The sequence below is a fragment of the Saccopteryx bilineata genome, chromosome 4, assembly GCF_036850765.1.
Source record: "Saccopteryx bilineata isolate mSacBil1 chromosome 4, mSacBil1_pri_phased_curated, whole genome shotgun sequence".
Taxonomy (NCBI): domain Eukaryota; kingdom Metazoa; phylum Chordata; class Mammalia; order Chiroptera; family Emballonuridae; genus Saccopteryx; species Saccopteryx bilineata.
The window spans coordinates 87,625,562-87,697,650 of record NC_089493.1 but is presented as its reverse complement, the minus strand read 5'-3'; the positions used below and the strand labels follow the sequence as shown (position 1 = coordinate 87,697,650).

The 72,089-nt window shown below is 45.1% G+C and overlaps 1 protein-coding gene across 1 annotated transcript; it reads right to left on the bottom strand.

Annotated features, from left to right (window-relative positions):
* Positions 1–13,224: 13,224 nt before the first annotated feature.
* On the bottom strand, positions 13,225–69,915 carry SCG5 (secretogranin V). The gene is made up of 5 exons (XM_066277217.1): positions 69,702–69,915; positions 29,268–29,417; positions 25,425–25,534; positions 17,872–17,925; positions 13,225–13,794 (listed from the first exon to the last, which is right to left on the bottom strand). Exons 1-5 carry the CDS (start codon positions 69,913–69,915, stop codon positions 13,699–13,701), a joined length of 624 nt encoding a protein of 207 aa, XP_066133314.1. The 3' UTR covers positions 13,225–13,698.
* Positions 69,916–72,089: the final 2,174 nt, after the last annotated feature.

Genomic DNA, 72,089 nt, shown 5'->3' with positions numbered 1-72,089 from the left:
CCAAACTTGGTTGCTAGTGATGGCAGTTTCGAGTACTGAACTTGAGTTGATCCTGTGTCTTCACTGCCACCACTGCAACCTGGGTCAAGGTCATCTTTCATCTGGAGGGCTGCAGTTTCCTCTTTAATGTTCTCCTCACTCCCATGAAGACACACAGCTGCTGGAGTAAACTTTGGAAATCGCTTGCCAGATCCTGTCATCCGTTGCCGAAAACCCTCTCTTCCTAGCTCTTCCTGACCCGTAAGTTATTCAGTTTGTTCATTTGCTTTTTTTTGTTGTCTCCTCCACACGTCTGTCTGTTCTGGGAGGCAACGACCATCAGAGTCTGGTTTACTGTTTCCCCATTTCTAGTGTGATGCTTAGAATATAGGAAGTGCTCACAAAGGTTTGTTGAATGAATAGATAAAAACTGCAGAGTCATTAGTATTCTCCTTCACATTGTAAGCCTCGCTCCATTTCCCATTTTCCTTGCCCCAGCTCTGGTTTCTGCTCTTTAATTGGGAAACTCACTGAAGAAATGAGCACACCGTGGCTCAGATCAAAGCCTTCCAGCGGAACCTCAGTTTTTAGCATGGCTGTGGAATCAGAGAGCATATCCTTACCCATTGAGGGGTAGCCAGTAATGGTGGTGCAGCCTTATTCTGGGAACTTCCATGCATCCCTAGTAACTTTCCTTGTAAAACCGATCATGAGACAACATTCCAAACACCTCAGAGAAGTAAGCTTTATGGTCTGCCAGATAGGATAGCAACCACTCAGCTAAAAAAAAAAAAAAGGTAAAGTTTCATGGGAAATTGCTATTCACTCTTCCCCTTATGTTCCTGGGAGACCTTAAAGATTTGTTGTTGGCAGATATATTTTTGTTTTCTTAGCCTGGTGAAATAAGGTGCAAAAGAAGAAAGCCATGCTGAATAAGAAAAGGAATGTTTATGTATGTGGCCAGGAATGATGCACGTTTTGTCACTGATTTCATTTTTTTACTCTTTTTTGGAACAAGGTCAAGTAACTAGCCAAGTCCATTTTCAGGGCACCCAAAGTTCCAAATGCCTCCTCCTTCACTGTATATGGGTGGAGGTCAAGTCGTTCGTCCTCATTCTGCCTGAGGAAACAGGGTGTATCAACAGCATTTTATCACGGTTATTGTGGCTTCTGAAAGCACAATTCCAAACCACAAGAGGATCTCGTACTTCTGGGAGGAAGCGGGCTGGTGGAAAAGGTCTAGAGTCTTAGAAATAAATGCAGGTGGAGCCAAAACATGTTTTTCAGATCTGGTGGAAGTTTGAGAGAATCCTTGTGTTGTTTTTCCTGCTGCTCACACAGTGATGGTGCGCCTTTGCTCCCGCTCCTTCTCTCCGGGTCCTCCAGCTGCTCACCCAGTGGTGGTGCGCCTCTGCTCCCGCTCCTTCTCTCCGGGGCCTCCAGCTGCTCACACAGTGGTGGTGCGCCTCTGCTCCCGCTCCTTCTCTCCGGGGCCTCCAGCTGCTCACACAGGGGTGGTGCGCCTCTGCTCCCGCTCCTTCTCTCCGGGGCCTCCAGCTGCTCACCCAGTGGTGGTGCGCCTCTGCTCCCGCTCCTTCTCTCCGGGTCCTCCAGCTGCTCACACAGGGGTGGTGCGCCTCTGCTCCCGCTCCTTCTCTCCGGGTCCTCCAGCTGCTCACACAGGGGTGGTGCGCCTCTGCTCCCGCTCCTTCTCTCCGGGGCCTCCAGCTGCTCACACAGGGGTGGTGCGCCTCTGCTCCCGCTCCTTCTCTCCGGGTCCTCCAGCTGCTCACACAGGGGTGGTGCGCCTCTGCTCCCGCTCCTTCTCTCCGGGTCCTCCAGCTGCTCACACAGGGGTGGTGCGCCTCTGCTCCCGCTCCTTCTCTCCGGGGCCTCCAGCTGCTCACACAGGGGTGGTGCGCCTCTGCTCCCGCTCCTTCTCTCCGGGGCCTCCAGCTGCTCACACAGGGGTGGTGCGCCTCTGCTCCCGCTCCTTCTCTCCGGGGCCTCCAGCTGCTCACCCAGTGGTGGTGCGCCTCTGCTCCCGCTCCTTCTCTCCGGGGCCTCCAGCTGCTCACACAGTGGTGGTGCGCCTCTGCTCCCGCTCCTTCTCTCCGGGTCCTCCAGCTGCTCACACAGGGGTGGTGCGCCTCTGCTCCCGCTCCTTCTCTCCGGGTCCTCCAGCTGCTCACACAGGGGTGGTGCGCCTCTGCTCCCGCTCCTTCTCTCCGGGTCCTCCAGCTGCTCACACAGGGGTGGTGCGCCTCTGCTCCCGCTCCTTCTCTCCGGGGCCTCCAGCTGCTCACACAGGGGTGGTGCGCCTCTGCTCCCGCTCCTTCTCTCCGGGGCCTCCAGCTGCTCACACAGGGGTGGTGCGCCTCTGCTCCCGCTCCTGCTCTCCCGGTCCTCCAGCTGCTCACAGAGTGGTGGTGCGCCTCTGCTCCCGCTCCTTCTCTCCGGGTCCTCCAGCTGCTCACACAGGGGTGGTGCGCCTCTGCTCCCGCTCCTGCTCTCCGGGTCCTCCAGCTTCACTCATTCACATGCTCCCTCTGGTTCCTGCTGTGCACAGCATTTACTTCCCCAAACTCACCATGTATCAGAATCACGGGAAGACATTTAAAATTTTTTTGATTTTCAGAGCTTGCTCCATAATATGAAATCAGAAATTCCGAAGCCAGGACCCAGAATCTGTATTCTTACAAAGCTCGCCAGATGATTCTGGCTGGCAGTGGGTGGGGGAATCACTGATGTAGTGGAGAGAATTCTATTTGCACCAAAGCTCAACCACCTAAGCAACTTAGACAAGTCACCTCTTTGACTATTGGGAGGACAGAGGAAATTAGAGGCAATTTTGCATGTGGTTCATCCCTATGTGTATTTAATAGACAGAATTAGTTAATATTCTGCTGATGACCAAGAAGCTTCCCAGAGTCTTTTCTCTGAAATAGTGTTTAGCTTCCTCTTCTGTGTATAATTCCTCGTGAAACTTTATTTCTCCCTTTGTCAGTCACCAAGGATAAAGCCATATGTAGATGAATCATAAGACCATCATGCCATGTGTTCTAAGAGCCTTCCAAGTTCATTGCTGCAAGAAACGCTCAACATTTAATGCATATTGTTTCTCGATATCTCTTTCCAAATTGCCAGTGCAGTTTCCATTTCTGGGAAATTACATAGACATGTCTGGATCCAACTCTTTTATCTTTACATTTCCAACTGCTCTGTTTTCCTTCTTTCTTCCCATCAAATTCTCATATTTTGACAGTTTTAAGACCAGCTCTTCCTTGATCTTTTCGTTCCTATAATATATTGAATTGAAATGAGCCCATTCTCTCTGGTGTGTCTCCTCTCCACACACAAAACACTCTGAAGTTCAGAGTCTCTTTCTGTGAGTGGGTGCATGTCACAAAAACTTTGTGGTTTTATCCATCATAAACAATAGTGTTTGAAACAAAATCTGTTTCTTTTCTCCCAAGCATCACAGAAAGGTTGGAACAATGTGAAGTAAATTTTTATCAAGAAAAAATGCTTATTAAAAATAGTAGTGATAAAAATATGTAAATTGGCTCAGTAGGAACAATTTGTAGAATGCTTTAACTTGAAAGGAAACACTTGTAGGCGTCCCCAGTGAATCAGGAGGAAAACACTCCCGCCTCTTGAAAAAGCTGTTTGCACTTTTCAGTGTTGACAAAACATATACAAAAAAGCTCCTTCTCTTCTGATGTGCGGCAGGAGGCGAGCTGTCCGTGAGAGTGTCTGCTCACCCTTCACTGAGGAATGTTACGGTTTTGTTTGCTGTGTACCTCGCTGATCTGAGCATATTAACAAATATAGTATTAGTTGCTGGCAGTGTTCTGTATTGAACATCCATTTGTAAAAATCGAAGCAATACTGCATTCACGTTTTCAATCCTCTTTATTAAAAAAAAATACTGCAATGTGGTTTGAGTTGTGAGTCTATTGAGGACATCTTTGATGAATCAACAGTCAAGACATATGTAAAAAGTGATTTGGAAAATCTCTCATGGGTTATTGGAGCAATGGGGTGAAGAATAAGGCATTTCTTCAATCTCTGTCTGGCTCTTCCATTGACCACTTCAGCTTTCTAAGTTCATCTGCTGTTGCAACAAAAATAACTGCCTCTCACTCAGAGTTTTCTGGGTTTTAGAAAACTAATTGCAAATAATCTGATATATTTTTTAAATAACCGCAGCCATCTGAATACGAGGCACTGTTCCCAGTCAGACACTCTGACTAGCAGCGTGCCGTCTGCGAGCCCCAAAGCTGTGCAGGATAAATAAGGGGGAGCCCAACCCAAAAACCAGCAACAACAACGAGCCGAAGGACAGTGAAAAGGGCAAAAGGAAAATGTTTTTATCTTTACCTTTTTCAGTCATGCTATTGTACTTCTCGGGGCTGAAGTGGTCCCCGTGCCAAGACCAGTGATAAAGCTTGAATTTGATGTGCATCTTTATTGCAATTACTGTACTCATTTTCTTGAGAACACATTTTCTTATTTTATCAAATAGGAATTTTGTTAAATATATATATATTTGTCTTTAAAATTCCACAGTCTATCATTTGGCTATACTTGCTCTTGTGGAACTATTATAAAATAGTGAGTTGATGGCTAAACTGCGATCAGAAGAACTGGGTTTTACCAGAGCATTCAGCTTACCAGTGCTTTGGCTACTTCTATATGGAAAATAACACTTCCTGATTATATGCTCTCGACAAAATGGAGAAGGAAAGTATGATGTGGACTACCTTTACTTCTAAGAATAATAGCTTATGAGTGCAGATTTAAATAGCGTATCTATTAATAATGATAGTTGACCATAGATGCTCCGGGTTGCAGAGGTCAGACACAAGGAGGTTCGTGTGACACTGTGGACCCTCCCAGCCACAGACTTCGAGCTAGAATCAACTAGAAGATGAACTCTTCCGAAGAAAACACATACTATGAAGAAAAGAACCCCAGATCTTTTTATTACATGGATGGCGTAGCCCAGCAACCTTACCCAAGTTTCTGGTACCAGAAATCTGCCTGTAATCTGGGCTTTGTTCCTGGAGCAGGATTCTGAAATGGAAGCGTGTCTTTTCCATGCTCTGTGGTGCCCAATGAGTGTCCGGGCTTCCTCATACCCCAACCCCCTATACCCATGACACCTAACTGAAGACCTCAATTCCCTGTGGTATAGTCCAGAGCAATGCTAGCACAACAGCGGCAATGAAGGGAAGTGAGAACGAAGGGACTCAAACTGAACTTCAGGTGCAGCACAATGGGATTTCAGAGTTCCAGTGAATGTAGCTTGTGCTCAGTAACCCTTCTGAGGGTGAAGACTCGTCCTTGGATAAAATGTAGGAAGAATAAGTGGGAGAGAAAAACAGGTACCTCACAGAACCATTCCCTTTGCTACCTGGTTGGCCTCAGTCTAACAAAGTTGATGAAGCCATCATTGTGATATGAGCTTGTGGCGGGATGCAGAGCTGGCGAGGTCCCCCAAGCCAATGCCCCTTGGTAAATGAAGAGTCACCACCAGACTGCACAACAATGGGATCAAGCAAAAAGTCCAGGAATAGGAAAATAAACCACACCGGGAGTGAATTCTTAAATTGAAAGATAGTGCATTCATTTGAACAAAAATGCTGCCTTGAACATTGTGCTTCCTGACAATTCAGACAACTGTGAGTTGGAAGATGAAGTGCGTGAGGTAGAATGGTTCTGTGAAGAAGTGAATAGTCCCAGCGCTAAAGAAAGCTTTCATCATGAGGCATGTAGGGCAGCTAGTTGTCAGCGAGCTCTCTCCATCCCCAACTTGTCTGGCTCAGAGGCAAGACGATTGATAACAATAATAAGATTCTGAATATGAATACATCCCTGCGATTAGCATGTTGAAGAGAAAGCAGGACTTTGAAATCATTTACAGCAAACTTCAAACAGAACATATGACCACCCAGGAGGGATCAGAGTCCGTGACAGCGTCTGGGGGAAGATTGGAATAGAACGGAATAAATTATTGAGTTCCAGTTACAAAGAAGAGCTAATGTTGCATCATCATGATGGCTAGAACTTGTGATGTCTTGATTGAAACTAATAAAGCTGTTATACTAACAAAGAAATTAAGCCTTTGGAATGAATTACAAGTTGTAAAAGTAAATAAGTTGAATTACAGAAACATAATGAAAGTTAACATTTAAGATCTCATCATATGTTAACACTGTGATAAATACTTTAGATAGCAGGTATGGTCAACTGGCACACATCTACTCCCATCACCTTCTGTGTGCCTTCTGGTATCGCAGGGGCTAGAAAGCTAAAATTTACATTCATTGACTCCCTAACAACTAGGATTCTGGAAGCAAAACAGAACACCAAATAAATGCACTCTCACAAGATTTTGAAGGTGGAAGAGAAAAGAGAAAAACATTTTCTGCTGCTGTTTTTTCTATGAGAGACAGTAGCTGCAGCCACTCAGCATTTCTGTGTCAAGACGATGACTTTGGAAGTGTCATGCATCAGTCGTAGCAGTATGGTCATGGCAGGGACATCTAGTTCCTGACCCTTGTGTCCCAGCTATGTTGGTGACCTTGATCTGGTTAAGTCCACCCATGAGTCTCCACCTTCTACTCCTCCACATCTTCAAATAATTCAGGAAACATTCAATTCCTTGTATTATATTGCTTTCATCTAAAAATATCCAGAGAAAAGAATTTGTTTTTTGCACTTTAATCTGGCTGATTCTGAATTTGGCATTCAAATCAAGGTTTCATACAATAAAAGACCTAAAATTCAATGGGATGAAATAACTTGCTCAAGGTCACACAACTTCTAAATAGTAGAACTCAAGGTCAGATGCAAATTTAATCACAAAGATTTTTGCCTAACTGGTTTCTGTTAAACTGTGATGGTATGGGATCAAATACATAATAATCACGCACAAATTGCTGAAGATTTATTTATTTTGCTCTAAGCTACACAAGGGAAATCTGTATCTTGTGCATTTTCTTTAAAGACTCCTGTAGCAGGGCTCAGAATTTCACATCTAAAATAGTTCCATGATAAGTTACTGCTGAGAGAATAAATGACTAGTATTGTGATGAGTTCTATCAAAGAAAGTGACATCAAAAAAATGAATATTCATATGATGACCTACTTGGGGATAAGTCACTATAGTTGCAAAAATGTTTTTTATTTATATGTTTCTCACTCTTGATGCTTTTAACTGCCTCTGCAATAACAACTTTTTTTGAGAGAAGAAAAGAGAGAAAGAAACATCAACTCATTGTTTTATTTATTTGTGCCATTGATTGCTTCGCATATGTACCCTGACCAGGGCTCAAATGGAGATCCCGGACTTGAGTGGGTGACCCCAGGGATCAAACCAGTGACCTGGGTGCTCTGGGGTGGCGCTCTATCCACTGCGCCAATGGCCAGAGCAATAACAAGTATATTTTACAAATATTATTTACAGAGCAGTTACAAATATTTTTCTGTTTCCTGTGTATACATTTTTGGTTTCTGTTGGGAAAATAGCTATATGACAAGTTCTACTGCCACATTAAATACATCAAGTGATGGAATATTCAGTCTATGAGGTTGTCCATTTAGGTCTACCTCATCCCATCCTGTAGCCGCTCTTTTCTGAAAGAATCTTTCTTTACAAATTATAAGTTAATGTTTCCAAGCCCAAAATCAAGGACACGTTTCTCCTAGAACCTTTGCAAATGCCTTGCCTCTGTTGACAGCCTTCAGCTGCCCAGGTGTAACGTCCACAGTCCTTCTTCCTAGTTTTCTGAATGGTTTCCTCTGTGCCTGTTAGCAATCGAGTTTTCTTCCACTGAATCGTTACGGTAATTTTTGGTAGCCCCTGCCTTCTCACAGGGCTGGTGGCCACCAAATCTGCTAAATTCCAGGTATTTTCTGTTAACTGCCAAACGTGTGTGTATTTTTAGGAGGAAATCTGATCCATATGCTTCTGAGTCATCTACAATGAAGTCACCATACTGGGGAGAGCGACACTGAAAGTTGCAAAGTCTTGTAGAACCTCTTTTTCCCCGTTAGGAACAGGAAGTCAGGTGTGTGAAGAGCAAGTACCGGAACACTGCTGTGCTCAGGCTGCTGGAAAAAACAGTCTCTGTGAGGTTTCAGGGAGTGTCACTTTTTCAAGATGTTAGCCTCTTTATGTAGGTCTGCCTTTCAATGGATCTTGTAAATAATATCTTGGGTGTTGCTTTTGGGAGGTGATAGAACTGACCCCTTCCGTGGGGCTCTCTTCTTATGTTCTAAGTAAGCTCCCCATCAACTGGCCAACGTTTTGTAAGCCTTTCTGTTCTAATTCCCAAGGCTGTTGCTGTAGCACTTGATATAAAGGCTGGTATATGTCCTGTGTGCCACCCACATGACTATCCTAGATAAACCCATGCCCAGAGGAGCACTGGCAGATGAAAGGCCATGGTCCGACAGAGTCTGACCACAGATCTGCCTTCATCATCAGAACCACTGCACAGGGCTGGTCTATCTCTCTCATAAATAGGTCATGCTCAGCCATCCTCACAGTGCTGCAAATTGAACTGGAACTCTGTGCCTTGACACAGCCCAAACTGTCAACATTTGGGCAGTGACTCAGGGAAAAAGGGATGATGAGAGTTCCACTGGCTGGGTTTTAAAGGACCTGGGAATCATATACACACATTCAAGTCAATCTGTGAACCCCACCGACATAAGAAGTAAGTCCACCCTTCCTTTTTCACACATAGTCTAAGATGATCAGTCTTTCCTGGCTTCTTTAAAATGTTCCATAATGTTCATTCACTCAGCAAACAGTTGTCGCTTTTGTCAGACCCTAGGCAAGGTACCAGGATGGAAAGAGAAATGAGACATAGTCCATGGCCTCAAGGAACTCATAACTCAGTAGAGTCAGGCAGACACATAATAATGAAATAAGTATCAAGTGGTAGAGGGATACAGGGTTAAGTATCAACTGTGGAGATCAAGTGACTGAAGTTCAAGCTCCAACTCTGCCACATCCTAGTTGTGGAGTCCTGGTTAATTAAGTCATGTAACCTCTCAGCTTCAATAAATGAACCACTTATATAGAACCTGTTCTGTACATATAATAACTCTTACTATTATGACCTGTTACAGGGACTGTATAGAAATATATGTGAGGTCCCACAAGAACACAGAAAAGGGTGATAAGATAATTGGGGATACCTAATTTGGAGGAAAGAGTGATGTCTGACCTGACTGTATTGCTAGGTGAAAATTACTGGGAAGAATACCTACCCATTATGGTAAGAGTTCCTTTTCTCCTGGAATTAACCTTAAATACTCTGACATAATGAGATGGAGATTGTACGCACACTGAGGCCACCTAGCTTTACAAACAGGTCTCAGGGCTCACAGCACCTGGAATTTCTATGTGCCCTGAAATTTCAGCATTTCTAGTTTCCTTGCCCCCTCCTCCTACTCTTTCTTGTCCAGATTATGAACTTGAACAGCCTTTGGCTTGATCTGCACACCATCACCAGTGATCTTTCTAAAATACAAACTTGATGATTGCCTCTTCCCCCTATGAAATCCTCTTGGAATTTCCCATCCTTCAAGATAGAATCCACACACTTTAGTGTGGCCCATTCACTCAGCTCTTCTTGACATAGCCTCTGCCTCCCTCACCAGACTTACCTCTTAGCTTTCCAATACACGTTACCCTCAAAACTATCACCAGATTGGACAACCCTACGTACTGTTGTCTCTCTCTCCCCCATGGTTTTGTAAATGAATTCCTTTGCTTGAAACATTCTGCCTTTTATTTTCCTTCTTGATTCTGAAAAACTCTTCAAGACTCAGCGTGGGTGTGACCTTCTGGCTTCCTTTCCTGACCCCCCACTCTGGGTTAGCTGTCCCTCTTCAGAGGCCTCCTTACACCTGCAGATTCCTCCATGACTCCTGTCTCCCTCGCAGCCTCTCTCCATGATGGGTTCCTTGGACTCATAGATCATGGTTCCCACCTGGCTCAGTCCTGACTCATGCAATGTTTGTGAATGAATCACAGAGCCTTAGACAGAACCTCAGCTACCCCTTGCTGGTAGGTGCATGAATGCCTTCTGCAAAAAAAATTAACTGGGTGCCCAATGAAGAGGCTGCCTCAAATGACAGCCTCTTCTGTGAGTAGGGGGAGAGTGGAAGACCATCTGGAGCAGAGACAAAAATCAGTACTTCTCCTGGGTGAAGGGCCACTCATTCGAACTTCCTGATGACCGAAGTGTAGCATGGTAAGGTCTTGGTTTCCTGACTAAAGGGTCTAACTAGAGCTGGTCTGTTTCTGAGTGGTCCTTGGAGAGAAGGGGAGGGAAAGGGGAAGAGGCACGTGGGGGGGCAGCTCTGCATGGCCCTATTGTACTCGGGAGAGCAGCTGTGAGCTATGTTGTACTTGAGAGAGCAGCTGTGACTGGGAACTAGCAGGTTTTAACTTCCTGGCCCAATTCTGGTGCCCATGTCAGCTGTCTCGGGGCCAAAGTCTGGCATCCTGCTAGGTAAGTGTCTAAGCCAGGGGTCCCCAAACTTTTTACACAGGGGGCCAGTTCACTGTCCCTCAGACCATTGGAGGGCCGGACTATAAAAAAAAACTATGACCAAATCCCTATGCACATTGTACATATCTTATTTTAAAGTAAAAAAACAAAATGGGAACAAATACAATATTTAAAATAAAGAACAAGTAAATTTAAATTAACAAACTGACCAGTATTTCAATGGAAACTATGGGCCTGCTTTTGGCTAATGAGATGGTCAATGTCTGGTTCCATATTTGTCACTGCTAGCCGTAACAAGTGATATGACACGCTTCCAGAGCCGTGACGCGTGCACCCCGCGTCACCAGAAGTAGTACTGTACGTGAGCAATGCTGCGCTTTGCCGTGCCACCGCATACAGTACTCCAGGAGCACAGGATGCAGATGCATGCTGTGCTCCTCTCACTGACCACCAATGAAAGAGGTGCCCCTTCCGGAAGTGCGGCGGGGGCCAGATAAATGGCCTCAGGGGGCCACATGCGGCCCACGGGCCATAGTTTGGGAACCCCTGGTCTAAGCATTAGGTAAGACAAAGCTTCTCCAACAAGACTATGTGGTAGCAAGAAATGCCTGTAGCGGCTGCCCATGCCCAGTGATGCCAGGCCATCTCCACCCCCATTTCAGATTCATGAAATCCCCCGGGGTCTTAGATAAATGTAAGGAGATTCTGGACTACCTACCGGGTTTGTGCTTGAATGATGATGAAAAACATGTAAGTTTATGGAGTGTTGACTGCACAGCGCTGAGGAACCAGTAGCCCATCAGGAGCGCCCTGTGGTTTGATGCTCTGATGGGCAGTCTCCCCGTAGATGTTCACTGACTCCCAGCACCGTCACTAGAAATAAGTGCCAAGTGAGGTGTGGCTAAACAGGATGCAGTTTCTGTAACTGTCAGAGGAAGGGCAGTATCTATTTTGTTTCATTTTGCTTTAATTACGCAGTAATGAGATAACTGGAGACCAGAAATGAGGACTTTCAGATGTGAGGTTAACTCGGCAACGACATCCTGCCCAGCCCAGCGCCACTCAGCCTCCGCCATCTTTATCTCCCATTCCATTTGGCTCCGCAAGGCCACCTTTAAAACATGGGCAGAGCCCTCGCGCACCTGTGCCAAGGTAGTAACACCTTAATGATCATCCTGCGATTCTGTGGCAGATACCGAAAATTTCAAACAGAAGGAATTTAATATAAAATGTTGGTTACACAAGTGATGGAACAGCCAGAGGTGACAAGGTTAGTGAAATAACCCAGAGATGAACTCTGTGGCAGAAGTCATGGCTTCCTCAGGCTGCAGGCACCAGGAGAGGAGGCAACGGGACCGCAGCCCGGGAGGCAGGCTCACCTGAGAGAGAGAGGGCCTCAGAGCTGCGGCTACTGGGAGAGAAAGCTAATTACCTATGTCTCCCATTCTCTCTTCTACTCTGACCTCACGTTAAACCCAGCCAGAAAGAAGTCAGTTGAGATGGACCCTGGGAAACCCAGCCTGCCATTCAGAGAACCAGAGGGAAAGGCAAGAAGCCACGTGAAGGCAACAGGACACCGCAGGCATTGACCTCACCTCCTCCTGCTTGGCCTCCACTTCCTTCTCCATGATCTCAATACATCTTTCTTTAACACTTTTCCTTCCTTCTGTGTAGTCTTAAAAAAAGAAATGTCTTTGGTTTTCCTGAGAGCTAGAACTGGTATGAAATGCAACAGAAATACCTACAAAACCCAGAATGCACAAGGCAGACCCTCCCAGTTCCAGACTTCTCTAGAAGGTGAAGGAGCGAGCTTTCGGGATCAGGAGGCAAGGGTGCCTCTGACATCCCACTATGGGAGGCAGACAACCTGCTTGCAGGCGCCATCTTAGAAAAACGCCTCCTGCTGTGAAAAAGGTGCCAGTACCTCTCTTGATTTTTATTAGCCATAATAACAGACTCGCATGTTAACTAAATACGGTCAAGCTATTTCTATTAGACAAGTCACTGACATAAATGTGCACTTATTAAAATTGAAATCAAGAACAATCGTTCTCCCTGAGAGCGTCTTCACTGCCATCTCCCTTTTATAGATGGCCAAGCCTGAAATGGTTGTCTGCATTAGAGTGAGGAGTTGGAAAGGGCACGAAACCTGACCAGTGAACCGATTCCTGCCAGCCTTTCACTGAATTGCTTCTCTGACTCGGGAGAACTTGGCCGAAAGGGAATTTGCATGGCTCTTCAGAAACTGGCAGGACAATGCTCCAGCACCAGCCATTTGAAACTTGAAAAGCAGAGTGGAGCCAAAAGATCGACTCGGTGCTCACAGAGATGCTTGGAGACCAAGACGGTATCACCTGCCACCTGAGAATCTTAGTGCTAGCAGACTGGGTCCCTGATGCACCCCCAGAGTCCAACTCTGTGCCTGGCACATGACAGAAAACAATTATTTCAAAGTCAGAGGACCCTAGTCATTAATAACAAAATAATTCAAAGTCAAAGGACCCTAGTCATTATATATTGACTGTGCCACTCTTGGCTTCCCGTGGAAGCTCTCTGAGTCTCAGTCTCACCATCTGTAGAATGGGGATAATAATACAGCCTCATTTACTTCACAGATAAGCTCATATTTGTGAGTTTGTTCTAGTTAGCAAATTCATTGATTTTATAATGCTTTAAATATTCTTTAAAAAAAAAAGTCTGACACCAATGCTTGCAAACACATTTATTAAGATGCAGCCATGCGAAATGTGCCAGCTCTGCCTCTTGAATACAATCTTCTTTACTGGTGCGTAACAACGCCCAAGGGCTGGGTGCGCGACATCACCAGAACCAAACGCCAGCTTCTCACAGACTTGGCCCAAACACTGCAGCCCAGAGCACCATTCCAAACTGCAAGAATCTGAGGACGTTTCATTCAGTCTTTCTCCTCATTGTTATTGACAGACACACTTCAATTTTAATGGTCATTTCAGATCCTCATTAAAAAAAAAAAAAAGCTGGTACTCTAATTTAGCAAAACGCGGCACTATCAGTGTGAAGGACAATGCAATACCACAGTAAAGCTGCTTTTCATCTACACTGTCTAAATTGGAAACACTTTGCCATTCACGGGGGCTCTAATAACACATGCACATAAGCAATGTCTACCGGCCAGGGTAGACATCCACCCAGCATCTTCACTTTACTCTGGGTCCTTCTCTTCCTCTGAAAAATGGGGGACTGACTTCTTTGCCACAACGTTGTCCAGTCTCTGTCCTTGTAGATATGGGTTGACACTCTGAAAAAATATAGACGGTTTGGTATTACATCTGCACATCGGATATAGACATCTCACACAATAGGTGAACGAGAACCATTTCTGGCCTATTGGGTTATCTGTAAGGTAACAATGGTACCTGCCACCTAACGAATGGCTACTCTAGTAAACTAACCAGTAACTCAGTGGGAGGAGAAACACTGTCTGGTGACACGTCTCATTGTGCCTTTCACACAGCTATGCAGTTCTTATTGATGCACTATGGCCCCCTCTTTTTTTTTTTTTTTTTGGCACAAAGATTTGGAGTAAGCCAGCTAATATGCTCTCACTATTAACTTAGACGCACAAGCCCCATATGAAAGAGAATTATTATTCTATGGCCTTATTTAGAGGGGAGAGAGACTCTGAAATGTATTAAATTATTTTACAATTTAATACATCTTTACAAGAAGAAGGTTCTAAAGATGACAGAGCAGGGCTGAGTTGAAATTAGTATTTGCAGACTGGTCACCGATCACTGTATTGTGATGAGCCTTCCATACCAGTATTCTCCTAAAGAAGGTTCCCCCGGGCTTCAGCACCCTTTCCGCCTCACCTCAGTCAAACTGAAAAGCTGAAGAAAAAGGAGGAAGTTATATGGAAGGCTCCATCATTTTTGAGTAAAGACTCAATAGTCTGAAATCTCTATTATCTGTTGGGATCCTGAATGAGTCCAGGTTTTTCCTTTCCTCTCTAATGCACATCTATTTTTTAAGGTTTGGATTTAAACTAATAATTGCAGCTTTACAACATAGCCTTTAGCAAGCAGAAAAACTTCAAAAGTTTTGAAATATTAGTTTATTGACATCCCCTTCCAATAACCGAACAAAAGTATAAGGAAGAAACTATAGTTAGAAATGATTATCAATCCCATTGGATACGAAGTCCTCAGGAATGAGCAGGCGCAGTTCACAGGTGGGTCTCTCCTGCCCGTGAACACGGTCTGCCATGACTCATGTGAAGGGTGAGCTGACATCCTCCGAAGAGAACAAATGGAACCTGAGGTTAGTATTTGTAAATTTCCTTCCACATTCTGACTGGTAATGAATCATGGAAGTCCCAAATCACCCTGCAAAAATGCATCACAAACCAACTGGGAATTACAAAATATGCAATGTTCTCATAGATCTGAAAAGTGACACGTCACAACAGTGCTTTGTTGGGAAGGCATCTTTAAAATATTTTAAGTAACTAACATACTTTCTATACTAGGAAGATTGTCAACTATAATGTCCTGGCCAGGGTATCACATCAGAATCCTTGGGTAGGCAGAGCAAGTGTGAAGTGAAAAAGTGTATTCAACATTATAAATATTTTGGGTGATTTTTAGTAATAACATTTATTCTAAAAAGTCTAATACAGTGGTCCCCAACCCCCAGGCCGTGGACCGGGACCGGTCCGTGGGCCATTTGGTACTGGTCCGCAGAGAAAGAATAAATAACTTACATTATTTCCATTTTATTTATATTTAAGTCTGAGTGATGTTTTATTTTTTTTTAAATGACCAGATTCCCTTTGTTACATCCGTCTAAGACTCACTCTTGACGCTTGTCTCGGTCATGTGATACATTTATTCATCCCACCCTAAAGGCCGGTCCATGAAAATATTTTCTGACATTAAATCGGTCCGTGGCCCAAAAACGGTTGGGGACCACTGGTCTAATACATTAAAAAAGGATATTAGATGTTCATGATTATCAACAATGGAATAAAAGGTTGATAGGTTTTTTTAAATAGCAGATCTCAAATATTAACAAGATACACCTTCAGAGTTAAAAAATTTGCAAAGTCATTTAAAGGTGAATTAACCTTTTACTCATGAAGCAAGTAGGAATTCAACTGAAAATGAGCAAGTATAGAAAGTTACATAACCCCAGCCGGGGCTCCATTGTATCTTTGGGGTGAACCCTCTTGGTGAGGGACGTTTATGGGAGACAGTCCGTCTGCCCAGACTCAGAGCGTGAGACAGACTGGAGGGAAGGGGAAGTAAATGAATGAGGAAGTGAAAGGAGCCATCAGCTGAACTTTTTTGATGAATGTTTAACTATTACTATTGAATCCTAACTTTGAGAGTAATAATAATAATGATATTTGGTTTTAATTATCCTCTGAAGAACTTAAGGCACTTGTATATTTATCTTCCCCTTTGGGCAAGAAACTGGGAGGTCACCAAGTGGGCATTATTCGCATTTCACCGCTGGAAGAACCCTGGGGATGCAACCCCTACTTTTCACATCCTCAGAACCGTGCAGCAAGTGCTGAGCTCCACTGGAGAAAGCCTTAATTTTTCCCAGAAAGAAGGCCATCATTTATATTGATTCATGCACTCGAGGTGGTCAAGTCTTCAATGAAGATGGGAATACCATCTGAGGCCTGATGGCAGGGCGGGCAAGTGCTATTTCGCCAGCTGTCCTGAGAGGCTCATGGCTTATGGCGTGAGCATGGCCTGTCTTTGTAGATGCCTGAGAATAGAAAGAACTTGATAGCTCTGGGTCAAAGCGACCCTGATTTTCACAAATCCTAGGTCTTTCCGGTGAGGAGGAAGTTGAGGCCAGAGAAAAACCTTTATAACATGTGTCCTAGCCAGAATTCTGATTTTGGTAAGCCTGGTCTCATCACTGAACCTAACTCGTGACCCACAGTCATTGCCCAAGTCAGGGCGGAGGGAATGGGGGGCCAGGAAGTAGACACAATTGAAGCTTCAGGCTGAGTTACTCATTGTGGGTCTATCATTGGTCTTACTTGGAAATGTCCTTTCCAAATGTCTTGTGCCACAGGGAAATACTCGAACCATTTTACTGGTAAATTATGGGTATTCTGAGCTCCTGAAATAGAATTTCTTGATGTTTTCTCAAGACCACCTAACACCCTTCAGACCCTTCCTGACACCATCTGCCACCGGAAACTGTCATCACCCGACAAAAACCCCTAATAACCCTGGTAACTCTCCTAAGGAAGACCTGTTTTCAGACGTCAAAACTGCGTCTCACATAGCAAACGGGCCCTGGGATTTCTGCATTTTGTCAGGCAGCAGAGGGGCTTGGGACTCTTTGTTGCAAGGGCCTGAGAATGAATGCAGAGTTCAAAAGTTCCACACCTCCCTCAGCACTCTGTGACGGGATTCGGCAAAACTTTCAGCATGGCCACAGTGACCACTGTCCGGAGTCCCAGTTTTTGCCAGGATTCCTGCACTTGCTACTCTAAATAATCAGTCGGTGGCCTCGGGTACATGGTGTGGTTTGTATATTTTGACAAAAATGGTTCCTTTCTGGCAGCACTTTGCTATGTAATAGCAGGATTTTAACTTTTTCTCCTGCTGACCAGAAAATGATGGCAGGTGGCCAGTCACAGCTGTGTAGGAAGGCACCAGTGGCCAGCGGGGTGGATGGCGCTCACTGATTAAGCCCCGACGCCATCACATGCATGAGAAACCCAAGGCAAATGTGACCATTGGCTTTACGTGAGGCGACTCTGTAGTGCCCAGAACAAAATCCCACCCTGAGCAGCGCTTGGATGGTTAGTAAATTCAGAGGTCAGCAAACCAATATAATTGATCTGGTTGGTTTTTAAATCAATCTGACCAGGCCAAGAAAAAAAGATACGTAGGAAGAATGAGTTTTGTTCATCTCATCTCTGGTCCCCATATCCCTTCACGATTATTGCCTGGAGCATGTTTTGCATCACTGCCTCGTTCGTTCATTCCTGTCTTGGGCGTTTATATGACCGATGCAGCTGGGTGGGCAGTTGCCCTCAGTGGCCACAGACCCTCTGAGGAAAGACACACCTCATGTCCCACTCCCCACATTTCCCACGCCGTGAGGGAGGTGATGGAATGGCGTTACACTAAAAATCACGTGCGAAAGCCAGAGAAAGCCATCCTAGACACCAAGGGCAGACTTTCTGGGCCTGGCCCTCGTCACAGGGAACCACTGTTCTCCCCTCCCAGGACTGTGTGTGAAAGGACGCTGCTACGTTCCAACAACTGAAAGTCACAGCTTGTCACCCGCCCCACTCAGGAAGCTCCCAGGCATCCCAACAGCCCAGCCAGCAGCGCGTTACCCTCCGCCTTCGTCTCTGTCCTCCCTTCATCTTCTCGTACAGGAGTTTCTTGTTCTAGAGTGGGAAGAAAGACAGCAAATGCAGAAGTATGGATTAAATTTGGTGATCGTCTATTTGAAAAGCAACACTTGGTGCGTCCTCTGGATATTTGCATACACATATTTTGGAAACAAAAGGAGATGAAAGGAATGTTGTGGCAGAAAGATAAACCACAAGGGAAAAGCTGGTGGTTGGGCAGCTTTGAATAAAATTTCCTGCAATGCCCTGAGGCACACCAGTGTCATCAGCAATCATATAAACAGGAAAATACGACATTCTTAAACCCAAGAGGCGTTGGAAACCCATCTCCTCACTTTGAACAGCCTTAGCTAAAAACAAACAATTTTACCTCACTTTACTGTGGTGTCTAACTCCCTTTATATGAGCTGTACACATAAACTGTTCTCTAGAGTAGCGTCTGCCTATTAATAACAATCCTCTCGGTAAATAAATGAAGCCCTCGGACTTCTGCAGCCTTTCTTCCTATGGCTTAAGTCAGTGCACCCAGTCAAGACAATCGGAAAACCATTTGGTCTATAACAGTTTTAATAGAGTGAACCTTTTAAAAACTTCCAAAAAACCTCTTGGCAGAAGGAAAGTTATGTTGGGGGAAAAAAAACGGGATCTGTTTCCACAGTTTGTCTAAGTGTTTCCACATATTGCTGCATTTCAAACACATAGGGGACTTCAATGAGCCTGGAGTATCAGACACATGCACAGCAGATTTCGCTGCTGCTGGGCGCACGGATGACAGACAAGTAACCTGGAGGCACAACTGGAGAAGGGGAACTCGGGGGCCTTACTGGAGTCGTCGTTTTAATTTGATTTTTAATCAGAAGGGAAATAATGTACTAAAAAGGTGATTCATCTTACTCTACATACAGTATCCCTGACATTGATTAAAAAAAAAAAAAGGAGATGACAGGATTTTGGTAAGAAACAAGTTTACACAGCACTTGTATCTCTAAACTGTCTGGATAGAAAGGTTTTTTTTTCTTTTTATGGTAGATTTGGAAATGAAAATGACAACTGCCAAGACTGAGCTTTGTAATTTTCATGTTCATTAAAACCTACCTCACGCGCAATTGCAGTTCACAATGTGTATCTCTCGCCCAACCTCAACTGTGCCGGGAGGCGCACCAGGGAGGGTAGGAGCCTACGCTGGCAGGAGGCCGGGACTGGCCAGGCCTGTCTCACGCTCGCTGGAGGAACCGATCGCGTTAATATCAGATGAAGTCTGGCCATTTGTGACAATAGGGATGGACCTCGAGGGTATTACGCTAAATGAAATAAGTCAGACAGAGAAAGACTAATACCATATGATTTTACTTATATGTGGAATATGGGGGGGGGGACCCTAAAAACAACAAAACAAAAACAAACTCAGAGGCAGACAACAGATTGGTGGTGACCAGAGAGGAAGGGGGTGGGGGGAGGGCAAGTGGGTAAAAGGGGTGGGGGTTAATTATATGATGACGAATGGAAACTAGACTTTGGGTGGCGAACTTGCTATAGTGGATACAACTTACATATGTTATAAACCAATGTTCTTAATTGAAAGTATACATCCATATTGATACATATATTTATACACATACATATACATGAAGAAGGGGTGCATGTGCAGATCATTCACTCAGGAATGAGTCCTGTCATCTGTAGTTGCCTTTCTGGGGTGGATGTAACAATTCCTGATGCACAGAGAATGTCCTGGGGCTTGTGCCGGAGCTGGGGGGGTGAGCTGGGGGAGGGGGAGGAGCTTCTTCACCTGCACCTCTAAGTTCTGCTGCCTCGGCAGGAGGGAGTGAGCGCACAGGGACTGAGAGCTGGAACCCGGAGTGGGACAGCCGGTCAGCCATGGTGGAGTTCCACTGTGCCGCCAGCAGGGTAGAGGCGGCATAATTTTAGTTACTCTCGTTTAGAAGACCATAGGCCAGATTGTGTCCATAAAAGCCTTCATTCAAAAGGAAGTGCCAAAGGTCTGACAAGTCTTCCTCTCGAAGATGGTCCCTGGGTTTCCCTAAAGGCTCGGGTCAGGATTAGCAGGATGATGCTGTCCCACCTCCGCATGAAATTGGCTGGGGCATTGCGATGATCCCTGCTTTGTATGGATTTAAAGGCAGGGACTGGCAGGTATAATGTGGGTAAAAGAAGTCCACGAAGAAAGCAGCCCTCCACTCCTGACACCCATTCCTTGTGGATGGGGCGTAGGGAGGTGAGTGGGGAGCCTGCTCCCCATGTGAGTAGCAGGTTTGAGTTCATAAAGACGGCTTTCCATCGTGCCATCGAGATTTTGAACAATTGCCTAGATATTGGTTTCAAATTCCACTCCTAAGTGGATCCAGGGAAGTTTCTTGGAGAAATGTCTGATTCCAGGTCTAGGGCAGGGAAAACACAAGGTTGTATAAAGTTGGATTGTCTAATTAGGCCAGAAACTTAGGAAGTGCTTAGAAAATGATGGGACATGTCAATGGGAAAGAAAAGCAAGTTTGCACAGACTCCCACTGGCTAAATCTAGGACAGTTTGAACACCAAAATAAATAACAGGCATTGATAAATCCATATGGATATTGTTTAGATAAACAAAATTTTAAGTAAATAGGAAGGAAGGAAGGGAGGGAGGGAGGGAGGGAGGGAGGGAGGGAGGGAGGGAGGGAGGGAGGGAGAAGGAGGGAGGAAGAAAGGGAGGGAGGGAGGGAGAGAGAGAGGGATAAAGGGGGTAACTCTTGCTTAGAGTGCCAAGCAACAAACACATAAAGAATAATAGAGTGAGAAAGCCACCACTGAAAGGACCATAGTTATCACTGATTCTGGAGAGGATCATCAATGGATACTAAAAGTGTTGGTTAAAAGTTTAATGGAGACAGAATATTTAGACAGTCTCAGAGTATCTCCCACAGATCAATTATTAATTTCCACAGGACAAATGGAATTGCACGCTGGAAAAAACTGGCAGACATACTTTAACTAGGTTCCCACCAACTCTGGGACAACCTGGCATCACATGCCTTCTGATGTAAAACAAAGAACATCATAGAAAGGTTATCTCCAGTGTGATCTAATGGAGAAATGAGACAAATACCAAAGGAAGAGCGTTTGACTCTTCAGATATGATGAGGTCCTGAACAGCACAGAAGTGCAGAGAGGGTCCTTGTCTCCCATTTCTCCCCTGGCTCAGGCTCCGGCCAGGATCACCTGCTTCAGTTTAAGGAAGAGCCCCTAATTGCCCAAGCTGCTCATGAAAAGATGTGATAAGCATTGCAAAAGAGAAGTATTTGTTGTCCAGACAGCTTTTTCCTGAGTCACACTGAGTGAGGAACGTGGGAGGGAGGCGAGTGACTGGCATCCCCAGAAGCCAGCCTTTGGCCACAGCCACTAAGTGCTGTGGGCACACACATGGCCTGGAAGGCAACCAGGCCTAGACAGGACTCCACAGGATCACTGTGCAGGACACATGCTGAGAGAAGAACAATGGAAAAGGTAAGGAATTGATCCACTTTTTAAAGAACTCCTGGAGTCCGTTTGGTTCAAATCCCAGCTCTGCCAGTCATCAGCTCTGTCATATTGGGCAGCCTATTCAAAGTCCCTAAGCCTGGATTTTCTCATCTGTAAAGTGAGGATAATAGGGATGGGCACATTGAATGAGATAATTCATGTGAAGTATTTAACATAGTGACTGGTGTATAGTATGTGCTCAGTAAATATTATTATCTATTAGTGTATTATAAAAGACAATTATTATTCATCTCTGTATTCCAATCACCTAACAGATCTGGAAGGCATACAATGTGCATTTAATAAATTTGTCTTGATACAATAACAAAGATAAAAATACAGGAAACAAGACAGACATTAATACTTATATACTGCTCACAAAAATTAGGGGATGAAGCGATAAGATGTCCCCTGATTTTTGTGTGCAGTATATATGAATCACTCTAAAGACTCAGCTTAACTCCAGCGAAGGTCAAAAACAGGGCTGTGTTATTAGCAAATAAAGAATCAGGGTCTTGAATGCAGTTTCACATGAAAGATAATTACTCTGTTAACTTAAAGGATGGCTGAACTTAAGACAAGCTTGAGACCATCATTCTATAGATAACACTGAGGAAGACTTGTGGATCTCAACTTAGAAAAGCAAAACATGGCCTGACCTGTGGTGGCGCAGTGGATAAGGCATCGACCTGGAACACTGAGGCCATGGGTTTGAAACCCTGGGCTTGCCTGGCCAAGGCACATATGGGAGTTGATGCTTCTTGCTCCTCCCCTTCTCTCTCTCTCTCTCTCTCTCTCTCTCTCTCTCTCTCTCTCTCTCCTGTCTCTCTAATGAATAAATAAAATCTAAAAAAAAAAGAAAGAAAAACATGGCCCTGCCGGTTTGCTCAGTAGATAGAGTGTCGGCCCAGCTTATGAACATCCCAGATTCGATCACCCATCAGGGCACACGAGAAAAGCAACCATCTGCTTCTCCCCCCCTTCTCTCTCTTCCCCTTCTGCAATCAGTGGCTCGATTGATTTGAGCATCACCCTGGGCACTTGAGTTGGTCCAAGCATCAGTCTAAAGCATTAAAAATAGCTCAGTTGATTTGAGCATCTGCCCCAGATGGGGGTTGCCGGATCGATCCTGGTCAGGAGCATGTAGGAGTCTGTCTATCTCCCCTCTCTCACTTAAAAAAAAAAAAAAAAAAAAAAACCCAAGACATACCTAATTCACACTTCCATATGAAGGTCAAGCAAACCAGGTTTTACTGTTAGGTGGTAATGAGAAAATAAATGAAGAAAACTTAAGTTTAAACAAACATATAATTATAGATGATAAAAGGTGTGTGAGCATTGGTCCGTGCTCACTGATTTGTAAATAGCACTTCCACTTTCATATAGTCCTAACTTCTATGCTTGAGCTGTGATGCAGACAAAGAATAGCAATGAGAGAAAACAAACTGGTATTTAAAGAAGGATACAAAGAAGATGAAGGATGGTGGCTGGCCCCTTACTGGAGTGCTGAGACTGAGTGCAACTTGGTGAGAGAAATCTGTAAAAGTTTATTAAGAAGAGGCCAGGAAAGTTGGGAAGAGAGAAGCCTCCCTTTCTCCTGCTTCCCCACCTGGGATCTCTGCCCTCCGTCAGCCAGACTCATTTCCAGCCTGCCAATTATGCAGGGTACCTTCTCACCTGACACCTCAGTACTGCCCTTTCGAGCAGCTCTGACTTCCTCAATGGCTACTGGACAATCGGTCACGTGAGCCCTCAGTCCCAGATCTCCCTCTACCCTATGCTCCGTCTTTCCTGGGAACCATCCCCCATGCTCACGGCAGAGCTGAAACACCCTGCTGAACAGTGCTAGGTGGGGTGCATTCTGTGTTCACGCAGTTCTTCTCGCTCCCAAAACCGCAAACTCTATGAAGACCAGGACCATGTCTTCATGACCACTGCACACTGAGCGCCTGGCACAGTGCCTAAAACAAAGCAGGCTTCAGATAGTCTACTTGGTCTTTGCTGAGCCTGCCCCTGGCTTCCGCTTGGCAATACTTCTGCCCGTCTCTTGTGGATTCTTCTGGGATCCTCTGTGATCTTATACTCTTCCCTCCTCTCTGCTCCCTTCTTTCTTTCCCACTTCCCTCTCTCCTCTCCTCCTTTCTTTTTAAGATTCCCTCAGAGGGAAAGTTTATACCACCCACTTCATATAAACCTGACATAAATCTTTTCCCCTCATGCTATATTTATGCCACATACTAGTTCTAGTCAGTCCCTGGCCTCCTTTTAAATGTCTTAGATTCTCAACATGTTGGTGAGATTCACCTGAACTCACTATGTTCTTAGCCTCCACAGCAGGAATTACTTCCTATATTTTTTCCTGCCTATCGTCCCTTCTACCACCAGAGTAAGTTCCTTAATGATTCTAGTAAGTCCCTTTTGTGATTCTAGTCTCCTATGCAAGAACCTATGGCTGTTTGCCAATTTAATTCAACATACTCAAATTCTACTAGTAGGCTTCAACATGGCTCCCCACATCAATTCTCCCCAACAGAGCCACTTATGAAAATAAAGAAAAATAGAATAACACATATTGGAGGAAGCAAGATTAACTTGGGGGGGTGTTGTTGCTTTGTTGTTTTAAGACAGAAACTGGGTGCATGTTGAAGCTTGCCTGTTGAAGCAACTCAGTGGCAATGTTAAAGCAGAAGATGAAAAAACTGAAAATGGTCATCAGTGAGAACGGACATCTCTCTCTAACACAGTGTAAAAGGAAGGAAGAGAAGTTAGTCCTGAGACTACAAAATTCTTAGTAAAGTCGAAAGCAAGGTTAGATGCCAATAATGAGCTGAAATGGGATTGATGGCTTTAGAAGGGCTTAGGCAGTGCCGAATATCCGCTCATTCACTCAGTCCACTGATGTAATGACTATCTACTAATAGGCAAATTAACACTCCTTGTCTTTTTCCACTTTTCTCACATAGCTTCCGCATTCAATCACATCGGCCCAAATACAGGAACATAGCTACATTCCCGTTCAGCTGGGATCTTATTTGGCTCGTTGTTCTAGCCTGTTACGACCATCTTGAATCCCAACTCTGTCATTCCATACCGGCCCTTCCAACTTTGTGTCATCCTTTGAGAATCTGATAAGTACACGTTTTATATATTTTTTTTTTTGAAAACATTTATAAAAATGTGGACATGCAGGATGCCATGTGAGATCCCTGTCCCTGTTGACGTGGACTGTTTAACGAGCTCCTTTTGGGGGCTGTTCTTTTGCCCGGGCTGTGCCTCTGCACTGTTTCCAATAGGGGATCATGAAAGATCTCATCAAACGCTTTGCTGAAGTCCAAGTGCACCACGCTCACTTCATCTCCCTCATCAGGCTGGCAAGTCAACGAACAGTGCTGGCAAGTAGAATACAATTAGTCTGACAAAACTTGTTGTTAGCAAACCTGTGCCAGATGGTCATGACTTCTCTTTCCAAGTGCTTAAAAACAATTTCCTTAACTGGCAATTATAGATTCTTGCTTGGTATTGACAGCAAGTTCACGGCTGCACATTTCAGATTCTTTTTTTTCTCTCTTAGAAACATACATCTGTTTCTAAGCTTCTGGCATTGTTTTCCCTAGGTCTGCAGAGGTCATTCCCTTTAGTCTAGAGACAAAAATTTGCAAATTTTCTCAGTAACCTTTAAAAACAAATCACATACTTCCTATAAGAACTGCATGAAACCCTGGTGGGATGTTAGGGTGTATTATGATCCAGACGGTGGGATAGATCAAAGTAGAAGCCTCTGCAGATCAGAGCTGAAGAGATGGGTTTGGGTCATCGCTTCCTTAAATGGGCTGGTACATTGTGGCCTAGACTATGGTTTGGACTTATAATTCCTAAAGTCCTTCTCAAGCAGAGATTTATAAAGAATCAGCTACTGAGCAGCTTTTCTGCTCTCTCTGCACCCGTACCGCTCACCTCCGCCATCAGTACGTGCAGGGAAGCAGAGTATAAAACCCACTGGTGATTAAGATTGGACTTACCCACTTGCCCAAGCCCGGGTAGTCATGTTCTGGATCATAAAGGTGCTGGTGCAGTTGGAATTCTCGACTGAACTCTGCTGTGTCCGGGGTGTTTTCTAGACATCCGTCATCTACTGCAAACAGCAAAAGGCTTTTGAGGGACGGCCAAGGCATTTATCATTATTCTAAGAGTTAATTTAATAAAAACAACTAGACATGCAAAAGTCAGACTATATTCTCATCAGTCCCTCTAAGTCACTTCCCTTTGGGATTTGTCCCTCCCAAACTCTCACTTGTCCTTCTACCTGAGCTGAGACTGGTTGGCTACCCATCAAACCCACTTCTCCGTCCCCCTCCACCACAGCCAACTTCCCAGCTGTGCTATGCAATCGGGTGGCGCTGTGTACATGAGCCAATGGACGTGGGCAGAAGTGAGGTATTCCACCTTCTAGGCCTAACCCATCCAAACCTGCTAAATGACCCCCACTCCCTGTCTCACACCCGCCTCGTTGTTCCGCTTGCTCCATGCGGCCAACAACTGTGTATCTTTATGCTTGACAACTGTGGATGTGGAGTGTAAAGATAAAAGATGGCAGTCTGAGTTGCTGAACCTCCCGCCCCCACTGCACCCTCTCCCAGCTCTGGCAGGACTTCACACGAGTGAGAACACAAGTCTTTCTGTGTTATACCACAATTTTTATCTGTTATAACAGCAAGTATTTCCTTAAGTTCCATCGCACATGACTCACTCCGCTTTCCCTTGGGTGAGCTCCTTAGCAACAGTGTCAGCTCTTGGAGAACGTTGTGCAAGAACAACAACAATCACTAGACAGTACTTGAGGTTGTATGGTACGGTAGTAATGGGGTAAACTCTGAGCTCAGACCAGAGCTCAGGGTTCAAATTCTGGCTTCTAAGAGGCAGGTAGGTTTAGTTCCTTTGAAAAGTTAACTTGGTGTCTCTAAGTCCATTCATTCATCTGTGAGATGGCAACACCCCTATACTGACCTTACAGGGCTGCCATGAGAAATAGATGGTTACATAATAAGCATCGGCACCCGCCACGTTTGTTCTTTGTTTTACTTCCTCGCCCACCATCTCTCTTTAAATGACAGTGTATACTATCACTGCACTTTGAAATAAAGCGTGTCTTCCACTCAAATCCAAGAAAGATTATCTCTCTTTGCCGCTGCTGTTACCTAAACTCTATCGTTACTAGACACCATGCTCTAAAAATGAGTCATTTCTGTCTCAGTACACAACAGTTTAAATGAGGGGAGAGGGGAAGGATTGCGGATTTTGTGCAGGGCTAGGGGAAGGAAAAGTCCCTTTTCACAGGGATAATGAGCTATCAAAGTCAATGCTGAAAGGGATAAATACAATCAGCCAGGTGGTCAAGTGCCCAGAGACAGCCCTGCTGCCTTCCCCAGCTTTAGGCAGCCCGTCTCTCAGCTTGCAGTGTGAAGCCCGTGCAAAGTCAAGCATTCTGAACGAATCCTTTACACGGCTCTGTTGTGGCTCCCCACTTTTCACTAAACTATTTACCTAACTGCTGCATCTACAGCAATGAACGTAGAGTAAGAGGAGAGCAAAGGGAGCGAATTCTGGCAGCTCACACAGGGCGGCCTCACAGCCTTTCAGCAATTGCTTTTCAAGTAGCTCGTGGGCCCAGACTGCCAGGTACAAACAAAGCCCCACTCTGAGTCAAAGGCATCTCTGGTGACAACGCGCCCTAGAACTCCTGTCTTCCCCCACCATGGTCTCTGAGTTCTGCTGCTCTCTCCAGCGGGAAGGGGTGTGATTCCGGGGGAACATGGCATTGGAGGGGGAAGTCAAGGTTTTATTCTTGGATTGCTCAACTGGGTGGTGTCTTGGTTGTCAGCAAGGCATATCTAAAGCAATTTCTTACAAATAATGACCTCATCTACAAGTGATTTCCTTTTTAGAATGCAAATTATGGTAGAACAAAGACTGAGAACTATGTCAGCTTAGTGGGAAGATAACAAAGGAAAAGACAAATAAATTGTGACAAGAAAAGGTCTGGGAGTTGGGTTTTTATCCAACTCTGTCAGCCTGCCTCGACAGCGATGTCTCAGATAGCCTAAGTGCTTCATTACGTCTTTATTTTTCTATTATCGGGATAACCCACAATGCAGGGTTTTTAAAGGCACTGACTGTGTCTTCATTTTAACAGATGAAGAGACCGAGGTCCTGGGAAGTAAAGTGACTACTGCAGTAAAGACCAGAACTCAGATCTCTTGGCTCTAACTGTTTCTCTTTCCATTCTTCTGTTAACGGTAGTTCTCAAACTTTAGTTTGCACCACAGTCACTTGGCAGGCAAGTTAATATACAGATTGTTGGCTCCTACCCTGAGTTATGATTCAGTAGGTCAGCTTGCATTCCCAACAAGTTTGCAGGTAATGTTAATGCTGCAGGTCCTGCAACCATACTTTAAGAACCACTGCACTATATCTAGTCTACTTAACCACATCCCCACAGGGACTGTTGGACTTCGAACTCTAAACTGGTCTTTCTTCCTACCCATCCAAACCTCTACAGCAAGTGAAATGTGGCAGAAGTGATCAGCTCTGTGCAGTGACTCAGGTTTTCACATTGGCTCGCCACATCCAACTACTTTGGTTGTTCCATTGCAGGATGGAGGCTCTGTGCCCCATGAAAAATAAAGACCTCACCCTAAATGAAAAGAAGAATATCTTTCAGACAGTGTCTTCCAGACAGAACCTGCATTGTGCTTACAAAAAGCTAAGGGCCCAATGCTGTCATAAGTTTCAGAGCAAGGCAATTTGGCACGGTGGTTGAGCGCGTGGTGCTGAATCAGGTAGACCTAAGATTGAGTCTACTTGCTACATAGATAACCTTGGCCATGTTGCTCTCTAAGCTTTAGTTTCCATATATATAAAGTAAAAATACGTACCAACTACTATTATTAAGCCTGGGGAAAAAGACCACTTGGGTGCTAAAAAGTTAGCATGAATCCAAGGAGAAAGAGGCAGTACTTATTAGTGGCAAAGCTAATTATAATCCGGGTGCCATTTAATGAGCCTTTACTCTGTGCTAGGTGCTACCTCAAGTGCTTAACATGGATAATTTCATTTAATTCTTACAACAATCTCCATTTTGCAGATGAAGAAACTAAAGTGCACTGTGGTTAATTAACTTGTTCAAGGTCACATGTTCTGACCTTGGGTTTGAATTCAGGTAGTCTGAGTCTAAAGCCACTACTCTTAACCACCAAGGTAAGCTGCTCAAAGCCCAATAATTGTAGCCCACTCACTATTCATTCAATTGGCATTAGGAAGTAAGGAAGTGGGAAGAATACACAAGTAGCAAGGAAAATTTCAAACTTTTTCCTTAGCCAACTTCTTATCTTACTGAACCCTTTTCCTCTGCCATGCCACCTCCTGACCCCTAAGGAAACCTTTCAGGATAGATGTTACCTAGTTGAGACATGGTTGAAATGTCAATTGTCAAGAGAAGTATGAAAAACAAATGGGCATGGGTAATCCACAAACTGAATAACTAGTTCCAACGACACTAAAAATGGGCAGCAGTTGTAAAATAAAAGAGGGGGGAAAATTCTCCCTACAGAAAAGAGCATCTATTCCTACTTCCAAAGGGGGAGACAGACAGAAGGTAAAGCCTCGGCAAGGGTATATCTGAATACCAGAACTCACCAAAGAATGTATTCTAGAATAAACGTCCCTCTCCAATCCACTTATAAGTACATGAATGCTCACTGTACTAGAAATATGTTTCTAATAATATTTGTAGCTGATGTTAGAGAATTTTAAATTTCCTCCCAAAGCTCTTGCCATACATGCGAACCAAAGGGCATGTCCATTACCTGTTTTCCCAACAGGACAAGGATTTGGAGGGTCTGGGTAACCCTGATCCTCACTGAAGTCCTTGGGAATGTTGTCACCAGTCAACTCTGCCACAATGTTTGGGATGTTGCCAAAAGGACCCAAGTGCTGCAGACCTTCATGAGCTCCACCTGCCAGGAAATCAGAAGTAGTTCCTTTCAGTGCTATTAAATTCATCTCAACAAATATTTCTTCAGGCATGGCATGCATTGTGCTCTATGCAGGAAGAGAGAAAAAGAATCAAACAATTTCTGCCTCTATGAAAATTTTTAAATTTTAAAAATTTAGCTGTGGAAACAGACGTATACTATGCATATATCATTTCCACACAAAGTACGTTATACATGTGCTGTAACAGAAATTTCAACACAGCATTATAGGAGCATAGAAAAGGGAGAGTTTCATTCAACTGATAATGACTTGGACCAGTTGGAAGTTGAGTGACCCTGACTCCGATGAGCAGGGCTTTGGAAGCTGGGCATGGAGCTCGTGGGCTGGGAGAGAAGAGGTGTGGGGAGAGAAAGGTGGTAACAGGCTGAATGACCACACATACCCATAAAAAGATGGGTAAAGAAAAAAGTCACTATCCTCTTACCATTCTAGGGTCTTTCTCTCTCTCTCTTTTTAATTGCCCTGACCGGGGATTGAACCCGCACATTGGTTGTTAATTGATTGCTTTCTCATATGTGCCTTGACCATGGGCCTTCAGCAGACTGAGTAACCCCTTGCTCAAGCCAGCAACCTTGGGCCCAAGCTGGTGAGCTTTGCTCAAACCAGATGAGCCTGTGCTCAAGCTGGCGACCATGGGGTCTCGAACCTGGGTCCTCTGCATCCTAGTCTGATGCTCTGTCCACTGTGCCACCACCTCATCAGGCAAACCCGCACATTGGTATATCAAGATGAAACTCTAACCAGCTGAGCTACCCAGTCAGGGACTTTTTTATTTTTAATTGCTTGACTAATTTTTCTAATTTCCCTTTTTTATTTATTGATTTTTTTAAGAGAGAAGAAAGAAAAGAGAGAGAAACATTGATCTGTGTTCTACTTATTTAGGCATTCACTGGTTTATTCTTACATGTGCCCTGGTCAGGAATCGAACCCACAACCTTGGAGTATATGCATTGGGATAACACTCTAACCACTGAGCTAATGGCCAAGGCCCTGCTGCCATTCTAGATCAATCACTTCAAATTTAGTCTATTTACTTTAATCTTTCTCATCTGCATAGCTTTTTATTCATAAATGTTTATTCATTTTGTTACTTAATATTAAAACACAAGCATCTTCCCACGTGGATGCATGGCCTCTATTCCCATAATCATAAATGGCTATGGAGTCTCCTACCCAGTGGCTCTACCCGGGCATAGCAGTCATTCCCCTCTGTGGGATATTTAGTGTTTCCCAATTTACTCTTAAGCATTTGATTTTTTCCATATTTTGGGCTAATTTTCCTCAGAATATATTCCCACAAGTTAAACTATTACATCAAAGTCTATAAATATTTTTATGGCTCCTTATATTACCACAGTGCTCTCCTAAAAAGGAGGTACTACCAATTTATAAAGTATTGTCAACAGAATATGAGAATATCACTTTTACAACATCCTTACCGGCCCTGGCCGGTTGGCTCAGCGGTAGAGCGTCGGCCTGGCGTGCGGGGGACCCGGGTTCGATTCCCGGCCAGGGCACATAGGAGAAGCGCCCATTTGCTTCTCTACCCCCACCCCCCTCCTTCCTCTCTGTCTCTCTCTTCCCCTCCCGCAGCCAAGGCTCCATTGGAGCAAAATGGCCCGGGCGCTGGGGATGGCTCCTTGGCCTCTGCCCCAGGCGCTGGAGTGGCTCTGGTCGCGGCAGAGCGATGCCCCGGAGGGGCAGAGCATCGCCCCCTGGTGGGCGTGCTGGGTGGATCCCGGTCGGGTGCATGCGGGAGTCTGTCTGACTGTCTCTCCCCTTTCCAACTTCAGAAAAATACAAAAAAAAAAAAACCCCAAAAAACAACATCCTTACCAGCATTAGGTTTTATAAAAACAATTTGTATGGTTTCCTTGCTAATTTAAAAGGCTTTTAGAATCATTTCTATTTTATTTTGAATGTCTTTGATGAGCAGGTCAGTCAAATATTTTTCCATGTGCTTACTTATTAATTTTAATTTCTTTTTAGTGTATTGCCTGTTCATGCCCTTGGAATTTTGGTGTTTCTATTATAAACTTGTATGAACATTTTCCATAATAAAGGTGTCAGGCCATTGAGTGTCACCTATCCTGAAAATATTTCCCCATGTTGTCTGACTTTGAATTCTGAATATTATTATAGTATTTTGTTAACATAAGTTTTCAATATTTATGTAGTCAGATTTGTTGCTATTACTCTCCTTTGTGATTTCTTCTCATCCTTCTAAGCTTACAAAATTGTTGTCCCAGTTGTTTCCGTAGTGTAGTGGTTATCACGTTCGCCTCACAAAATTGTTGTCCCTTCAGAAATACTACCAACATTTGGATATTTCTTTTTGTTTTTCTATTTTTAAAATTAATTCTTTTATCCATATGCTTTGTGTTTCAGTGCATGTAAGATACTTAACTAATTAGCCCACCAGACTTTGTTAAGTAACTCTTTCCTTTCCATATATTTCATCCCTTCAACAAATATTTAAGTGCCCCATATATAGCCAAACCTGCTCTGAACACCAAGGCACAGCAGGAAATAAAAAAAAAATACATTGTGTACCTTGCTTTATCTACACATCAATTTCTGGACTCCTTTTCTTGTACTCATGCAGGAATCTTACTTTTCCAACACAGGAGCAGTTCATTTCTTGAAGTGAATTCTTATTTATTTACTTTATTGGGACAGAGGCCCTACATTCCCAACTCCCTAAATACATCATCACCCTGTACACAGACCTGTACACAAAGGACCAAATCAAGATTAAGAGTTGTGCATGAAATTAGAACCAAAATGAGGCTAACATCCTATCCTTCCATCTCTATGAGAAGGATGGTCTTGCCACTCTGTCATTTTATGCAGTTCTAGCAACTGGCTCAGGCCCCCTTCTTCCGGCATGAGCAGCGTGAGCAGTGTGCATGCGTGCGTGCATGTGAGCACTGCCCCGGGGAGCCTCTGACACTTGCTTCTCCCACATTCGCTTTTTTTTCCTTCTTTTTGGCTGAATCAACTCCACTTTGGATTGACACAGATTTTTCTTTGGAAATGTTAATGTGCTTAATAGGATCATGGTTGGATCTTAGTGTCCTGGAAATTATATTATCTTTGAAGTGACTTTGTGTCACCCTGTCTTAATTTATTATGTGTGACTAAAGTTTATCCTTAAAAGGATAATCTTACCTCCTTTAATTCCAGATTCTTCTAGCTCCCAAATATAAACAGCACTACGTGGCTGGGTTGTTTTATTTACATTGACATTGTTATATCTCATCGCTTTGTGATGAGAGGAAGTAAGTAGCCTGGAAATTTTCTGTATTTAAAAAAAGATATTTTTGCCTGCCCTGTGATGGCACAGTGGATAAAGCTTTGACCTGGAATGCTGAGGTCCTGGTTTGGAACCCCAGGTTTGGCCCAGTTAAGGCTCATACGAGAAGCAACTACTACAAATTGAAACTTCCTGCTTCTCCTCTCTCCCTTTTTTCTCTCTTTCTCCTCTTTCTAAAATCAATTTAAAAAATCTTTTAATAAAATATATTTTTGTAAATTTCTAATGTGAATATTTAATATGCCATGTATTTTATAGAGTTCATACATGTCTAAATAAATCCAATTACTCAACATTCTTAATTATACTCTTTTCTGTCCTTATTCATGTTATGTTTAAATTATCATGTCCTGATATCTATATGTTAAAATCTACCAATATCTGCCAGTAAGTATCTACCAACCTACACTTATCTACCAATAAGTGTCTGCCAATCTCTTTTATTTGTTACTGTTTTCATTTCAGCATTTTGATGCTATGCTGGTAAACATGGCCCAGAGTACAAAATTTTCATTGTAACTGTTATGAATTGGCTGCTAAGTAGAAATTGACAATTTATATTTTCTTTCATATTTCTCCTATTAGCGTTGCACTCTCAACCTGTTGTTTTGTGTTTGGCTAATCTTTGCTCATCCTTTTTAACATTTCTGTATCTTTCTGATGGTTTGCCTGACTCGTACAGTGGTGTCTAGAATATCTCATACAGAGATATTCTGGTGATTCCTATTTATTATCCCACATTCACCCAAGACCTGCAAGAGGTTGAACAGACAAATCAGTGCACCTGGCACTGATTTATTTGAAGCTTTGTACAGTCTTGGCAATACAGCCACCACTGCGTCTGCCATAGGGCATGCTCTCTGGTGGGTCAGCACATGTCTCAACTTTTGAAAGCACCCTAGCTTTAAATGCCAGGAATTATCCAACTTGGCTCAAAGGAGAATACACGTCTTAATGCTCCATTAGTAATTAATGAAGGAAGCAAACACAGTTTCCTTTATGGAAGGCCTGCCAAGGCTCTGTTTACCTCTGTGCACCAGTGCCATTAACATGAATGCAGCACTTGTTAGGAAGCAACAGATGTTTAGCACCAGGCAGATACAGTATAACACAGGCTCTTTAAAAACTACATTTTATGACACGCAGTCAAGAAACACTCACTGAAGTAGGAACTGTGGGAGACATGCAGAAGAAACAAATGTCCTACACTGTCCAGGACCTTGAATTTTATAGACAAAGAAAGAAACTATATCTAGAAAAAAATTTGATAATTATAATAAATTGATAAGCTCATTATCAATTATATATCAGAAACTCATACAGTTGAGTGTATAACTAAATGCTTGTTATCTGATTCATTGTACTATTTAGATTTGCTGAAGCCAAGTCAACCAAGTTGTTGTGATGCTATAGATGGTGTTTGGTCCATTTGTCTCAGTCTCAACCAAACACATTTTTAAATCATTAATTTTTTTGTAAGTCTAAACAATGTATTATACATTGAGCATATATCAAGACACGGACTATGTGTCAGAGGGTAAATGATGAGTCAGCTTAATGTGGGCATTGCTCTCCGTGTTCAGTCTAGAAGAGATACACAAAGAAATATGCGCTTAAAATGATGCAGAGTTGTGACACACTTATAATGTAACTGGGATACAGCAGGATGTCACAGATACGTAGAGGAGAAACATCTTACCCAGATCTAAGACATGGAGGGTTTCCTGCAAGAAGCAACCTGCCGATGATTATAGTAGGTGCCTCAGAAGATACACCGTAAATGTGAAAGACGTGGTTCCTGCTCTCTGGTTGATTCTTTCTTCTCATTGGATATTTAAGAATAACAGAATAAGCCAGTGGTATGTGATATGACATACTCTCTGATACAATTCATTATGGCAGACTGTAACTGATGTACAGATTCAAGAAACAAGGAACCTGTCAGGGAGACTTCCATGCATGAAGTGACACTTGAGTTGCATCATGAAAGACAGAATCCATGCTTATAGGTAGCAAAGGAAAAATTACAACTGAGGGCACAGAGGTTGGCATGAGCACGGAATGTCTGAGCATCGGCGATGAGCATGGCTGGAGCAGGGGAGGAGCTCAGTGGGAGGGGAGAAGGCCAACGCCAAGCAGAAAAGATGGATTTATATAGTGATAAAGAGCAATCGAAGCTCCCTGGGCAGGAGAGTGATGTAGTAATTGGATATTTTATGTAGCACATTAACTTAGCAACAGTTTAAAGCCTCTGTTCCCACTTAAGGGTGCACATCAGGATCACTTGTGGGGTTTTTCTTTTTAAATCCCCATGCTCCTGCTCCGAAACCAATGTATCCAAATCTTCTTCTGGAAATCACTATGCAAATGTAGGTTGGAGGAAAGTTAGGAATGCCTGCTAAAAGGCTATTAGTGAAACTTGGGGGTAAAGAGACAAGGATTAGGGGTAGGGTAGTCGCAACATGAGTAAAAATATTAGAGATTTCAAACAGTGCACAAGGGAGAAATGAGTCGAGCGTCCCTGAGGTCTTTCCCAGGTCTCTCTGATTTGGGCAAATAATGCCATTGGTAAAGGCAGAACTTTTCACTACAGGTTTACAATTACAGTATGTTAGGCAATTCATTAATTCTACCCTGTGATGGTGCTTTATTTCTGTTTCTATCACAGCCATAGCACTCCACAAATGTTGCTAGAATAAACAGAAAATATTTAATTCTTGCCAAATAAGTTTTAAGCCCCGTTCTGTTTATATAAATTTGCTTTATATAATAAAATTGGTACCAGGCAGCTGTTTATTTCTAAGCTCCAGATAGCAAATTACTAGTGGGTTTTCTTTGCACTGTTCTGGCAATAACGTGCCAGTCAGTTGTCACGTTCAGAGGCAATGCAGGAAAAGGAGGGAGGGAGGAGACGGAGACCTGGGTGGGTCTGATCTTGGTTAGGGCCCTTAAATCTCTTGCTTGGACTATGTTGGAACACTTCCTAGAAGTCTGCTGAGACTCTTTTCTACATCTTGGGGTGTTTCTTCAACAGCTTTCAGCTCCTTCCTGTGTTCCTATCCCCTGCTTTGTGCCTGGATTCTCCCTCTTGTGCTGGATTCTCCCTCCTCTGCATGACAATTCCCGTTAGCCACCTGGTCAAGCTCAGCTCCAGGCTTGCCTGCTCACGGAGCCTTCAGATCTCAGCATGGCAGCTCCCAGCGAGCTCCCGTGGACAGCCCGTGGGGCTCAGTACTTCCAGCACTCCTCTATTCAGAAAAGGGCATTAACTTTTCTGGTCAATTAAAAACTCCTTTTAGTTTCAAATCTACCTTTTTTTGTTAACTTTATTGCCTTTGAAGATCAGTTTTCAATATTTAATAAAAGAAAATATGAAATTGAATACATACTGACCCCAACAATTTTACCTGGCTCTAAACAATTGTGGGCTTTTTGTTGTACCGGTTGGGATTTTTAGTTGTTTAGTTGTAGACTAAATCTCTGATATAAAATCTTATCTTGATGTCATTCGTTTCTCCTAAATAAAGCTTCCAATTCAAGAATGAACATCTCACTTATTTCTTTACTGGAGAGCAGGGTTTTCCATATAGTGTGCAGACTACTGACACATCCCCTTAAACAACAATATTCATGTACTTAAAACCACATTAAAGAAAATTGTGTTGCTATGATTTTTAGGTAAATAAACAGCAGCTTTGGAATATGACTTTACCTCTTCTTAATAGAGTTATAACGGTGTGTTCTCACAGAGCATTAACATGCACACAGTGATACAACCATATTAAATGGTCCCAGCTGCTATAGCTTTTATAGTTCTATGTCTCTTCCCCCTTCGTAAGTTATTAATACTAGTCATCCCAAATCTGTTCCATAATAAAGTACAGCACAGACATAAATAAATTGAGTGCAAGTCTCGTCTTCTAATTTGCTTTACTGAATGCATCATTCTTATGTGGGTCTTGTCATAATGCAGATTCTGAGTGAGCAGGTGAGGCTGGGGCTTGAGACTCTGCATTTCTGACAAGCTCCCGGGTGATGCTGCTGCTGTTGGTTCATGAACTACACTTTCAGTAGCAAGGGGCTGGAAAATGGAGAGCCAGACTTACTTGTATCATATATAAAACAAGATCAAACTAGCTCTGAGAGAGAAATTGCTGTGACCATGTTGGTTCACAGTTTGTGACATCCCAGTGCAGCTGCTGAGAGGCTTTTTAAAACTACCACACACCTGTCAGAATGGCTATTATCAACAAGACAAGTAATAATACATGTTGGAGAGGTTGTAGAGAAAAAGGAACCCTCATTCACTGCTGGTGGGAATGTAACCTGGTAAATCCACAATGGAAAATAGTATAGAGATTCCTCAGAAACTTAAGAATAGAATTACCATACAACCCAGCAATCCTTCTACTGGGTATCTACCCCCAGACACTCAAAAACACTGGTATGCAAAGACACATGCACCTCATGTTCACTGCAGCATTATTCACACTGGCTAAGACATGGAAAGAACCAAAGTGTCCCTCGATAGCGGATTGGATAAATAAGATGTGGTACATATATTCAATGGAATACTACTCAGCCGTAAGAAATAATGATATAGTGACATTTATGATAACATGGGTAGATCTTGAGAATGTCATGCTAAGTGGAATAAGTCAGAAAAAATTAAAAACAATATGATTTCATTCACACGTGGGATATATATATAAAACTGAAAGCAAGAAACGAACAAACAAGACAAACAAAAGCTCATAAACACGGACGACAAACAATATGGTGGTTACCAGAAAGAAGGGGGGTGGGGACAGTGATGGATAAAGGTGGTCAAATACACTATACCAATGGTTAAAACCTACATAATTTTATTAACTAATGTGACCCCCAATTGCTTTAATAAATAAATAAAAAGAAAGCTTATGCAAAAAGTCAATACCACTTGAGGTTTCAGATAAGGGAGCTATAACTACAGTTGAAGTCCTTTTATTTAAAGTTTTACTTAAAGAGGCACTCCCTCACATTTCGCAAAAAAAAGGGATCCCATATTACCTGTCTCATTCAAACTAATTCTGTGGGAATTGGAGGTAAATACATGCCTCGTGAAGGTGAGTGCTCACAGTACAAGGGATGTTCTTTATGATGGGTGATACAAGAGCCCCTTCCGGCTGGGGTTGGTGGAGACATTTTTGATAGAAGTTAAGGTTGTTTAGGAATGAAAAAAATAAATGGGGCCAGCACCACTTCCCTCCTTTTTGTAATATTGTGGTTTCCAAAGTTTTAAAGTACTTTTATAACCTTATTAAAAATACTTCAGCCCTGGCCAGTGGTGCAGTGGATAGAGAGTTGTCTGTCACCGGTTCAAGACTGGGGTCACCGGCTTGATGTCAAGATAGCCGGCTGAATCTCAAGGGTGCTGGCTAGATCCCAAGGTTGCGTTTGAACCCCAGTCAGGGCACATATAAGAAGCAATTAATGGATGCACAACTATGTGGAACAACAATTTGATGCTTCTCTCTCTCTCTCTCTCTTCCTCTCTCTCAAAAATAAAAATGTGTCAATGTGGTCAACAGGACAAGAATTACTACTGATGGTTGTAAGTGGGAAGTGAACCCTGGGATTGCATTACTTGTCTAAAGCTACTCAGCAGCTTGGTGAGACCCGGATCCCAGCTGTTTCCCTTGCACTGTTTCCCTTGCACCACGGCACCAGGGGAGCCGAGGAAGCCCGTCCAGACCCTCTGCAGTGGGCTCCCATCTTCCAGCCATCAGGTGAGCCATCTCCAGAGCGATGTTGGCAGAATGGCCTGTCAGAGTGCTAGGGGCCCCTCATATTTCCTAGTCACTCGGAAGGCCCACAGTGTCAGTGACGTTCCCGGGCACGGTGGGATGGGAACGACGCGGCGATGGAGCCAGCCGTGGTCCTTGCCCCTGTGGCTCCTTCATGTCTCCAGGCCAGCCTCATACCAGGTTTAGATAATTGATTTTCAACCTTTTTCATCTCATGACACAGATAACCTACTGACTAAAACTCTGCAGCACACCAAAAAATAAATTATATTTTTTGCCGATCTGACAAAAAACAAATACAATTTTGATTCATTCACACCAGACAGCTATTGTTGGGTTGGCTGCTGTCATTTTTTTTTATTTGACAAATTAAGGGAACAGGGGTTAGTGCCCCTGACAAAATAGTCAGGTATTGCGTGTTTTAAACATTCTTGTGGCACACGGGCTGAAAATCGCTGGTTTTGAGCATCCAGACACAACCCTGCCCTGCAGACTCTGCCTCACAGGCCGGTGAGCCCAGGACACGCTCACAGCCAGTGGTCTCATCCGCACCCCACCCTGCCCGTGGCCCCGCCGGGGCTGCCCGGGGAACCATGCAGCTGGGCATCAGGGCTGGGCAATAAAGGAGAATTGTGGCAGGGCAGCCCGGTGCCAGGGAGCCAGTCACCCACCTCATAAAGAGGGAGTTCCGTGAGGAGCGTCTGGCAGGGAGTGGGCACACTCGCCTGAATGCCAGCCATTCAGCTGAAGGGAAGGGATCCAGCAGCTTTCACTTATGTTACCACAAACAGCCGCCGCTAAAAATACACTGTGGTCTGGGCCTTCGTTCCCCAGCACGGTGATACATCATTTAGAAAGCAGTGGCCAGTTTCTCTTTTGTTAGTGGTCTGGAGACTGAAGCGCTCAGAGAGGCTGTTCTAACCGAGACTGCCGGCCTTGGGGCTTCTCCCCAGAGTCCTGACAGCAGACAGCAGCGGAGGGCATGGAGGGGAGAGCACCTGAGGGAACCAGACAGAGAGAGGGGAGCCGCGGGGGGCAGGGGTGTGTGCCCTCTGCCTCAGAGGCCGCAGAGCAGGGACGGGACGGGACGGGAGGGGGATAGGCAGGACGCGGGCAGCCTGCAGCGCCTGGGTGGACATGAGGGGACGTGAGAAACCCCAAGTCCCAGGAAATCCTGAGAGCTTGACTGAAAAAGGGTCTGCTTGGCCCCCAAAATTTTGTTTTTTCTCTACGGCTTGAGGCAGACACACTTCTACAAGTGCAACCGATTTCCAAAAATCGAAGGACTAATCTGCCACCGGCTGCACAATCCATGCCTCGGCCTGCTTCCCTGTGCATTACAGTCCGCCCCGGGGCACAGAGGCAGGGGGAGACCAACAAACTAGCCCTTCCCAGGGGCGAGATGGGGACACTGGGGAGAAATGACTGTCGTTAAGTGTGGGATGTAAAAGTTTCAGATGGCTCGTATCCGTGTGTCTGCTTCTGTCAACTTGAGTCATTTGAACAAACTTAAAAAGGAGAAATAAAAACAATGCAGGGTAGTTTCTGTCTGTGCCTATCCTCCAAATCAACTCTGTGATTAAGACCATTCCTGACGTGATTTCTGATGAGAAATGAGGGTCCCAAAATCCAAACATGGTTATGAAAAGCAACCAGTTTCCATTCACTGAAGACCCACAGATGAGGCATAACCTTTCAGACACAGACTCCCTTTAGAGCTTCCTGTTGGTGAGGGCCTGGGTTCCGGTCTGCATTCCACTACACATCTGATAACATCACAGTCTCCTTGCACCTCAGTTTCCTTCTCTTTAACTTGGAGATGGTATGCTTGTGGGAGAATCGGATAAGATTATATGTAAAATGCTCAGCTCAGTGCCTGGGACATATGTAGTAAGCACTCCATAAATGTTAGCTGCTTTTATTACCCAATTGGCTTTTCCTAACAGTACAATTAACAGAGCCTAAATGAACGATCTCATGTATTTTTCATTCTGGGGCTCACAGTCCTGTGTTTGGGGCAGTGAGCAACGGGCTCACACTAGTTGAGCTTTTTATAAGCAGTGGTGCCTCCTTCTCAATGTAAAAAAAAAAAAAATCAGATCAATATTTGGACTCATCTTACTCATTTGTTTTAGGGCAGGCAGCCCCCATCCTCACCCAGGTGGCATAATCCCTCTCTCAAGGGTCTGCCGTCCAGAGACAGGGCACAAAACACATCCATGTGAACACACATCTGACGTCTGTGCCAGTTCAGTGGAAGAGACCAGGAGTGCTGTGGGGACAGAGAAATACGTGTCCTAGAGTGAGAAAGTGAGCATATGGTCGCTGATAATTAGAGATGGATGTTACAGCCTCAACTCCCCTCCTCCCTAGTAACAGAATGTAGTGGAAGCTGTTTAGCATGGTGAGGACTTGTGTTGCAATATCCACATTCTCCAAACCCATGACAAGTGACCCCAAAGCACACAGCATTTGGTAATGGAGAAAAACAAAGGCATGATTCTATCTATGCTGAATTGGCTTATTCATTGATTTGCCCCAGGTCAGCGGGCTGGTCCAGATGGTTTGCGAGGGCCAGCCTCAGGTTCCGAGTGCAGCCTGGCCCCTCACAGGGACTTTCCCACGTGGCCTGCACCATCAGCAAACGCACCACACTTTGCTGGCCCTGTCCTATAAGTGCAGGAGAGATCTGAATTGAGTTGAGCCTGCTGGCAGAGAAGCAAAATAAAACTCATTGTTCAGATATTTTGTCTTGAAAGGCACTTGTTTTCATTCCTTCTCTTTCTTCTGCTTCCCCCCTCGTACTAGGATCTGAAAAACTCAGGCTCCTTCGGGACCAGAGGCAGCATTATCATCATCCACTCGGAGGCACGCAAACAGCGAAGGCAGAGGCTCAGAGTGGAGTAACTGCATTTGTACTTTCCCATCTACATATGGTCCCAATTTAGGATCACAAGCAGAGTTGTTTATTTTAGAAAAAGCTTTTTAGTTCATTTTTAAGGTATTTTGCTTAGGCATTGCTTGCTTTTTCAAAAGAAGAAAATGTGTATTTTCCCCCCCAAAGTGGTGTTTGTTTTGGCTGTTTACTCATTTGCAAAAGTTCACATTTTATTCTGTGAATTTAACTAATTTTTCTGCAGCCACCACAAACCCAGCCCCTCCGCAACACATCCACACAAAACCCCGAATTAAAATAAAATACATTAATTTGAAAATGAGGTGTTGTTAGGACGGCTGTGAATTTTGTAGGTTTTGAAAAAGTCATTTTAATAGGTAATTTGCAACAGCACTTTCAGCCCCTTCATATAACTTTATTTGCTGCCTGAAATGAAACCTCTACTTGGCAGTTTGTATGGGGGCCAAGTCTGCTTTTGTACTGAGGTTAAGGACCATTTGGAGTCTTTTAAAAACTTGATTCTATGATTCTTGCTGAAATGACGACTTACATGGAAGTTAGAGTAGAGCTTAAGCTGAGGTATCAACTACTGTTGAAAAAATAATTGGCCCTGGCCAGTGGTGCAGTGGACAGTGTCGTCCGGAATGCCATGGTCACCGGCCCGAGCCTGAGGGTGCTGTTTGATCCCGAGGGCACTGGCTCGACCCCCACCGTGGCTGGTTCAGGCCCAGTCAGGGCACATATGAAAAGCAATCAATGGTAAAACTAAGAGGAACAACGAGTTGATGCTTCATAATGAAACGCAAAATTTTGGTGGTGAGGGGGTGGGATTAGGTGAGGATATGGACAAAACTGTGAAAAAGTCAAGTTTTAAGCTTGAGCCTGTGTCCACAGCCTGTGCCCCACAGCTGCTCTCAGAGACATGACAAGTCCCGTGTGTCTTTCCTTGGGGTAAAGTTTCTCCTGACCTGATCCTGAAAACCAACATGTGTACTCTGCTCCTGTAACTTGCATTTGCACTTTAGAGAACTTCTAGAATAATTATTTTATTTTATTTTTAAATTTTTTTTGAAATTACAGATCACATTCCATATCCTTTTGTATTTGTTTCTGGTGCCTGGCATCGTGGTTAGACAATCATATGCTGTACAAAGTGTGAAGTAATTATTTTAACTACTTCAAGTAGGGGTTCACTAAGAGGAGCTCCAAGCCCCCGGTGAGCCAGCTAAAGCGATAGCAGCAGCACTCTCCCTCCCGGGAGCATGCCCGCACCTCTCCCCTCCTCCCGCTCCGGGTCCCCCAACCCAGGCAGCTTTTCCTTGCCTCTCTGTTTCTCCTAAGCTCTAAGGGTCCCCAGGAGACTTGCAACCAGGGGAGCAACGGGCAGTGGCAGCTCATTCAGGGCTCACCCCCCAGAACCTGTGTCCCAGATCCCCTTTTCTCTGAATTTTCTCCTGCATGGCCAATAAATACTTGTTTGACTTGCTGTAAAGAGAGAGAGAGAGAGAGAGAGAGAAGCAAGATGTGATATGTCAAGTTCTCAGGTCAGGAGAAGGGACAAGGGCAATGATGATCCTGGGAGGCAGCCAGAGACCAACGTAAGCAAGCAGGACAACAGAGCCCCAACGAGAGCCAAGTAAATGATGAGGCTCATAACTGGTGAATAAGTATTCAAAGAGATAGCTTCCAACACAGAAGAAAATAATAAAGGTGACCTGCAGAGGCCTAGGAAACTGGGACAGAATGAATGGGTAAGGGGACAGATGACATGGACACCAAGACACCAGGACCATAGAGGCGACCCTCTGCTCAGACCCAAGCTCTCCGGTGTCTCTGTGACGGCTGAATTTCCCCAGCCAGCCTGGGCTTTCCAGGGGAGGAGGTCACCGGGAACACAAACTGAGGGGGAGGTGTGACTAAGGGGCAGCGGCGGCCACGACATGCCCATTGGAGAGTGGAGAAGGGAGGTGGCAGCGCCTGGCCAAGCTGCGCCAGCCCACAGCCCCCTTCTATTGGCTGGCTTGGTAGCAAGTTTTCTTGCTGAGGTGCTGCACCGGCGAGGGGCCAGCACCCTGGCCCGTACTGGGGCTACGTGGCTCGGGAATGCAATGACTTCACGAGTCCGTTCCACTTGAAGACAAGGAGACCGGACTAGGGTCAGGGATGGCCTCTGGGCCTGCGTTAATCACCGACCCCCTACTTCCCTTCCTCCCTCCAAAGCTGCTGTAAATAAGTGTGTCTTTTATAAATAGCTAGCATAAACATTTGTTTTGGACAAACAGTGGCCTCCCTGTAGGACATTCTTTTTCTGTTTCTGAGTTTCTGGCAGTTATTGCCTTTTTTCTTTCTTCTTCTTTTTAATTGCAGCCTTGGGAAGGGAGGAAAGGTGGTGTTTGTGGAGGGGGGGATTTTGCAGAGACAGAAGATGAAATCCTCTGCAAACTTCTGTTTTAGCTTTTCTGGCCTGTTGTTTTTCATCTCACCCAAATATTCCCAAATCCTTCCTTTTGTATCCATGTCATCTCTGCCTGGGATTTTTTTGTTTTGTTTTGTTGTTAATGGCTTCAACGTCCCCCACCTGCCACCAGAATCTTAACTAGAGCGACTGATGAGAAGCAATGGTGGTCTGAGTGAATTTCACAGCCTCTCTTTACTTGCTAGAACATACAGAGGCACTGTCCAATAGAAATACAGTGTGAGCTCAGCACAGGGAATACAGTCAATAATGTTGTAATAACTCTGTATGGTGGCAGACAGGTACTGGAAACATCAGGGGGCTCACTTTTTCATAACTTATATCAATCTCTAAGCACTATGCTGCACACCTGAGACTAATATATATAATATTGAATGTCAGCTGTCATTGAAAAATCATTTTAAAAAATTAAAAAACGAATCAATAAATAACCAAAAAATATTCTATAATGTAAACCACACAGGTAATTTTTTTAATTATTTTTAAATTAATATTATATATAATATTATATTAGTTTACATATATATGACATAATATATGACATATAATATTATATTAGTTTCAGGTATATATATACCCAAGTGATTAGATATTATATAACTTACTAAGTGATCATCCTGATAAGCCTCGTACCCATCTGACAACATACGTAGTTATTAGAATATTGACTGTGTTCCCTATGCTGTACGGCTATTTCTAACTGCCATTTTGGACTTCCTAATCCTGTCCTCTTTTCTCCCATCGCTTCCCCCAGCCTTCCTCCCGTCTGGCAACCGCTATGATGTTCTCTGTGCCTCCGAGTCTGTTCTGTTCTGCTTGTTCATCTGTTTTGTTTTTTAGATTCAATTGTTTACAGATATGATTTATTAATGTTTTACTGTTCATATTTTTATCTTCTTCTTCTTAAAGAAGACTCTAACATATCATGTAGTACTGGTTTGGTGGTGATGAACTCATTTAGCTTTTTCTTGGCTGGGAAGTTCTTCATATGTCCTTCAATTCTACATGACAGCTTCGCTGGATAGAGTAATCTCGATTGTAGATCCTTGCTTTTTATCACTTTGAATATTTTTTGCCAATCCCTTCTGGCCAACAAAGTTTCTGTTGAGAAATCAGCTGACAGTTTTATGAGAGCTCCCTGGTAGGTAACTAACTGCTTTGCTCTCGCTACTTTTAAGATTCCCCCTTTGTCTCTAACATTTTGCATTTTAACCATGATGTGTGTCTTGGTGTGGGTCTCTTTGTTCATCTTGTTTGGGACTCTGCATCTCCTGAACTTGTATGTCTATTTCCTTCACCAGGCTACGGAAGTTTCCCATCATTATTTTTTCAAACAAGTTTTTTCAGTTTCTTGCTCTCTTCTCCTTAAGCACCCCATAATGTGAACGTTGGTGCGCTTGAAGTTGTTCCAGAGACTCCTTACACTATCCTCATTTTTTTTATTTTTTTTATTTTTGTTGTTCTGATAAGGTGTTTTTTGCTTCCTTATATTCCAAATCGCTGTTTAGATCCTCAGCTTCACCCACTGTCCTGATGATTCCCTGTAAATTATTTCTCATTTCAGTTAGAGTCTCCGTCATTTCTGACTGGTTCTTTTTTATGGTCTCCAGGTCTTTTTTATGCGGTGAAAGTTCTGAGTTCATCTACCCTTCCCCTCAGCTCATTGAGCATCCTGTAACCAGTGTGTTGAGCTCTGCATCTGTGGAGGGCTTGTCTCCGTTTTGTTTAGTTCTTTTTCTGAAGTTGTGTTCTGTCCTTTCATCTGGGACATGTTTCTTTGTCTCCTCCTCATATTGGCAGCTTCCTGTGTTTGTTTCTGTGACGTCCTTTTCGAGCCGCTATGTCTCCCAGGCTTGCTACAGTGGCCTAGTGTAGCAGATGTCCTGGAGGGCACCGGCCCTGCTCACCCAAGCTGGGCACGCCGGCTGTCCCGTCCTGTGTGGGCTGTGTACACCCACCTGTGCAGCTGAGCCTTGACTGCTGGTGGCACATCAATGGGAGAGATGTACGCCCAGGCCAGTCTGCTGTGAGGACTGGCTGTGACCGCGTGGGGGTCAGCTGTGCCGGGGCCCACCCCCCAGAGCAGGACTCACTTCTATGGGACTCCGGTGCCCACAGAGTCTGCCCCTTGAGCCACACAGGTCACTTTAAATAGTCTAGTAACTTCATTTCAAATATTTTTTTAAAAAAGCAGATAAAATTAAATTTAAGAATGCTTACATTTATTCCAATATATTTGAATTATTCTAACTTCAACATGCAATCAATATTGAAAAGTGAATGAGCAGATATTTTAAATTCTTTTTTTGTATGGTCTTCACACCCTGAGGTGTAGTGGATACTTAGAGCACATCAGCCACATGCCAGGGTTCAGCGCCACGTGGGACCGGCCTTCGGACGGGACAGCTCGGGACCCGAGAGGACTGACTGGCGGGCCGGAGTGCAGGCTCTGCAGGCCTGCTGCGGGAGTCTGAGGCTGGCTCCGTCATACCAGCTGCATGATATCGTCTGTACGAGGATATGAGTGATGCCAATCGTAAGGGGTTGGTATGAAGACAGAATAAAATAAAATAGTCCTTGGAAGGGCTTTTTGCTTGGTTTTGGCAAGCACTGAGTGGCCGTCATTTTACAACGCGTGAGCTCCATGCTTACGCGATCCTGGACAAGCTGTCTGACCTCTTTGAATATTAGTTTCCTTCTCTGTAAAACGGGGTGATAATAATACTTCATTGAGAAGATTAACTAGTACAAACATAGCACTTAATAAATGTTCGTTTCTTTCCCCTTGGATTCAGGTGTCAATAAACAGAGAAATAGCCAAAGGGCAGCAGAGCAGGAACAGGGGTAAACGGGCCAGACAGTTGGCACACGGGGCGGTCGTGAGGTAACTATGCTGCAGGCAGGCACCCAGGTGGGTCCAGCCTGCCTCAGGCAGTGTGAGGAGAGCCCACGAGGTGTGTTTCTCTAGTAGCACCTTCACCAGCAGCGATACAGCAAGCAGGCAGGCCCACCGTTTCGCAGGCTGAGGGAGGGTGTTGCAGCATCTTGTGTGATATGGCCCCACATATGCCTAATTCAACAGCTATCCACTCCGTCTTTTCAAGCCACATCAATGGCTTGACTTCCTTGGTGCTAAGAGGAAGAAAAACAAATAAACTATTTGTTGATTATATAATTCACAATCTCTGATGGTAATGGCCTTGACTGCTTTTTCTACTCAGAGGTTTGTTTTTTCATATTTAATGGCTTGTACAAGATTTTGAGAAGGCAAACGTAAAAATCTTAATTGAAACCATATCCTAAATATTCCTCAGCCCCTCTGAATATTTGTTTACTTTTTTTTTTTACGACTGATTTGTTAAGAGGTTTGGAATTACCGAGGAAGAGTTTGTAAGGATGTTTGAAATCGATGATTCAAATAGGGAGGGGCGCGTGAGTGAGGGGATTGCTATGACATCAAGTCACCGGCCACTCCTCAAACCAGCAGGGACCCTTCGTGCTGCACTTCACGGAGGTGCTGTAAACCCTCTGGGGGGTTTAATGCCCTTTCATGCTATAACGTGCCAGAAGGCTCATTTCTGAATGAGAGTAAAACTTCCACGGAAAACAAGATGGAACGCAGAGAAGGTTCCGCCGTTTCTCCTACTGATGGAGAGAGAAATTTTGGTAAGACACAAAACAGTGCTTGGATTTACCTAAAGGGACTTAGGATCTCACAGATCCGATTCCTCACTTCTCCAAAGGAATCCAATAAAACTAAATGTGAAAATAAAAAAACAAAGTAAAGCAAACATAGCAAAACACCTTCCACTAAACTAGAATTAGCTCTGTCTCCATGTTATCCTCCAGAAAGTGACAGACACCCAGCTTCCTTTGTTGTTAAACAATGTGATCGTTTAAATAAACAGAGCTGAGTAAAGATGGCATCTTACCAAAATGGAAACAAAGCACACACCTTGAGAACATGCATAGCAACTATTTATGTTATTGGAACCGTTTCAGCGGTGTTAGGCACATGGTAGGGAAATGTGGCCCTGATGAATGAACTGCACTTTTAATTCGTTTCAAAGCAGAGATACGAGATTTAAAGGACTTGGGGTAAGTAGGAGGGGGCATAACCACAAAAATATTACTTAAACCAAAAAGCTTTTCATTCAGGAACCCCAAAGGGTCTTACTCACTGGATGTTCCTTTCCCATGTGACAGAGGAAGGAGAGAGACTATGAGAGGAAGAAGATTTTTGAGACCAAAGTTGAAGACACAGATGGAGGCTGGGCTCCCTTAGGCATCACTGGCCCAGACCAAAGTTGGGAAAGATGACTACTATTAGCCATTAATATGTATTTAACCTCATCACCTCAATTCAAGTATTGCTTCCTAACCTCTCTGTGTCCCATCCAGTGTTTCGTACATGGAGCGGATATGCAATGCATTTGTTGGTAGAATGGCCTCCATTCTGGGCAACTGGAGATAACTACATGGTCCTCAGAAGGACATGTGTTATTTATACAAATAGAAGAATCCAGCGGAACACTCATGACTAGGACTTTTGCTATTATCATTCTTATAGGTGGATTTATAACAAAGTGAATGAAGCCTAAGATTCAGGGCCCCTCATTTGCATAGACCACTTCCAAGTCTCTGGACCTAATTTTGTGTTTGTAATTTTGTATTCTTCTTCTGCAAGAGGGTTTCTGAATTGCCTAAGTTTCAGGCCTCACAAAACTTGGACCTGCTCTGGGCTGCTCTGTTCTGAAAAGCCATCCATAAATGCAGCCTTGGGTTTTTCATCTGTCATTATTTTAACACCTACTCATCCAAAGCAAATATGAATCAACTAGCTCGGTAACCACGGACAAGGTAGGCTTGTGTCTCCTCGCTGCTGGAAATGAAAGGCGACTGGATCCCCCCTTGGGTCCCAGAAGAGGGGGATGTGGGAAAGTAAGGGACCATCCGAACTGGGCCCTCGTCCTGAGCTCACCACCAACAGCTGGTGTGTGACCTTCGGTGAGGAACCTCACGTCTGGGGACCACAATCTTCTCTAGACAATGAGACAGGCAGGCAAGGCAACCTTTCAAGTGTCGTCTTGTCTGTGATTCTAACACCCTAATCTGTGCACTGTGCCACATCTCCCACCCACTCCCACCAGGTGCTCACAGTAGCTCTAGGGAGCGTTCGGTGCAATATTCTGGCAAGTGTCAGACTTCTAAGTCAATGTTCTTCCTGTTAGATCACATTGCAGAGATATGCCAAAAAAAAAATTAATAAATAAGGCTGACGTCATTGGTTTTGATGGCACTGTTGTCACGGCACTGTGGTGTGCAGCAACGCTGTAGGACACCCACGTGGCAGCTGGTGAGGGTGCAGCTCCTCTACCACCAGCGGCGCCGGGGCTGGAGCTGCAGCTGACGAGCCGTCTGCAGGGACAGGCCAGGTTCCCCTCGTGCCTCCACCCCGGATCTCCTCTGCTGCTCCACGACTGTGCTGCCCATTGCTGACGGTGAGACGATGATGAGATGTCCCTGGGGCACTGGACAAAGGATTCTAAGCAGCGACTCTCCAGAGCTACCAACTTTAAGTCCCTGGAGAGTCTGAGGCAAGGAATCTTCCATTCTAGAAGCTTTCTAAGTGATTCTGATGATCAGGTCAGACGATCGCTGTTCTACGTGGCTGTTTCCATCCTCACAGTCAGAGGCACTATCGCACTTGAAACAGTCTGTCCGGGGCCCCAACTCCTCTGGCCGCAGAGTAAACCGGGGTCATGTTGGCCGGGCCAGTGAGAAGCAGAGTACAGCCCTACCACAAAAGACCACCTATTGTAGGATCCCCTTTACATGAAATGTCCAGAGTAGGCAGATGCACTGAGACAGAAGCAGACTGGCGCTGTCAGGGCCTCGGGAAGGGGAAGTGGGGTGCAGTGAGTGGGTAGAGATGGGGATGGTGATGGCTAAGGGGAATGGGGTGCTTTTGGGGGATGATAAAATGTTCTCAAATTGATTGTGGTGATGTGAATATAATAAAGAACATTAAATTGTGCCTTTTAAGTGTGCAGTATGGGTACTATATTTCACTGAAATGATAAATATTTTTTTAAAACCAGCCTTAACCTGCCCTCTCTCCACCCCTACACACACCATGCCAACCTGTGAACATTCACAGGTCAATTACAGATGTCCAACTAGTAATATCCTATATGTTTGGGTGGCACTCAGCCTCCATCACCTCTCACCTTATGACCCCTAATACTCTTTCCCAGACCTCCCAGTACAGAGAAACCAATCCACCCGGGCTGGTGGCACCACCTGGTGGCTATTCTGGGAAATTCTTGATGAGATACTTGCACTATCTCCTCCTCCTCTTCTCTTCCAAGCAGTGGACCTCACGCACAAGCCATTCTCTCCTTTAATCTTCTTCCAACTTTAGGGTTCAGTGAAGTTCTAGTTTAGGTAACCTCCAATTTATACACAAGCATTTCCTTCCACCTCTTCCCCTATGTCTGGCCCAGGGTCTCCCTCTACTGCTGCAGAAAGCTTAATTAAGGCTTCAGTTATAAGTTCGCTATGAAAAAGAAAAGTAGCAAATCACAAAGTGGGTAGAAACCATTAGAGCTGCTAAAAAGTCCACCCGTCTCATTAACAAGTAATTCAGAGAATTACAAAAGCAAATACTGTAGAATAAAACAGATGGAAAGATGGTCAGTTTTCTTGGTAATCAAAACAACAAGATGCCATTTTCACCTGTTAAATAAAAAGACTTCTTAAAAGGTGATACTTATAGTTAGCAGGAGAGACAGGATTCCTACGAACAGATGAAGAAAGAGCAGCTGCATCAGTCCAACATTTACAGAAAGCAAAGCAACGTCCTGCAGGAAATCATGATCCTAAAACGTTCGTGGAGCTTGACCCACTTTTTCTCTTTCATACACAGATGTACCCTAGAGAACCTGTCAGGAGTCTTCACAAAAATTTATGTACAAATATGTTCCCTGAAGCAATGTTTATGATGGAGACAAAAATGGAAAAGTTCTTAATGTCCAACATTTGGGGGAATGCTTAACTGTGGCATAAACATAATTTAGAAAAATAAAAAAAATAAAAAAAAACCATGAGGAATTACACAGCAGAAGCTATATTAAAGGCCTAGAATTAAAAAGTAAAAAAAAAAAAAAAAAAAAAAAAAAAAAAAAAAAAAAAACACACACACAGATAATTGCCTATAATGCAGTTACTAAAAACCACAGTGATTTTCTATAATCTTTGAAAAAGCTCTTGATATAATATAAGGTATAAAAATCCAGGTAAAAATATTTACGGTATGATTTTAAAACCTACATATATACACAGAAAACGACGCTGGAAGGAAAGGCACCAAGTGTGGAAAGTGGGTATCTCCAGGTGGTAAGATTGTAAACCATTTATTTTTCAAGTCACCCATATAGTCTTTATTACTTTATAGTACGAAAAAATACTATGAACATAAACAATCCACACCGCCTATAGTCTTTTTAGAGGTAACCTCAAATTTCCTTCTGCATGTGCAGAGGTAGAAAAAAAAGAGCCTGCAGAGTAGTGCTTTTCCACAGGGGGGCGATGTTGATACACAGAGGACCTGTGACTATCTGGGGACATTTCCAGTTGTCCCAAATGGGGGCATTCTCCTGGTATCCGCCAGCGATGCCACCCGCAACAGAGTTCTCTGGTTCATTGTCAAGAGTGCTGAGAGTGAAAACCCTGCTCTAGAGTCAAACACACGATTGGAATCCAGATCCTGTCCCCCCCAGCTGTCAATCCTGGCTCTCAACTTCCCTTGTAACAGGGAATCCTCCCATAGCATTTCTGAGGACAAAATAAACCACACATACAGTATCTGACACACAGTATTTACAAAATAAACATTAGTGCCTTTCCCCTAGAACCATATTTAAAGAAAGATTATTATTCATTTTTGTGAGTTTAAAAAAATTTTTTAATTGATTTTAGAGAGATAAAAATTTGTTGTTCCACTTATTTATACACTTATTGGTTGATTCTTGTATGTGCCCTGACCAGGGATTGAACCAACAACCTTGGCATATCGGGAAAAGGCTATAACCAACTGAGTTACCCAGACAGGACTAGGGGTTTTGTTATTACAAAATTGTGCTTTCTAACCTTTTCATTACATCTTGATTACTCATTTCAAAATTAATCTTGGAGTCTAGTAAGCTTTGATGTGCTCTCTCCAGATTCTAGAACTTTAATATTCAGGTTGATATGGTGACTAGATGAATTGGGGCCTGCAGTAGTGATGACCCAAAATCACGGAGGCCAATGTTCTAAGTACTGGGCTAACCCGGGTGAAAAGCTCATCTGTCCCGACATGACCCCAGTGGGTCCAGCCTGCAGTTGGAGGCTGAGCCTGGACAGGGGCACAGGGAGCCAGAGGACATAAGCACCGGTGGCGTGTGTGCATCTCTCACTAGTGACCAAAGCTACAGGGGAATGATTTGGGGCTCATCCACCCGGTTGGGTTCCCTACACTTCCCCCTTCATGGAATGATTCAAGCTCTATTTATAAATCTGCTCAGAGCAATTTATAATATAATGACCTAAAGAGAGCAAAACTCTAGAACCCAGCTACCCTCATTCCTGACTGCTTCCACGTGGGAATGGTATTGGATCTGCCTTGGAGCGGAGGGACATCGCACAGTGGCGTCTCGCTCCTCTGCCTGAGCTGGAGAGAGGCTGGCGGCCATTCGTGCACTGTCCTCAGAGCTGTGACTGAGGAGTGGGAGGCGACCTGAATTGTCTTGGGGGTGGACGAACGCACCGGCGCCCGGCCGGGAGGCAGGCTGCGGAGAGGGCCGCCTGGTCGCGGCCGGGGAGCGAGCGAGCTGGGAGCCAGCTGACCACTCTCTCCAGCAGGCACATCTTGCCTGTCCACAGCCCAGACCCATAGGCACCAAAACTGCCTGTAAAAAGCCAGAGGCACTTACCAGGCTCCAGTGTGCTGTATACAGACCTAGTTAAATGAGAGCCGACTGCCAAAAACTCTCCTCACTGACCATGCAATCAAAAAAAAACAAAACAAAAATGATCTTTTGATATTAGCATAACGCATCATTTACTGTCAGAATAACTCACTCCTCTTTTCCGCCCTTCCCTTCAGAAACATTTTCAGACAACAACGCCTGCACAGTTGCCATATTTTTGCACACTCCAGCGACCAAGGACTATTCCATCTGGACAAACTGAACAAATGCTCCCTCCCATCATTTGCAGAAGGATTTTTTTTTTTTTTTTTTTTAAGAGAAAGGAAAGAAAGCAAAGGACAAGGAAAGAGACCTGCTAGTTCAGTTCAGGAGACGGGCGTCTTTGGTGGTTTATGGCAAAGCAACTCCTCCCAGCAGGCCCGGCCATTCCTGCTGCTTGGGAGGAAAATGTGTCACCACATCTTGTCAAAACCGTGCAGGGCTTGGTGACGCAGGTCTGACGGGCTACGTACCAGAAAGATGGCATCAGGAAGGTCCGCGAGCCTCTGCAGGGCAGGCCAGTTGCCTGCACTGTCACTTCAGCCACAATCTCGGTCTCATGCAAGGAAAAACTCTGACAGGCTCCTTGCGTGGTGGGGGGGGTAGGGGGTCCTGGGGGGGGGAGGTCCCAGCACCAGGAACCATGAACCTGCTGCAAGTCCCCACTGGAAAAGCCATCACTGTGGTCATTTTGGAGCCTGGGTGAGTGTCACTCTGCCTTGATCAGGCCAAATACTAGTGGACAACTTTTCCTGCTGCACGTGGTGTCACCACCAACTTTAATGCCCGAGTATAGTCCACAGAGCTGTCTGGTCCTCTGAGAACTTACAACCAGACAAGTCCATGTGAACAGCCACCTTACGTCTCTGACATCTGCAAATGCTGAGCAACTGGAGCAATGCCCGCCCCCACCCTCCAAGATCCCAGCAGCAGTGGCGTCAAATGGGAGTGAATTTGACCGACACAGAAAGAAGTACGCAGAGCACCCTGCCACCCACACCTCCACCGCCACTGCTGCCGCCATCCAGGGCCTCTGGGTCTAGGGCAGCCTTTCAACCTGCAAGGGGAGACGGGCAGTGCAGGCGAGGTGGCAGGCTGTGGGAGCTAGCGGCTCCCCTGACAGCGCTAGGACCCTCAATAATCCAGACCATGTGCTCTGTCCCCAGGCGCTTGTAAGTAGAGAAACCTGATGACATCTTTCAAAGTTTCCAGCCTTCCTCGCTGCCGCAGCCCCGCCCCATAGCCATCCGCACTCAACAATTCCTGGCTCAAAAGTATATTTCTTCCCACTTCTTCCTGCCTGAGCGTGAGTCCCCACCATCCACGTCCTACCTGTCCTCAGGGAAGTCCAGCTCAAGTTCAACTGACCTATGATGTCTTTTCTGGGGGCCAGTGCCCTCCCCACCCCCACCCCCAATTCTGTTAGCCGTGACCGCCTGGCCCACATCCGCGTGAGACGCACTGCAGTATTGATGGCCCTTTCCCTCTAGATCTACATCGAGCTTCGGCTTCCTTAAACAAGGGCTGCGAGTCCCAGTCCCAGTGAGAGGAAACGGCCCCACGACTCCCTCCGCAGCTCCCGGGAGAGCAATGGGCGTCACACCCACTGCGCTGACCCACGTCACCGAGGCGAGGCCGCGTGCAGCCTGTCACCCCTGTTCTCCCGTGTGGTGTCACTCACAGGCCCGGTCGCCTCGGGACCGGAGCCCAATGGGAGTGGGGAAGCAGGGGAAACAGCAGTGTCATCGTGCTCTATCCCTGATTTTTTATGAAATTGCTTCATTCCTCACAGGTGTAAAGAAGACAATGCCAGCCTGACCTGTGGTGGCGCAGTGGATAAAGCGTCGACCTGGAAATGCTGAGGTCACCGGTTCGAAACCCTGGGCTTGCCTGGTCAAGGCACATATGGGAGTTGATGCTTCCAGCTCCTCCCCCTTCTCTCTCTCTGTCTCTCTCTCTCCTCTCTTTCTCTCTAAAAAAAAAAAAAAAAAAAAAAAAAAAAAGAAAGAAAGAAGACAATGCCTGGCTCTTACCTCGCTTAAAAAGACTCTATGTCAATAAGTGAAACGCATGTCTGTTGGTTGTAAACTACACCAGCATCACAGGTCCTGGCACATAGTAGGCACTCAATAATTACTTCCTGAATAAATAAAAATGGAAACATGTTAGATGGTGTTTTGATAGGACACCTGCGTTGGGGGGAGTGTGCTGATCACCAGCCAGCCTGTGTCTGCTCGCGCGCCCCTGAGACACCGTTTCCAATTCCTCTGCTCACCTGTGCCACTCGACATCGCTACATCCACAGAGCGTGCTTCCGCCTTGTCCTGGCCGCCGACTAACTAGTCTTCTTGACTTTAAAGATGCTTCTATCACCTATTTTGTGCCAAAAGGCAACACTTCTATAGCCACAAGGACAAGAAATGGAACAGGGCCTGCGGAGTATGGAAGGTTGCTCTTCACCAGAACGCTCAGGAAGCAGCCACCCTCACTCTAGGCACCTGTTCCTAACACCTAAGTCAACACTGATGGGGAGGAGAGCATGTACAAGGACCAGGAGGGAAATTAGTTCCTCTAAAGTTAAACATGCAACCGCTGGGGAGTTTCCCGCGGCCAAGCCTGGGAGGACAGGGGCGCAGGGAGCATAGGCTTTGACAGTGCAGTACGACAACCTCCCAGCCACGCAGCCATTTATACCTGGAAACACATGCGGTCAGGTGAGAAAAATCCATGACCCAGAAGACTGATGCTTCACGTTCATGTAACGTTTTAGATAGTCCCAAACACTTTTCTGTACAGGGTGGGGCAAAAGTAGATTTACAGTTGCTTGTATGGAAAATACTACAATCATTAATAAATAATAATATAAGAATAAATTCCGTTTTGTGTACTCACTACTGCAAACTGACTTTTGCCTCACCTTGTATATTATTTGGCTACCATATCACCTCTGTGGGACAGACTGGACAGTTTAACTCCATTTTCAGGTTGGGAATATAAACACCCTAGAGCAGTGGTCTCCACCCAACCCCCGGGACGCGGATCAGTACCGGTCCATGGGCCATTTGGTACCGGTCCGCAGAGAAAGAATAAATAACTTACATTTTTTTCATTTTATTTATATTTAAGTCTGAACGATGTTTTATTTTTAAAAAATGATCAGATTCCCTCTGTTACATCCATCTAAGACTCACTCTTGACACTTGTCTTGGTCACGTGATACATTTATCTGTCCCACCCTAAAGGCCGGTCCATGAAAATATTTTCTGACGTTAAACCGGTTCGTGGCCCAAGAAAGGTTGGGAACCACTGCACTAGAGTGTCAGGGACTCGCTCAGGGCCACACGGCAGGTCTGAGCCAGGACTAGAACACCTGAGCTGCCTGCCTCTGTGCTCTGCCCACAGCTACACAGCGACCTCCTCACCCAGCTCCTGCCCCAGCTCCTGCCCCAGTCACAGGGCACACCACGGGCAAGAGGGCACACTTAGTTCTACTGGTGGGGCGGAGCTGCGGTCTGCTAAGCCCTTCCAGCCTGTCCCTTACCTTTCTTTCTGAACTGTGGTGCCCAAGGTATTTGCAGTAATTTGTTCCAAGAGGGCAGTGTATCAAAAAAATTGCTTCCTAAAGCTCCTTCATGTCCCTGAAACACCATCTGCCCAAATGCACATGCAGTTGACCATGACTCCCGCCACCATTATAGCCTCTCAGCTAAGCATCACAGGATCACACAAGTCTATGGGGATAGGGGACAGCTGGTCAGATGGATGCGTTCCAACCGGACGCAGCTGTGTGCCAGCTAACTCGAAAACCTCAGGCTGTGTGAGGTGAGCAACTTAAAATGTAAAAAAAAAAAAAAAAGAAAGAAAGAAAGCCATTGTTGTAAAGGTTACATCCAATGAGACAGAGCACCGGAAAGTATTTTTGCTAACCATAAAATATTACATAAAATTTAATCACCACTATCCCACTTCCTACATGTGTGTGACTCATTTTGTTGTCTGTGGAAAGTCATTCACTGTGGCTTCCCTAGTGACTCAGCACATGTCCTGCTGCCTCCCCCTTTCTCCAGGCGGCAGGTCTCAGGTGACACAAGGTCCCAGCTTGAACCTACTCTGGACTTCAGATAGGACAGCGCGCCTGGGAGGACCCTGCCGGAAGCCTGTCTGCAGGAGGAACTGCCACGCCTCCTGGGGAAGCTCCCACTGAAGGAGAGAGGAGTCCAGCGGAGGAGCCCGGGGCAGGCGTGAATCACACCTGCCGGGCCGTGGGGAGGGAGGTATGCCAGATGCTTAGGTTTATCTCCGGGTCCAACCGTTCACGGGACCCCTACGCAAAGCACAAGATGAGGATTGAGGGGGTGTGGAAACAGAGAGAAATGAGGTGGAAAGCTCAATTTTCCTAAAAACGCTCTAGGATTTAGGGGCACAGGGCCCACTGAGGGGCTTCCCTCCCCCCCCCCCACCACCACTTTACAACAGAATTCCCTGGGGCCGCAACAGCTTGGTAGCAGGAGGACACTGGTACCCGGCTGGGCACAGTGTAAGAGCGAGAAATGGGGAGCTGCCCCACGGGAGCCGAGCGACTCATGACATTCAGGATCACACGTGGGGCATGTTCTGGGGTCCCCAGAAACAGGTCACTTTGCAGAAAGCTGAGGTCCTGAGTGAGCAGCTATGAGAAGGGCCAGTGAATTTTGGATTATTAAGGTTAAAATGCTCCAGTAAAGTACAGCAGAGGGAGCAAAGTCAACAGCATTGTAATAACTACGTAGGGTGTCCGATGGGTATTATTAGACTTATCGGGGGGATCATTCCAGAAGTTATATAATTGCCTAATCAGTATGTTGTATATCTGAAACTAATGTAATAGTGTATGTCAACTGAAATTAAAAGCTAAATTTTTAATTAAAAAATAAAATAAGCCAAATGAATAAAATAAAATGTCCCAAATACAGGCTGGGTGGTCTTGACTGAAACAACACTAGTCTCACTTGCTGGTGTTGCAGCAGTCAACGTTATTTCAACAAATAGTGAGTGTTTTTATCGTGTGCCTGGCCCCGTCTGGGCACTGCTGGCAACAAGCCAAGCAGACATGCGTCTGCCCCAGCAGACCTCAGTCCAGGGAGGCGGGCGAGCGCACCTCACGGCAAATGCTGGTTCAGATTCTGTAAGCAGCAATTTCAAAGAAGGAGCAACCATGAGCCCAGGGGTAAGGATCACCCTTAAAGATAAACCTATTTCACAATGTCATCTAAGATCAACCCTGTCCACGTCTATCCTTTTAATCAACTTGCCGAAGAGGCAGCCTGCTGTGCTGGACAGAGGGAAACACCAGGGCTCTGAATCTACATACAAAATTCTGTGGCATGCCGAGGCAAGTCACTTCTCAGAGGATCTCTTTCCACATCTGTAAAATGTGGCCAGAAATGCCTGCTCCCCTTCTCAAGGAAGTGTTTGTGAGAGGGAAGCATGAAGACACTCGGAGATCCAGAATCTACAAGGAGGTATTCAAGACCACCGTGCTGCCTTTACATGGACTACAATCATTCTCCTTGGAAAGTGGTATCTCGCTGGTGACTGTGCTGCTGTGTTCCTCATCTAAGCTGGTGTGATGTTAATTACACGTGTGGGTTTAGCTAAGTTACAGTGCCCAGTCTAGATGTTACTGGGGAGGTATCTTCCAGATGTGACTGATATTTAAATTAGACGACTCTGAGTAAAGCAGATTATCTTCCATAACGCGGATGAGCCTCCTCCAGCCAGAGGAAGGCCTGAAGGGGAAACACGGAGGTCCCCGGAGGAGAAAGGAGGCCTGCCTTCAGACCGCATCGACTCCAGGCCACATGTTGCGTGAGTCTCAGCCGGCCACACCCTGAAGATTTCAGACTGTCCAGCTCCCCAAGTGCATGAATCAATTCCTAACAATAAATCTCTACCTGTCTCTTTTTTATAACCTTAATCATCCTTTTCTAACTACACCTTATTTACATAGCTTACACATTTCAAGTCCCACTACACCTTCCTCTCCGAAAGGATACAGGACAATGGAAAGGAAGGGTGTAGCAGTAGCCAGTCGTCAGGCAGCAGTCCCAGACCTTGAGAGACAGATACTTGTTTTCTAGATACTCAACTCATATCTGATGTCAATATAACTTATGGTTATGTTTTTACAACCTGAAAGATCTGTGACATTACAGCACCATTTTAGTGATGTTACGGTGCATGAGAAGTGACTGATACCCCACCAATTTGTATCTGTGCTCCTCAAAGCGATGGGCTTTGTGGATTTTAGACCCTGTAATATATATACATATCCAGTTTTTCGCATGTCAACCTCCATACAGTCTATGTGCATGTATAGATTTATTCATAAATATAAATATGTATGTATGTCTGTTTATGTAGTTTGTTGTCTCTCTGCAGAGCCCTGAGCAATATCTCTGGATTCTCCTGTCTTTCATGATAACACACAAGGCTCAGACTCGCATGGAAGTGCACGCTCACAGAGCTGTCCTAGAGTCAGATACCTGGCGTGGCAATGAGTGGTTGTTACACAGTAAACTTAATTTCGGTCATCGTGCTGGCTTTCTGTGTACTTCTTTGCCATTATAAGACAGTCACATGTTATTTAAGGGATGAACTGAAGATCTCACAGCATTCAATATTTATATAATTTTAAAACAATCCTGATCAAGGATAACCATTTCTGTTTATCAGCTAAAAGGCAATAGGCATTGTTTACTATCACGAACTAAGCTGATGACTTTGAAGTTGGGATTCCTGACTGTTGCTTTGTGGAGAGTCACATTACTTCCCATTTTGTCCATGCAGTAACACTGCACTAATTTTTTATATTGCATTGTTGCAATGTCATTTAAAATGCACACTAAGGTTAAGATTATCTTCCATATTGCACTGTTGCAATGTCATTTAAAACACACACTAAGGTTAAGATTATCTTCCATTTTTGTTCTTGGTTTATGCCTCATTAAAACATTTATTTCTATAAGGAAAAATGAAAATAGATAAAGATGATACTCTCTGAATCTTTTGATTTTGGATTACATTTTACAATATGTCTAGGAGTTACATATTGTAAATATAAAAAGCTTATAATATAATTAGTAAATAACCAGTAGTTAGATTACATTCATAAAAAGTTAATACCAGTCAGTCTTGTCTGAAATTTTAAACTAGAAAACATAGAGGTGAGGGATACGAGGTGTACACAAAAGAACAGAGATTTGGGAGGCTGACTGCATTTCATTCTTATTTTACTTCTGAGAAGGTAGCTTGAAAGAATACAGTGTCTGCAGATACTAAGGCCCAAACCTCTGAACTTGACCACATCCCAGCAGACCTCTGCCTCTCCCTGTGTTCCCAGCGGAGGGAAGACCTGGCCCCTGCCAGTGCTCTGCTCCCCCCCACCCTCAGCCTTCCCCACTCACCCATCCGCTCTTCATCCCACAGCTGCGACTCCCTCTCCACTGCTATTTGCCTATTAGCACCTACTTACAATTAACACTGTAAACCAAAACCTAAAACAAAACCTTCTTCATCTCTGTATAAACCTTCCCCCAACCCACCCCTGCCCCGCCACACCCTCTCATAACTGTTACTGTCCGCTGACCAGGGAGACTCAGGTAGCAGACGCTTCCGTCTTGTCTGCTCTGCCTCCCGCAGGGTGGATTCTGCCCCCGCCGGCCCACAGCCTTTAGTTCCGCCCACGCCCCAGGACCGTCTGTGTGGCTACACCAGCCCAACACGTTACGCCCCGTGGTTCTCATTTCACGTGACCTCTCTGCTGAATGGTGACCCCTGCCTCCCTCTTGAAACACTCTTTCCTTGTTTTCTCTGTATTTCACCTTTCTGGTCCTCATTCATGCCCAGTCTTGCTTGGTTTCTTCACAGATTCTTCTACCTGGCCCCACGGACCGAGTCTTCCAGGCCTTCTCCCAGGTGCTCTTACCCCCTTCCTGACACTCACCATTCCTACAGCGTCAGCCACCACCAACACGGCTGACTCCCACATCTCTCCCTGCCCACAGGCGTCGCCCTGTGTTCTATACATCCAAGTGCCTTCTAGGCACCTGTGCCCGGTGCCGCGGGCATCTCAAACACAACACTCCCTGTTCTGCCCCCTCCCCCCCCCCCAAACCCCAGACCTCCCCCTAATCCTTTTCAACTTCTTATCACTATCTGTGTGACTTCCCAAGAAAGAACACTGGAAATCATGCCAGAACTTCAAGATTTGAGGTGAGGGTGGACTTAACAGAACCCCAAAGGAATGGGCCACACTGGAGGCCCTGGCACACTCAAAGACAGCCCTCAAACCCACTGTTCTTAGGTTTCTCAGGGTGGGGTAACCTAGAGAAATATTTTAGTCAGGGTACCTGGATCAACAGCCACACCCCATATTCCAACTGCAGAGACAGGCCACCCAGAACCAGGCTGAACTCAGCCTCTCACCCTTCAACCTTCAAAAAAAGGCAACTGTTGCCTCCCTGTGGCAAAGTGAAGGCACTGCAGCTCCTTTACCAAGGCCAAAGGTTGGCCAAGTAGACTTCTTAGGACCTGACCCTTTAAGAAGGCTTTCTCTTACAAAGGACTCTTTCTCCACTTGCATTTATTAAGAAAACAATCATGGCCCTCCTTGTTTTGAAATGAAATAATTGAGCCTCAAAAGTCAATGTTATAAAAAAAGACTTTTGGTGTTTTTATGTTTGGCATGCAGTAGTCCCTCTGTCCCTATGGGGGATTGCTTCCAGGATTCCTGTGACACCAACTCAGCAGATGATCAAGTCCCTTACAGAAAGTGTAGTACTTGATTATACCAGTCACACACTCCTGTATACTTTAGATCATCTCTAGATTACTTATAATACCTAGTACAGTGTAAGTGCTATATGAATAGCTGTTATGCTGTGCCTTTTAGGGAACAATTACAAGAAAAAGAAGTCCATATATGTCAGTACAGACAAGACCATCGTAGGCCTAACTGCGTAGTGCATACACATTGGCAACAACGTAACATACCTGAAAAGGTATTTTTAATCCATGTTTGGTTGAACCTGCAGTTGTGGAACCCATGGATACAAAGAGCCAACTGTATAGATTTAAAAATTATTTGGAACCATCAAAAGCCAATTTAGAAATTTCTATCTCAGTGGTTCAGCACCTGAGGTTATCGTGATACAACGCAGGTACCTGGTGGCCTGCCGTGGTGCAGAAAATGACCCAGCGGCACTGTGGAGAAGACCCTCTTTCTCCCGAGGCTGCTCCCACTCTGAGCCAGTTCTGACTCCTAAGCGTCTCTATCCCATAGCAAATAAATGGCTCTCTGCCTCAGTCCCTTGGATAGCGGTGGCTTTACTGGCTTCTGAGGATGAGATAACGAGTTGTTGAGCTGTGTCATAGGGACCAATGAGCAGCTATGAGTTTGGGGGAAGATGGGCACTGCTGAAATGCAGGTGCACTGAAGCCCCTCTGAACTGTATGGCTAACTAGAAGAATCAAAATAGCATCAGAAGAGACCTATCTGGGCCGCTCCATGGAGAGAGCCTCATCCCGATGCACTGGGGTCCCAGTGCAAAACCATTTCATCCCCAGTCGGGCATGTACGAGAAGCAACCAGTGAGTACACAACTAAATGAAACAACTAAGTGAAATGAGTTGATGTGTGTGTCTCTCAAATCAATGGAAAATTAAAAAAAAAAAAAGTATTGGGGAAGAGCCATTAAAGACGAAAAATGTATTGTCAATAATCACTAAAATGAGAGGAGGGAGGCCTGCGATCCAGTTAGTAACAGGACACACTTATTACATGGGAGAGAGTGGGCTGGCAGCCCCACCTTAAAGATGAGAAAAGTAAGGCTCAGAAAAGTTGCCACAATCACCCACAGCTGGTGAACAATATGGCCCAGACTCAACTCAGTCTCCTTGCTGTGAAAGCATGTTTCTTCTCTACAAAACAAGTCAGTCCCTGTTTGTCTTTGTGTTTTTGTTTTGCTTTGGGCTAAGGAACTTATACATTTAAAAAATACTCCTTACTAAGCCATGTGTAAGGTACCTATGGAGAAGTAAAAAATAATCCCTAATCCTCTGGATGTTTTTGGTAAATGCTTCCTCTCCAGTAAACACTTGGAGCAATTAACAATCAGAAGGCTGGCTACCAGGTTGCAGGAATCCTGTGATACACTTTGAGTCTCGTTGGCCCCCTGCTGGTTTATTTCCAGAACTGCACAAAGTTTTCACGTTTTCAACAGGCAGCTAGCTGTACCAGGGCACAACCTTGCACCACGGTGATCGGTCACATTCTAAGAAAATAAGCATATATCACTGAGCTTTTGGCAAAAACTTCTAGGTAGATTTTTTTTTTTAAACACAGAATAGAAATGGGATATTTTCCTTGAACTGAAAGGAAAAATGTCTCAATAGATCCAGGTGTCAAAGAGCATTTACATATTTATGTTACAGATACATGACTTTTCTCTGATATCATATATTCAAACTTCAGATAGTTACTGAGGACGTTAGGGGTTCCGAATGAGTCACCCCAAGATGTGTTTCTGTGGTATGCAAATAGAATTTGAGCTAATGGCAACAGAGACCCTGTGGGCTCAAGAGAAACTTACTTCTGCCCCCCAACCCCTTTAATTAGCTAGAAGATTCTGAAATTGGGGCCTTGCCCATGATAAGAGATTATCAGAGATGACCTTCTTGACCTGTCTGCGTGGCACAGCAGACTAATTACTGAGCGGCTGCCCTTCTCACTGTCCCACAACGCCCCTCCGAAGCCCCAAGGCCCCTCGACTCCCCCTTAGCTCAGGACAGCACAGAGGCCTCAGTTTCCCTCTGGTTTTGAATCTCTCACATATGTGCGGTTCCCATGCATACATATGTAATTAAATTTGGTTATTTTCTTTTCTTATTAGTCTGTCTCGTGTTCATTTAATTATTAGATCAACCAAAAGAGCCTAGGACGGTACAGGGAAGGTTCTCCCTCCCCACAGGGCCTACTCTACGTCTGGGTACAGAGCAGCAAACAAACCGACCTAGCCACACGGAGCTCACACTCCAGTAGGGAGACAGACAATAAGCGAGGAGCAGAAGCGATTAGTTACAAATCCCCTCCCCTAGATGCTATGGAGCTTAAAAAATATCAAAAGGACACTATGCTAGAGAATGGGGCCACTCAGATAATGCTATCAGGACAGCCCTGTCTGAGGAGGTGCCTTCGTCACTGAGACCGAAGAGGAGGACACAGCTATGCAGGGTGGGAAGCGCAAGTGGCGTCAGAACCTGGAGGTGGGAAGGGGCTGCTGCTCTGCTGCGGGGCTGAAAGGGGAGGGCGGACGGGACATGGGGCCTCCTATCACACAGCAAGAAGTGTTGTTTCTGCCTGGCTGCAATGTGAAGCCCCGGCCTGCATCTTACCCATGCAGTCGGCCTGCTCTGACTGACACTTGTGAAGGCTGGCTCTGCCTTTCCTGTGGAAAATGGCGTGAAAGAAACCAAGAGGATAAGTGGGAAGATTGGTTAGTGGCAATTTCAGAAACCCATGCCAGACACATGGCATCTTGAACCAGAGTGTGTGAGGAGCTAGAAAGAAGAGAAAATAGGCAAAATAACAGATGCATTTTAAGGACAAATGAATAAACTGTTTGTAATTTGAGTATGATGTGTAATGCAGAAAAATCTAGGTGTTTTAGCTTCACACAGTAGGGCAATGGTGACACTATTCACTTATTCAGAAGAGGCTGATGGAAACTGATTGAGGAAGGTGGTGGTAGAGAAATCAGTGTTGACACATGGTAATTTGGCAGTCACAGACGCCTCTATGGATACAAAAAAGAAGTCTGGGCTAAAAATACACACATTGGAACCATAGGAAAAGAAATGGCATTTAGAAAAGTGGTAAGAGAGTGAATGAGACCATCTGGACAGAGAATTTAGAATAGGAGAAGTGGACCCAGCCATGAGCCCTGGAGAAATCAGCAATTATAGGCTGCATTACAGAATTAGGAAAACACAGTAAGCACAAAAACAAACGAAAATTAAACTGAAGAAATGGTTAAAGGGAAGAGGAAAAGGGAGAAAGCCAAAAGTGTCATCTTGGCATATACTGACATCTTAGCATGAAACCAAGAAAGAAAAGGGTTTTAAGAAGGCAATGGGGCCCTTGTCGGTTGGCTCAGTGGTAGAACATTGGCCTGGAGTGTGGATGTCCCAGGTTCGACTTCCAGTACGGGCACACAGGAGAAGTGACCATTTCTTATCCACCTCTGCCCCCTCACTCCTCTCTCTCTCTTCCCCTCCTGCAGCCATGGCTTGATTGGAGCAAGTTGACCCTGGGCACTAAGGAAGGCTCCATGGCCTCTGCCTCAGGTGCTAAGAAGAGCTCGGTTGCTGAGCAATGGAGCAATGGCCCCAAGTGAGCAAAGCATTGTCCCTTAGCAGGCATGCCGGGTGGATCCCTGTCAGGGCATATGCGGGAGTCTATCAGGGCACATGCAGGAATCTGTCTCTGCTTCCTCTCACAAAATTAAAAAAAAAAAAAAAGAAGGTAATGGTCTAGTGTGCTGAATGCTGCTACGATGTTCAATAGCATGAAAGCAGAGTGTAGGTGAATATGGCCAGGATGTTGTTGGTCTTCACAATAATAGTCTAAAAGGCATCTGAACATTAACAAATGCGACACTGAACTTGGAACTTGCCCCTGAAGGTCCTCAGTTTGCTCCTCCAGTGGAAAACTGTTCCTTTCTAGTTCTTCAGACCAAACTCTTAGCGTTGACCCTGACTCTTCTCTTTCTTTCAGTTCCTACCTCCAGCCTGCCAGCTTATCTTGTGGGCTTAACTTCAAAATATATCCAGGATCTGACATGTCTCACCATGTCTCTAGCTACTAGGCTAGTACATCTCTTACCTGGGTGATTACAATAACACATCCTCCCCTACAGGAATATCGTCAGTAGAGCAGTCAGAGTGATCCTTCTCAAAGGAAGGCTGGACTCAAACAGCACAGGACTGTAAGACCTATGCCATCTGTCCCCATACACAGCCTCCTACCTCCACTCCTGTCATCCAAGTCACCTCCTTCTCCTGCCCTGAGCCTCCTGGCTCCGGCCGCCCCAGCCTCCTGGCTCCTTGGGCTCCGGCCACACGAGCCTCCTGGCTCCTTGGGCTCCGGCCGCCCCAGCCTCCTGGCTCCTTGGGCTCCGGCCGCCCCAGCCTCCTGGCTCCTTGGGCTCCGGCCACACGAGCCTCCTGCTCCTTGGGCTCCAGCCACCCCAGCCTCCTGGCTCCTTGGGCTCCAGCCGCCCCAGCCTCCTGTGTAAGGCTTCGGCCCCCGCAGCTCCCTCTGCCCGTAATGTCTTCCTCCATACAGCTCCCTCTCAACTCTCCGATTTTCACTCACCTTTCCAGTGAGGGGTCCCCGGCCCCTATTTTAAGTTGTCTCCTTCATTCCCCTCCTCTGCTTTATGTATACTTTTTCTTTTTATTGAATTTATTGGGGTAACATTGGTGAACAGAATTATGCAGGTGTCAGGTGCACAACTTCACATCTGCTTTATATATTTATAGCACTTACAACCATTTGACTTCTTATATATTTTACTCATTTGCTTATTTAAGAGCTATGTCTCCCCCGCCCTGCCAAATCTTTGAGGCTTGTGTTTATTTCCTCAGTACCTAAAACCATGCCTGGCGTTCAAGAAAGACCTCTTGACTTGGCAAAGGAGTGGTGGGAGTAGTGGGCCACAGTGAACTAGGAGAGACAGGGAGCTGAAGAAGTGCTGGCATTTAAGTCCAGGTATCTTTGGGAAGAGTCTATGTTAAATGTGTGTTGAAATTTGCACCAGAATACCTGTATTATGTGTACTCTTCTATAAAAATTAGGGAAAAAAGGTCCTTTCTAATTTGGTCCTTCATAAGAAAATCCTAAAATAAATGTTGGAAGGGCTATGGAAGATGCTCCGTATATCTGCCAGAAGCTTGGAGATGAGCACAGGTGAGTGTCTGAGCAGAGACAAAGCAGGTAGATGAGAGGAACAAAGCTACGCTCACTCGAGTACTCAATGAATTAATGCCAAGGTTCAGGGCTGGGACACAGCCGGGCTTTTTATTTTTGTTTCCCTAAAGTGTTTGGACTATTTTCTCTGTTATATTTACACCCAAGCTGTAATATAAAGAATTCTAAAATGGCCCCCAGATGCTCACCCACTGGTGCACATGTCTCTTCCTTTGATTATGGGCAGGACTTGTGAACAAGAAGGGCTATTGCTTCCTTGTTAAGTGACAAAGGCTTTGGCATAGTCACTCCCATAATTATATTATAATTAACAGACTAAAGAGATATTCTCCCCCTGGCTTTAAGGAAGTAACCGGGCCTGACCTGTGGTGGCACAGTGGGTAAAGCGTTGACCTGGAAATGCTGAGGTTGCCGGTTCGAAACCCTGGACTTGCCTGGTCAAGGCACATATGGGAGTTGATGCTTCCTGCTCTTCTCTTTCTCCTCTCTCTCTCTCTCCTCTCTAAAATGAATAAATAAAATAAAAATTAAAAAAAAAAAAAAAAAAAAAAAGGAAGTAACCTGTCACACTGTGAGCAGGTCACCATGTGGCTTAAGACTTGAAGGTGGCCTCTTACAGTGGAGAGTGACCCTGGCCAGCAGTCAGTGAGAAAAAGGGGATCTCACTCTCACAACAGCAAGAAACGGAACTCAGCAACAATCTTAATGAGCTTGGAGGAGGACCAGGAGCTCCAGCCAAGACTGCACCTCTGGTCAATACCTCCGCTCCAGAGCCGGCTGAGACTGAACAGGGATGCCAGCAAACACAGGGCTGCCTCCTGGCCAGTGGGCCCACAAGATAAAAAGTGGCTATTGTGTGCTAGACTTGTGGTCACTTGTAACACAGTAACAGAAAACTAAAATGCCAGCCAATATTCACTCCTGTAGACATAGCTAGAGGAGGCCCAACCTGGCTGTGACCTCACATGACCCCAAGGGTAATAATGGAAACAGAATTTTAGATTCTGACTTGTCCTAATCCAAGGTCTTTCAAACCTCCATGTCCTTTCACTTGCCATTCCCAGATCAAATGTCGTTTCTTTAAAGAAGCATTTCCTTACAGCCAATCCACCCACCCCCAAACAAAATAAATTACTCCTTTTCCTCGTTTCCAAGGCAGAGGCTTGCTTGTACTCTACAGAACACTTGCCATGCTCTATAGGGATAACTGTGCCCCTCCCAGCCCTGCCAGGGAAGCTTTGGGGCAGAGCGGCTCCAGCCTCCTGCACGGGGCCTGGCACACACTGGGTGCTGCGTGCTTGGCTATCCAGGGAGGGAAATGACACTCGAGATTAACACAGGCTCTTGATGCCAGGACGCTGCTTTCCCACATCGATGATCAGGCCTCAGGTATTAATAGAAACTCCGAAAGCCCTCTCCATGACAACAGCAGGTGACTCACCTAGCACTCACTGCACTAAATGGGTGGATAGTTACTGTCTCCAAAGATCTGGTCTGAAATGGACAGTTGTGCTTGGAGCAACAGATGGCAGGGGCTGGGAAGGATTTAAATTCTCCCCCAAAGGGGTAGCAGGAAGCCCTGCCTGATTTGTTCTCATTCAAGCCCTGTGCAAGGTTGGTATGCTCGCCGATTCAAATCATCCATGTTAATCCATTCCTAAAATCAAATGTCAGCCTAAATAGGCAATAACCCCACAGAGTCAGTTTTACTCAATGGCTTCAAACTACGGGTAACAAGCCAGAAACAAGAGTCATATATCAACAATTTCCATGGTATTCACAGGACCCCCAGGTAGAAAGAATTTTTAGGAAACTGAAAACTCAGGCAAAATTACACATCATCAATCCACAGGAAGTGGCATTTCCTGGGTGTGCCTTCTGCTGAGATGCAGGAAGAGCTCTGCATTTTCCCTCAGGAGCCACTCCTGGGGGCGGACACTCGATCTCCCCGCGGTTACCCTGCAGTAACCATGACTGCGTTAGGGCTCCCTCATCTGAGACGAGACCATTCCGATTCAGAGTGGACACGAAGCAAGGCATGGAAACACGGGCCTGCTCGTATGAGCGGCTGGTCACCAGCTCCTCAGAGCTACATTCAGATTCTCTCTATAAATAAATCATTAAAGAACAAAGTGCTGTTTTTTAACAAAATTATCACATTCACATTGCCAGAAAGCTGGGAAAATTCTGGGAGGAAATGGTGTTGCCACTTTAAAACAACTTGATTAACATTTGTTATATTTTAAAATATTTTTAAGTGTCTAATATAAACTCTCAATGTCACTACCTCTTTTAGGCTTATACGGCATCATCCCCAAGAATCAACTCAGATCCTATAGGTCCTATATTTTGAGGATCTTTTACAAGTACCAGTCATCAGTGACTCAAAGACACAGGCAGCTGGGGACACAATTTCCCAAAGATCAGTATGGGATAAGACGGGCTGGGTTCTAATCTTCCTTTAGGGATAACACTAGCTCTTTCTTTGTGCACTAGATAAATATTAACGTTCCAGACTCCGTGCTAGGGCTGCAGCTGTGACATAGAGAGAGACGGCCCCTGCTCTGCTCTCACAGGACTTATACCTTATGTGGATGCACACGTGCATCTACTGTGCAGGGTAAGAAGAACGGGAAAAACAGAGAGAGGAGGTAGCGTTTCTTCAATGTATATTAATTATCTTAAATACTAATGGAAACTTTTAAAGTGAGTGCAGAACACAGTAAATACCTTCGATGCTCTGTGGGCCCACAAGATTCATGGCCTGGTGAGCTGGATACTCTACCCGTGGCCTGGCAATGCCCAGCTGCTCCATAACACCATGGAGCAGCCTCTGGATGTCTGCTTCAGAGACCCGGTCAGGGGTCCTCGGGCTATACGCAGATGTCAGAGTCCACCCGAATATCAACCAAAACATTAGGCCAGAGAGCATGGTGCAGACCATCCTGGAGACAGTTTTTAACCTGCAGAAATAAGATCAAATTTTATCTATCAGTCACCATTGTCAACTAATGATGTAACCATTCAAGGGGTTAATTCAAGGACCACTCAGAAAGGGACTGCAATGAAAAATCCTAGGGGTTTGCTTTTGCCTTAAATGTTCACTGTAGCCAGCACATCTGCTGTGGGAAGGTATGAGAGAAACAGAACAGTGTGTGATAGCCGTTTCCCTCCGTACTTGCAGTCTTGGGAAGACCAGGCAGGAATGGCAGTTCTCTGCCATTTCCTAGCCACCTTGCAGCTCCTTGAGAGTTGCGCATTACCCCAAACCCCATCTCTCTCTTTCTATCTTACTAAAACAAACAACAAAAAAACTTATTTCAATTTTGAGAGAGGGGGACAATCCTGAATTTTCCCAGTCTCAGGGGAGGAAAGGCTCACAGGAAGGAGTTAGGAAGACATGAACAATGAGTAAGCACAGAAAGGTTAGAGTGGTGGAAGGGAACACTGGCTTAGCAGGCATCTAGTACACCTGGGATCCTGAGGCAGAGTCAAAACACACACAGCTCAGGTCTGCCCTGCAGTCTGCAAGGGGAAGCCAGGCTCGCTTGCTCCGTCACACACTACTTAGGTGACATTGGGCAAAAGCCACAGCTTTCTCTTCCAAAAGATGAGAAAGGCATCTGACTTACAAGATTGTTGTGAGCAGAAGTGTGGAAACACATGTAAGGGAAATTAGAACCATGCCAGGCACAGAGCTCCCTGCATTGCTATTATTGTGTTAGCAATGTTACCTTACGGTTCTGGGGTTAGAATTTGGGGGAGTAGTGATGAGAAGGAAGACAGGTGAGAGGGAGAAAAGGAGTATGGGAGTCATTGTCCTCAATGTCGGCTTCTGTAGAGCCAGACGGCTGCAGAACAAGGGGGCGAACTCTCTCGCAGCTTCCCTTTGCAGCTGCTGACCGCTGCTTCTGACAGTGGCCACACAACCCCTCTTTTGACCCTGACACTGAAATATTAACCCCTAATATCGTTTTCTGTGTAGAAAAAGACCTTGCCTAGTCACTCCTGGATACAAAATCTTGCTCCCCAAAGAGCAAAGCCTGCAATTCTGACGTTAAAGGCGGAGGCAGACGCCAGCCTCCCCAGCCATCTCCATCTTTCCCTCCTCTGCACCAAAAGCAGGACGTCTTTTTGTCATTTACAGCCCCGGCCAACACAGTCCCGATTTGATGAGCTACAATCTTCTCCCCACGCTACTCCTTCCCTGGTATTTATAAACGAACCGCCGAACCCCGCACCCATCCTTTGTCTGCCCCCAGTTCAAAGGTTTCAGGACGCCCTTCCCGACTCTCCATTCCGCAGAACCCGCACGTCTCGGCTGGGCCTCCGGAGGCAGAGCGGGCGCGGGTGGCGAGGGCGCAGGACTCACCGAGGGTACGAGGGTACGGAGGAGCCTGCCACCGGCCTGGGCCTTTGCTGGGGGTCGGCACCGAGCAGCAGTCTAGATCTCCGATGCACCGCTGCCCTCTGCGTCTTAGCCCCGCCCCGGCCCCTCCTCCGGCAGGTGGTGGCCGCCCATCAAGAACTCCCCAGAACGCAACCAGATGCTGGTGCTCTTGCCAGGAGCGAAGCAGCGTTGCACCCAAGCATTTCAAATACACATCTATCTCCTAGGAATCTTTTCTCTATCGACTCCTATGGAAGTAACCTTACCTCAAGCAATTATCTAAACGATGTACCTGGTTGCCGCTTTGTACTTTGCCCCCAGTAGCACATCTTTCATTCTGCCACCTTGCAACATTTTGTTTGCTTTTAGCTTTAAGAGAAAAGAAGAAATGGGGCAATGAATGGCAGAATAAAAGATGAAGAGATCCTAAGAACTTTTAATGATGACAATGAGGGTATACCCTGAGTGCTTTCAGGAGCCCTTTCATTCAGCAGGGAAACTGAGGTTCTTAAATATAAACTGCTAGCGACTTCTGTTAAAGTAATATATCCAGAACACAGGAAAACCTCTAGGAATATGAGTTTTGAGTATTATTTCTCAACTTCCACACCAAACCATCAAGTAGAGAGCCTTTGCCTTGAATATAAAGCATACTCCCAGCACAGTGCAGAAATTTATCCAGGTAGAGACCCAAACTTTGTTTTTATACAGCAAACTTGAACACTTCA

Bases quoted from the DNA above. Each gene is read 5' to 3' on its own strand.
- SCG5 (XM_066277217.1), bottom strand. From the start codon at position 69,915: ATGGTCTGCACCATGCTCTCTGGCCTAATGTTTTGGTTGATATTCGGG. The intron at 17,926-25,424 runs GTAAGTCCAATC...TTCCCACTCTAG, and splicing joins ACCCGGGCTTGGGCAAGTGG to AACAAGAAACTCCTGTACGA. The intron at 13,795-17,871 runs GTAACGCGCTGC...ATATTTTTTCAG, and splicing joins GACAGAGACGAAGGCGGAGG to AGTGTCAACCCATATCTACA.